This window comes from Lygodium microphyllum, chromosome 29 (assembly GCF_053477565.2).
Source record: "Lygodium microphyllum isolate KBCC chromosome 29, Lygodium_microphyllum_v1.1.10, whole genome shotgun sequence".
NCBI classification, from domain to species: Eukaryota; Viridiplantae; Streptophyta; class Polypodiopsida; order Schizaeales; family Lygodiaceae; genus Lygodium; species Lygodium microphyllum.
In genome coordinates, this window is record NC_141163.1 from 104,391,095 (window position 1) to 104,463,183 (window position 72,089).

The 72,089-nt window shown below is 39.6% G+C and overlaps 1 protein-coding gene across 1 annotated transcript; it reads left to right on the plus strand.

Moving 5' to 3' along the window:
• Positions 1-14,547: 14,547 nt before the first annotated feature.
• LOC148010981 (AUGMIN subunit 8-like) lies at positions 14,548-59,723 on the plus strand. Its single transcript, XM_087672157.1, has 6 exons — positions 14,548-16,401; positions 19,401-19,520; positions 57,445-57,561; positions 57,663-57,752; positions 59,012-59,119; positions 59,199-59,723. The coding sequence occupies exons 1-6, from the start codon at positions 14,767-14,769 to the stop codon at positions 59,307-59,309; spliced, it is 2,181 nt and encodes a 726-aa protein (XP_087528283.1). The 5' UTR covers positions 14,548-14,766; the 3' UTR covers positions 59,310-59,723.
• The last annotated feature ends 12,366 nt before the right edge of the window (positions 59,724-72,089 follow it).

Below are 72,089 nucleotides of genomic sequence, written 5' to 3' on the forward strand. Positions count from 1 at the left end.
GGGCCGACGGGGAAGAGTAGAATGTCAGCCAAATGATGAGAGAGAAAGGAAGGGTAAAACCCAAGGATTAAAAAGAAGGGGGGTGAGAGCAGAGGTGTGTGTTGTCACAAGGAAGAAGGTGGCATTCATGGGAGAGAGAGAGAGATGGGGGTGGGTAAATCCTTGGCTTTACTGGCTGGAAAGGGTCCGTAAAAGAGTACACAAATCCTATAAGGAATGGGGAGTCTTTGCTGGCGACACAAACAAAGTCATAATAACTAAAGCTGCAAAAAAGAAAAGAAGAGGAACAGCATGACGATCATCATCGCATGCATCATGGAATTAGCAGCATGCGCTTGGCATGTGCCATGGCCATCTCTCTCTCTCTCTCTCTCTCTCCATTCCTCTTCCTTAGCCAAGTGCCCCTTCCACTTTTTACCGTCCCTTAACATAAAAACTATGGAAAATGAAAATGCAGAAAATCCTCCAATCTTCACTTTAGGACTCTTAGAGTCATGCCATACTCAACGCACCAACTAGACTTTCAAGTAAGCGAAGATAGCCTCTTCAATGCGAAGTAAAGAATGTGCCACACAAGGTTTTGTTCTATTTGATAGGCTTTAAAAAGTAGATACTTATGTGGAGCCGTACTCTTACTTATCTTAGGGTTTCCGTCCAAACTTATGAGCACTTTCGCTCCTTTTAAGTGCTTATGCACACTTGACCATATGGTCATTCACACAACACAAACTAAGGACATGCATCAAGCATCAAGCATTGTTACTACTCTTAAGGACTTCCTTTCATGCACAAGAGCACATAGAATTCTTAGTACTCAATGTGGACTGAAATGGAGTTGGCCTAACAAGCGTTTTTCGTGACCCTATCTACCTCATCTTCTTACTTGTTCAAAACAACCACTTAAAAGTAACTTTGGCACTATTAGTGAAGATTAAACAAGATACACTAGGCTGCTCTTGAGCTTGCCATCTCCTTTAAAAATCATATGCTTAAAAGCTTTTGTCCGTCAAGTTCATAGAACCTTAAACCCATTTGTTGCCCAACATTTATATGTTTCTCCATATGAGAACTTTGTCCTTGTCATATGCACCCATGCATACATGTGTAAGGGTGGCATTATCATCTACAACTTCAACTAGAGGAATGGTAAAAGGTGACTAACAAATTTAATTACCAATATCGAATCTCAAGACTATTTTAAGGATTCTTACTCAATGATACTTACATTGAAAGCACGTAGCTTGTTGGTTTAATGATCCCATATTCTTTCCACTTAAATGGACTCTTCATGGACATAAGAGTACATGCTCATAAAGGTTCCACTCAAATAAAAACTACTTCCTCGAGTTTTCATTGGCCACCCATCGTAAATTAATATCTAGACAAAGCATAGTAAGCCCTTTTTACATCATTCAAAGTAAGAATGGTTCACTCCAAAGGAACCAACTTTCACATGCATGATGATTCTTTACTTTAAGATTTGCCTCTTCAATGATGGCACAAATTCAAGTCGTATATTTATCATCCATCATGTTTCTTTATCCTTTTTCTTTCTTTGATTTAGGAGCATCAACATGTATTTTACAAGTAAATTGAAGAAAATCCCAACAAGTTGCATTACTATATTATGCAAGAGAAGAAGTCAACATGTCTAGATTGTATGGATCAAGGGTGTACTAATAGTAACATTGGAACTTGTTGTTCCATTAAATCAAAAAATGGCTATGGATCTATTCATGGCCTTTGAAATTTGGAGAAAGCATTATCAAGGTCCAAAACTTTTCTCACATCACTAGGGGATAAAAGGCCTAAGACACCCCAAGGGACATTTGAAAGTTGAGCCTTGACATGCCTACACTTATTCCCTCCTTAAGGATGTTGTGCCCAACCATATTCACATAATTGTAGAGCTCCTTGGGTTTCGAGGGTTTTTGTCAATTACATCTTTCATTTTTTAAAAACAAAACCATTGTTCTACATAGTATTTCTCAAGGCATGCACATATAATCTTAGCTTTTCAAATATGCCAATATCAAGTAACTACTACATACTTAAATTGAGGTCTATATTTAAGGATGATTGAAAGTAGTAGTTGGGGGTTGCAAATAGATATTGTTATGGATGTACCCTAATATAGGAGGAGATAGTTAATAAAAATTGACATGGTGATAAACTTGCTCTCTTAGTGGCACACTTATCCACACATCTCCAACAAATTAAATCTAAAGAGAGTGGGTGCATTTGCTAAGTAACACTATACAAAGTCAAAGCAATGTCAATAGACTCAAAAGTGTAGCTAATACAAGCTCACCATTAAAAATATTATTGTAAAAGCACACTTGCCACTTGCCTTTGTGTGTTTTATCTCAAACAAAACCCTAAATAATTTGCCAATCCCATATGGTTTTATCAATGGTCAAAAACTTGACTATTTAACAAACTAATAAGCAAGATGGAAAGATGTCCATTGCCCACACTCAAGTTTTGACTTGTGTAAGAGAATATAGGCAAGACATAAAGAATGAAAGAACAAATTCAATGAGAATAAGACATGTTTCTCCTTAACCATTACCACTCTTCTCAAATAATATTTTGGACATGTCTAGCGGCATAATAATGCTTTTTGAGTATCTTTAGTCAAGGTCTCAACTTTTCCTCATATAATTACAAGCTACCACGCTACGAACAATGTCTATCATGGATTGAATTGTTTCCCATTCTCTCATCAACAAAAATAAAGATTATACTAGACAAATAAGAGGTAAAATCTTGAAGCTTTTACACATTCTCAAGTTATTGAGCAACACCTTAAGATTAGATGCCCATTCTAAAACTAATAATTCACCCTCAGTGCTAGTTGTTGCAAAGTAATAAGATACATCAAATTCGACTTTAATTCTACTAAAATAAAATTAAAGTATCAATGCTAGTTGTTTGCTGGTGGTAACATACTACCTATGGTACCATATGTGGAAAGTCTAGCTCCATCCATTACATCATCCAAATGGAAGTTTCTAATTGATGTGAATGAGCACCCACTTGTAAGATATTGGACTCAATCACAATGCTTCCCCCATGACAAAATTTTAGAAGCTTTCAATGCCCCAACTTTGGCAACACCTTATCTTTCTTTCATGCATTTAAACCCTCCCTCAATTGGTTGTGCCAACTAAAATTAAATCTCTCAAGTTAAACTCCTAAGAACTGACTTGTTTCGATAAATCTCAAATTTATCTAACTAGTATGCAAAAATTTTAGTCATGTCTATCAAATAAGAATGAGGTAATGGTAGCAAAAGGTGATATTATCAACTTGCAAAAACAATCACCTAAGATTAATGTCTAATGTTCCCTTCCCAATCAAGACTTACATTGCACCAACCTTGTTTGTTAGCTTGATTGTAGGTTAATTCTAGGCTTGATTTGAGCCTTCTTAGTCTTATCATGATGTGAGAAGCTTTCTAACAATTTAGTTAAGAAGAATTAGAAACACTTTCAAGATTGTTACACCAACTATGACAAGTATTTCTAGTGGGCCTTTGACATGTTTCAACAACCATGGTAAGCCCCTAGATATTGACTTACCTAAAAGGATGGGACAGAAAAGCAATGCTAACACTAGGTATTTGTAAAGGAACATGCAAGAAAAGGGAGTACTAACACTAGGCATTTGTAAAGGAAAATGTGTGAAAAGGTCAATGTAGACAACAAACTAAATGAATCTTTGATTGATAAGAATTCTTAAAAGAAAGAAACATTTATTCAAACTATAATAAATTGCCAAAATGCAAAATGGTGTTCATCAAGCACAAAAACAAAGGTTCAAGCATTGTGTGGGGTTTCAAATATTGCTTATAATGTAGAACAAATGGGTTTTTGTGCATGGACATGTGAAAAGCATGGACTAGAGCAAACGACAAGAAGCATTTTATTGGGATGTTAAGTATGGTTGGATGACAAATTAACTTCCTTAAATAAGGAATAATATTGTGGGCACATTCAAATTCAAAATCTTAACTCCTTAAACAAGGAGAGGCTATATAATATAAAGGATAGGGTCGTACATGTGTTTCTTTTAATGAATATCATTAAGATTTCTTTTTGAAGGACAACCGTGCGGCTAAAATTAATGAATAATGAAGGCCTTTTCAAGTGGATGTATCAAACCTAATATGAAAACGATCATTTGCTTGCCATACCATCTTTTGAATAAATTAAAATTTGCTGGATGTTGATGATCACGCAAACTTTTTCTTTGATCTTTCTAAACCAATTAGTTAGTAAGGAGCAACTAAGAAACCAATCATAATTAAGACATTCTATTAAGCAATACATCTATTCTTCTCTAATGAGCAACTAAGCAATCAATCATAATTAAGACATTCTACTAAGCAACACATTTAGTTTACAACTAAACAATCAATCATAATTAGGATATTCTATTGACTAGCATACTACCTTTTGAAACTAAGCAATCAACCATAATTAAGACATGCTGTTAAGTAGCATGTTACCTTTCTTTTTTCAATGAGAAATTGTTGTTAGTAACTAAGCAATGGATTGTAAGCATGGCATTATATCAATAAACATGTGAGAACCCTCCAACGATCATAAGGAACCACATCCAATCCAACGTGTGACTTCACATGGACCTTGGCTTTATAACTCACATGACATGACATGCTCTCATTTCTAAATTCAAGCTTTAAAGCCATGCTAAATAAATAAATAAATAAGTAAATAAATAAAATTGACTCGTACTTTGCTAGCCCTCATCTTGTAATGTGTTCAACAAGTTCTATCAAATGTCATGCCATGTATGTTATAAACAAATGTCAATTGCAAATGTTCAATATCATTCAAGTTTTGCTATGTGCATATGAATAGGCCCATATAGACCTTACCTGCACCAAAACATCTCTAAACTTTCTTTACATAAAAGAGTACCAATTGAATGTAGACCTTCAAAACCATACCTATTTTACATGTATTGAATACACAATAATGCTTTCATTAAGATTCAACTTTCCATGTGTACCACTCAATTGAGATATTTAGATCAAAGAATACTAACATATGAATCAACATAAATAGACTTTGAACAACATGCTTTGCACTCTTGTTTATCAAGTCACAACTTACTAGATACTCTACAAGACTTCCAACAATCAATGCAAACTTGTCAAAGTTGGTAAGCATATTGTGCAAGTTCATACTTGTATAAATTCCTAGTTAAAAATGAACATATGTATATCCTTGCACAAATGGAGCACAATAGTTTTGCCAATGTGCTTGGTAAATAAGGGCTTTTTATCCATTTAGGCAACCTTGGTCCAAAAAGGTAAATATGCCTACTAAAGGCTAACCTTGGTTTTCATGTCACCATCCAAAAGCAACTTATTGTGTGTACTCATAGATATATGTAAATATAAATTGCACAAATTTGCTTTTGGTATTGTCATTTGTCTCAAATTTTTGCATGTAGGGTGGCATCGACAAATAATACCATCTTTTAATTAATTTACTGTGATATTTCCGCTCAAAAATATTATTGAACTTGACTCCCCACACGCCGCGTAAAACCTGTGCAAGGTTATCTTCCACAACGTAATTATTGGCAGCTTAATTCGTACCCCGCACGTGCAAAAATGAGGCCTCCGCATTGTGCAATTGAGGCCCGGGTTGAAGACCGTAAAACTCGCGGGGAAACACCCTTTTTGAAGAGACAATTGGATAACTTTAAGTCAATTTTTTTTTTCTAATTATCCCTTCCCCCAACCGATGCATGGCTAGAAAAGAGGGAGTGTGGGGAGAAATGGCCTAAGGTAGAGTGGTGTAGGAAATGCCATGCACCAGCCATGTGGTGGCCATCATCCCCCCCCTTAAGCACTATATAAACCCCCCTTAGCCTTGAGTGATGGAGGAGAAGGGAAACGCTGCCGTGGAGAGAAGGAAAGGCTGCCACCAGCGCCATGCCATCCGCCGCCTGCCGTAAGGGAGAGCTGCAGAAAAACGCTGCCTTACTGTGCCAGTCCGCCAAGCCACCGCCCATCCCCGCCATTATCATCAAAAACCCCCCTTCGTCATCGACTTCCCCAATCATTGGCCTCCACGTTTTTCTGGTTAAACGGAAGCTCTTTAGAAGCTTCTTGGGAAGCTTCTAAGGGTGGTTCCATAAGCCCCATTCCCACAAGCCTTCCCGGGTTGCTTTCAAAACCGTGTTTCAGTGAAGGAATTTCCTGCGTACGAGGGAGAAGGCAGATCTTGAGGCTGTTCGGAGAACACGTAGAAGCAAGAGCAATTCACGGAGTTCAATTCATCAACGATGGCTCCCAAGAAGACGCAAGACGCACCCGCGGAAGGTTCTTCCTCGAACATACACGTGGACATCCCCACGGATCCACAAGCCCAGGTTTTACGATTTTAATCCCACGTATAAGAAATGCTTTAAACACACTTAATTCCATAGGGAGAATGCATTTTACACTTATCGTTAATTCATGTGGTAGTGATAAAAGTAGATTTGATAAATGATCTCTTTGAACGATGGACAACGGTTGGTACATGTCATGAAAATTGAATCATTAGCATTTCCAAAAAGTTGCTAACATAAACTACTTGTCCATCTTAGGAGCTTAGTAGCATGTTGCCTTGTCGTGCATTTCAAAATGACAAGCCTAAAACGCATATTGCCTAGCATTAAAAGGTTGAAATTGTTAAGTGCATCCTTGATTGGCTGTGAAAGAACAAGTGTATTTTGTGTTTAGTTAATAACTTCCTTGTTATGTCTCGCATGGAAAGAGTTGTTAACGTATGTTGCACAGTATGAAAATGAAACCCTGGACAATTGCATAGTATGGGAATGGAAGCACGGACTTGTAAGTTGCATGAAAAAGATACTTGGAAATGGATTAAGTCAACACTAGCCTTAGTCTTACATGAACTTCATTTACGATGTTGTATCTAAGGGTCGCATGTTACATATTCATAAATTTCATCTCATCGAGTTGCATTTAGAAGAGATTGCATGGCTTATCAAAGCATGAAATTCTAAAGCTTAGACAAAAGGGTTGTAGGCATGATTCTTTGATGTAAAACCCAGTAGGTCCTATGTGAGTTACTCTCCAAATTATCATGCATAATGACTTTAACAAGAAAAGCTAGGGTTATTGCAAATCTTTTAGTGCATAGAAGTAATGATTCGCATGTTTACATGTATTGTGACGTCTTGCAAACTAGTTTAGCGCCTCTAGGAAAGGATCATCCTTGTCGCAAGACAAGTAGATCAATTTACCCAAATCACTTGTGATATTATAACTGTTAGGGTTTCGTATAGGCATAACTAGTCGACACGGTAAATACCTCAAGTACTAGCTAGGGCTTGGCACGTCAAAAATGCAACCTAGTATCATACTTGGACGCCAAGTCGAAGCCCTCAAACCTAAAGGTCCTACCCACATTCACGGAATGTTTGGGTCAATTGGACGCTCATGCAAACAACGATCTAGGGTTTCTACCCTAAGGACCGTTCGACCTAATGCTAAAACTCGGATTGAGTTTGGAAACCCTAGATCGGCCTAGTACAATTAGGGTTGGGTTGGGTAAGAAGACACCCTAAACCCGCATCTTGTCTAAACAAAATTCCTTGACCAGGAAACGTCGTTCAATGGGTGAAATGATCCCATGAGTTAGGTGCGACACTTGCGCGACAAGTTGCAACGTCGCATGGCTTTGTGATTTAATCACAAGATAGATTTCCCATCCCTTGGAATGAGGTTGGCAGGTTCTAGCACAAGTCTAACTTGTAAGAGGATGAGTAGTCATCCTGCTACATCACCTTTCTTGGGCTGATTTGCCAAGTTAAGGGAAGTTATATATTTGCTTGGTAAGTAAAGGATCAATCAAGTTAAAGCAACATGATCGCCAGGATTTACTGTTAATTTATGAAACCTAAGGTGTTTGTTAAGTTGGGTTAACAAGATATAGCCCTAACCCAAGGACAAAAGGGTGAACAAACAAACCCTTGGGGATCTTGCCAAGTCGCAATTAATCCCGGATCGAATGTTGGATGCATTCGAAGAGAAGCATTCACTCCTTAGCAGTTGGCCAAATAAACAACCACTGGATTGATTGTGCTTGTAATAGTTTAGGAGCATTGTTTGCATTGTTTGATCAAGGAACTAAAAGATGGAAAGTTAATTAATGCTTCACGTTGAAGGCCTAAAGGGAGAGGCAGCATCAGTTACCCCTGACTATCTGTCTGACTCTAACCAAGGAGGTTGTTAGCCGCACCGGGAACGTGAACCGAACCCGCCGCGAGAGGTCTCTCCGTTGGATGCTACTTGAAGCAGAAGGACGCTTGGGTGCTAGGGGGAGCTCTGGCTGTAAATCCCTTGCCTTCCAAGCCCTACACAAGATGCCAACGTAACTCGAGATTGGATCTCGAGGCCCGCATACTAGTCTACGGATGGAATCTTAGATTAGTAATCCCTGTGGATTGCTGGATCGCCTTCGAGCGGATTATGAATTATATAGATGTTTTTCAAATATAAATAAGATCAATTGATGTAAAGAAACTTTATCTTGAAAATATTTTTATATGTCAAGTGTTAAGATTACGTGAAGGAACCGATGACTAATTGGTTAATTAAGAAAGTAGTTTTTGCGTGTCCAACTAAATATGGTAGGTAATTAGACAACTAAAACAACCCTGAGAAAAGTGCGGTGGATGTGACCATGGGTCCATTCTACAGATGGATGATCCCGGTTTGCCAAGAACTTTTCTCAAGCGAAATAGACAGCAAAGAACTTTTCTTGAAGGAAATGAACAAGCAACGCTGAGTTAGAGTTTAGGTTACTAGAACCCAGATTTATGTTGTTTTAGGGGAATGGAATGGAACTATGCCTTATGGACAGAGAGATCGAGCTTTGCATCCCTCTCGTTTTCCATTCTCCTTGAACCAAGTGTAACATGAATCCGCTTCAACCCTGACATTTTTACATAAAGTAGTTCGTCTGGGGTTCGACGCTAGCTGCCGTTCTAAAAGTTTGACCACTAGAAAAACCTTGATTCAAGTTGGTCCTAAGTGGGAACGGCCGGAATACTTCCGCTATATGGCAAACTTGAAAAGACCTAGATCGCAAATCCCGTAACATTCCATGGGAGTGTCGGACGTGAAGCTTTCTAGATCCTCTTTCCGATGGGCTGCTAAGTCATGTCCTGCAAGCAAACAAGTGGACACATTACATTTATATATGTAAACATATACATATCAAGTCCTAATAACTCTAAGTAGTAGCATAATCACAATAATATCATTCATACACTAGTTCTTACAAGTCATATGACATCAATACTACAAGGATTACCATCATTTTTTATCAACATTTTCATACACAATTCAAATTCACATGTGAACCGATGTGAGATGATCACACCAATATGCAAAATGGTTATCTTTCTCATGTGCAAAAAAATGCACCATTAAAGTTACATTGCTTTGAGATAATATAAAACGTTTTATAACAAATTGATTTTTGAAAGATATGATATGGACAACATTCTCTTTCCTCTTTACATCTTTATATTTTATTTTAGGATAATATACAACCCTTTACAACTCATGGGACCATACAAAGAGAGTCTCACCTACTTGATCAACATTTAATGGTTAAACAAGTCCATTCTTCCAAGCTCTTGTATGAGAAACCTTGCGGTAATAGTCACATGTGATATGCGTGAAGTTTCTCATAAATGTGTATATAAACTTCAAACACATACAACTCGATTTTTCTTTAACAAAGCCACAAATATAAGAGAGGCATTCCCAACTTCTTTTAAGAGTTTTATATAGCCCAATTTAGTATCCCAAATAACATGTGTTTTAAATTAGACAAACAAGAAAATCAATTAAGACAATTATAAAAACATGGCATTTACTTGAACTTCATACAACAAAAAATTAGGTGATTACTTATTTGTTTGTTTGTTTGTATGTGTTTGTGTGTATGCATGCGTTTATGTATGTCAAATACAAAAAACACAAGGAATATAACCGCTCTCAATCTTGCATGCAAAGTAAAATGAACAACAGAACTTGCTCTAAATAAAGCACTAGGGGTTTCAATATACATTTCTATCAATGACACTCACCACAACTAGAGGAAACCCTAAAGTCCTAAAAGAATGGCCATACCGACAACTATCAAAGGACCATTGATTATATGTCTCAAAGACCAACAGAAGGATTCAACACTTATGGTTACAATAACACTCTAGATTGATTCACATGTAATACATGTCCTAAGGTGGTGCATACTCAAAGTCACTTTGTTGTCTTGTAGCCTCATCATGACCAACCATTGTGAGAGCTATTGGATTATTAGGCAATAAGCACCTATCTATGAATTTGAGTTGCTAATCAAGTTCTTATTTGTATGTATGAGAATTATTCCCTCTCAAGCTTCTAGAGCCCTTTTAAAATCAAGGAAATGTAAGTGTTGTTATGGCTATAAAATAAGTCAAATACCCATTTAGCTAAGAATACCGACTCTCTTTTCAAACATAAGAAGGTGCACACTATGAACGAGGTACTCCATTACGAAATAGCTCGTGCACTGATGAAAACGCATGCATAAATGTGACATCTATTAACAATGTACTATACCTCTACCACCTTAGCTATTAAGCAAGAAGTCTCGAAGCATATTGCATCTCGACCTTATAGATCTCTCATCCATCATCAAATGAGTATTTTTCACATAATAGTAGCCTTCTCCATACATAAGTGGCAAGAAGAATGCCAAAGGTTCTTTAAAAAAATATCCCTTTTTAGAATATGCAAGTTTACAAAGAGATGGCTACAAAAAAATGCTCACATTTTGAGATATGCCATGACTAGATCCCATAGACGTGAAGTTGCATTCACATGTCATGGGCAAGTAGTACCAATGATCTAGATTGCAAAGTAGCCTAAATGCAACAAACAAGATAAACATTGTTCATCCCAAAATATTGCACATATTATGTACTTGCCAATATTAGAAGTAAAGTGTGTCTTAGCTAATCACCAAGAAGTAAAAATAATATAATAATCCACAAAAGCACCACCAACTTGATAAAGTAATGAAATAACTTCCATCCAATACTAAGAATAAGTTACAATCTTCTTCTACAGAGCAACAAAAAGTTGACATTTCTAAACTAGCATTAGTGCAAGAGACTGTACATAAGAGTTGTAACAAAGAGTAAAATGTGATTTTATCACCACTTGAATAGTTATTAATTAGCCTAAGTATAATAATACAAGTTTAAACAAAGGTTATTAGAATTCATTGCAATAATTGGCCAATTTGATAATCACACCTAAGACTACTACCTGCTAGAAATGCAACATATCAATGTAGGTTGCATCTATTGCAAAACACAAGTAGTTCCATCCATATTGTAGAGAATGGCTTCCACATGTAGATGTCTAAAACCCTAGTTTACAATAAGTAACAATTATAAAACAAAATAAGCACATCTAGATTGTAAGGATTGGCTCAATTATGGAGATGCCCAACAACCTATGAAGTAGTTGATTGCCTTCCTTTTAAACATTGTTTTGTAGAATACTCTTTGCTACCTTACTTTCATATAAAGTTTTCCTTATAATGAGAAAGTGGATACTAGAAACAATGCTTTGCCAAACTTAACATTAGCAAAATATTTGTTACTAAAAAATAATCATGACTCGTAAGCATGATACAATGCTAGTTGAAATATTTGTGTTGAGATCCTTCATCATACAATGCACACATTAACTCAATATTCAAGAGAACACAATTCACAAGCGAGCATATAGATAAGGAGAGCATGCACAACATATGATTGGATACAATCTCCTGCCATACATGGTGAACACCTTCTCGTTGCAAATTTTTTTAATTAAAACCTACTAGCCATACATCTCTCCATTCAATTAATGGAGTCATGAAACTAATCCATAACAAGGATGAGATGAATAACGTGCCAACTTGAAGGTCTATCACATGTCTCAAAACGGCCTACAAGGTCTATGCTAAGTCTGAAGGCTTTTGTCTCATCTAGATGCATGGGTGAGAAACGAACAAAAGGGTTCATCAAAGCTAAGCACATTCTAGACACCATCAAATGACTTCAAAAAGAAGGAATTATACACAAAGCACCAATCAAGACTTTATATTCTTTAAGATTGATTATGACAAAGCTTCAATCAAATTGAATGAGAATTCATAAAACAATCTCTCCAACATGGAATTAGGACAGCTTAAAAAGTATATACCAACCTTCTTCAATAATGCTACAAAAAAACATGCCATTAATGAAAAGCTATCTAATTCATTCCCACTAAAGAGGTTAATATGCAAGGATGCATGTTGGCACTCTTATTTGCAATAACAATTGAAGCTCTTGGAGGCCAATTTCTGTAAGGTAATGTCTTAGGTATCACCTTGCTTAATTTTATCAAAGATATGATGTTGACTTTGTTTGCATATGATACAAATGCAATTGTAAAAAATGAAATACTTCGGATATTTTGGAAGTGCCTACATACTTTCTACCTAGCCACCAAATTGAAAATCAATCACTATAAGAAGAGTATCAGATCGCTCATAGAGCTCCCCAAATGACCGATGGACAATGGTTGTCAATAATTTGAGGAAGTAAACATATTTGGATTCTTAGGAATATCTATCAAATTTGCAATCACACTCAAGCAAAGATGGCAATTGGGTGATGGATAAGCTCAAGAGCAAAACAAATAGATGGAATGGTATTCAGCAAGGATTTACAAAAAGATTGATCATTCTAAATCACATAGTGATTCTCACACGCATCTATTTTGTAGCTTGTTGGGAATCACATAAATCCAATGTACATTAATTCGACACTACGTGAAAGAACTTTTTGTGGGAAGGAAATTCTAATTAGATCAAAATTCTGGACTTGATGTTGCAACAATACATTCTCCCAAAGCATTAAAAACTAGGCATGCCCAACATCCATACATATGGCACAACAAAGTGAATCACTAAAAGCAAATTAAAGCATGAAGAGGTTTCAACTATCCTTCTTAATCAGAGCCTTTGTAAAATGGTTGTTGTTGAATGCCCAAGATGGAGCAACATTCCTCTACAAACCTTAGTTTTCAACAAGGTTAGATTCACAAGCAAGAAAATCTCCCCTCTCGTCAAGAGCATGTGGGAATTGTAGTGACAATATAAGGAGGAGATGATCCAAGTAAGCAAAGAGTAAAAATGGTATGGCATAAGTAGCCTTGGACTCAATATGGCTCACCAACTCGGTTCCTAGCATTGAGGAGCAACTCTACAATATAGTGAACCATCCCAACAAAAAAGGGGATCAAAACTTGGAAAGATATTTGGAATTACAACACATTCTAAAACGAGTACAACACCCTCAAGAGAATACAAAATTCTATCTTTTATCTAGCTTGACATAGATGGAACCTCAAGTAGAGTAAGCAACAATAGTCCTACCATTTCAAGGATATTTGATCTCTCTCACACCCCATAAAGTCTCTTGTTTGTTGTGGTTGATCCTACATGGAGTATGTGGAAAATTGAGAAAGCTAGTAAGATTGGTATTGGGAACAAGTTGTGCCCTAGATGTAATTCTATAGTATAAACCATCTCCCATCCATTCGTAACATACCCCTCAATAAAAGTATTCTCAAAGAATTGTATAACATCACGCTTCCTCTCCACCCTCTATAGTTTAGTTGGAAGGAATATTATTATGGCAAACTAACAAAATTACCCTATTCTTTGGAACAATGTTACGATTATATATCTACGAAATCTATGGTTAATCTCAAACTCGGTTTTTTTTCAAGGTAAACCTATTGGCAAGGTCTCTAATTGAAGTTTGGTTTGTTGATGCAAGAGGAGATCCTATCAAAGAAGGAAGTTAGAAAGTCTTTAGCATCTCAAAGCCTACCTATCAAAGGAGAAATAAGCTAAATATCTAAAGATTTAGAAGTTGCATAAATACTTAGAACTCTCAAAAACCAAAAATAGCACATGTCAAGTAACTGTAAAGATCAAAAGATCCAACTCATACCCAAGTCCCTTGATAAGTTGTATTATGATATCTTGAAACTCTTGTGTTTGGGAATCACGATATAGAGCTTTTCACTGCCAAAAGAGTAATAGGAAGTTTCAAATGCCAATACCCAACAAAGAGCTACAGGCCCAGGTTTTGTACAACTGCCCTTTCTTAACACATTTTTAAGTTTATGCTCAAATAATAATTTTGAATAAAGGTTTTCGACAGCCCGTTAGAATCTGCACAGGCAGCTAAAACACGGTTTTAGCCCGAACCGTGCTCGGAGAGGGTTGTCGCTTGCGCGTCGTTAGAGACCTCACGTGTGGACCTCTATCGCAAGGGATGCCAATTTGCCAGGTTGAAGGATCACACGTGTGGCGAAGTGATAGGACAAAATAGAGTCTCTCCCAAGTCGCACTAGCCGTTGACGGATTGCGGAACAACATTCCGTTGCCCGATCCATTCTTCGCCGTTAATTATGAGTCGTCCCCACCTATCACCACCTTCCGACAGGCCCCTCTCTCTCTCTGTCTCTCTCTGTGTCTCTACATACACGCACTACTACTAACTACTGCTACTACTGAATTCTCACCTCCGTCGTTCCACTCCCTCTGACACACCTTCCAAGCTCAACCACCTGCATCATTGATTCTGCCCCATCAGTTTCCCCTGGCTATGGTCTCCGCTGACCCCCTCTGCGTTGCTCCCCCCAGATCCTCCCTTCTTGAACACTCTCATAGCCATGGCAGCAGAGCCCATGTCCATCACCACCACCACCACCATCACCACCACCTCCTCCTTGATACTACTGCCCCTCCACCTGCTTCTTCCCCCACTCCCCCTCCCCCCCGGAAGCGAGAGGTCACCTCCAGATACCTCTCCCCTGCACCCACTCGCCGTACTTCTGTGGCTTATGTTTCTTCCTTTTCCTCTGTCACTCGCCGCTTCCCTTCTCCGGCCGTCGAACGCACCCCAAATGTGGCACCTTCCTCCAAACGTGCAGTCTCTGTCGAACGCCGACGCCCCTCACCACTTAGAACCCCTCCAGAGCCAAAATTGGCTTCCGCTGTCGATAATACTACGGCTTCAAAGCGTGCAGCTGCAGCGGCAAGGTCTGAGCAGCTCCTGTGGCCATCTACGCGAAGTCCCCATTTAATAACACCGTCAGAATCCTACTCACCCTCTCAAAGCCCTGCAAAAACCCGCTCTGATAGCAGAGGAAGGTCTTCCTCCTCCGGTTATCTCACCTCAGATCACACCCTTAGACCATCAATCAATGTGACCCAAAGATTGCCTGCAAATGTGGCCCAAAGACCCCTGGATCTTGTCAAGGAAAACCCTGATCGGAAAGGATCGCCCCTGCGGCGTCAAAGCTTTGAGCAGGCTGAGAATTCTAGACCCTCTGAGAACATTTACACAAAGCAAGAGTTACAGCATCGTTGGCCAAGCTCTAGTAGGTTATACGGAGCATCATTGAGCAAGTCTGTAGATCTAACAGGTGGAAGGGACAGATTTACAAGCAAAGCTACTTCCATGCTCTTGCAGGCCAAGTCTCTAACATCAGCTAGCAGGGGCCTTCGTCCCTCATCTAATTCTGGGAGCTTTTCACAATCAATCAACATTGAAGGGCCTTCCTCACCAGCCTTGCGAACTGCTGCACGTAAACTCAACTTAGAGAGCAGGCCAAGGAGCAAAGAATCTCCTGTCAAAACTAGAAGAGGGACTCCTGTTCAAACTGACAGATATTTGGAGCCTGTCCGGCAGTCAGATGATGACGCAGCTCAACTAGTGTTGGAGGATACTTTGCCAGAGGCGTTCAGGTCAAGTTACGTGGATGAAATTGGGACCATGGGGATGAAAAGTGGACAAGGAGCAACCATATCTACAAGATTATTGCAAGATGCCTCGAGTCGGCCACGGAATGCTTATGATTACGCCATGCTAAAATCAGGACAAGGATATGCAACCGCTTCACCATGGTCAGGCTTACCTAACCAAACATATAGGGTCACCCAGCGATCTTATTCACCCGCCAAACTGCATCCAAGTTTTCCTGCACGGAGCTGGCCAAGTCCTACAAGATCAAGAGCATCATCAGTACCTTCTCCTGTCAGCAGTTTGCCACGGAGTCGACCTAATGGAGCTGCAACATTGCTAAGTTTTGGAGCAGATGCCCGAAGAGGGAAGAAGGGCCTTACCCAAGCAGAAGCATCCTTCTTGCATCGTATTCTGCACAACAGATTTTTGCAGTGGCGTTTTGTCAATGCTCGTGCTGAACTAGCTGCAAACACCCAGAGACTGACAGGAGAGGTAAAGGTTGAAACTTTTAGCATTTTGAATTACAGTGTAAGTATACATGTCGCCCTGCATTACTGCTCAGCCTCCATTGTCGGCTTTCAAGGCCCGGTCTGTTTTCATATAAACAAAAAGACAAGGCTGTCACCTGCTTTACTCAAAGCATCATTTAATCTACTTACCAAACCCTAGAGTCTGGTTGTGCATGGCTGCTAAGGAACATAATATGCTGTGATGATTTCAAGCATTAACAACTGAATGGACTAGATAGTGCCAATTCCATCAATCTATGAATCCCTTACTTTGCTTCCAAACCAGTGTGTTTGTTTGCTATGGGGACATACTTCAGCCACTTACGGAAAGGGGAGTTAATTCATTCAGTTGGAATAGCTGGCCTTGGGAGTGACCAACTGAAACTATGCACTCCCTTTTCACTTCCTCTTATGCAGAGCTACAAACTTGTTGAGTTCACTTATCCAAACTTATTCACCCACCAAGCAGCTTTATTGGACTGCATGAGAAAGCAGCTATTCTGGTCATCATTGACCTCATTTAGCTACCATTAAGTCTGGATACATCACGCAAGCAGAGGAATCCAGAATTTAGTAGCATACTATGGTGGGGATGATACTATATATTATGTAACAATGCGCCCCGACATCTTTAGCATGAACAACTAAGTGGACTGTATGATGCCCACTTTCACTAACTTCTAGACTCTAAGTTTTCCTTAACCATGTTTGGAATGGAAGAGTGATCATGCTGGTCACACTCTCTATTGGCCCTTTTATGGGAAAGGGCTTAATTAAGTTCAAGGGGCTAAAAACAAGACAAAGGAATAAAAATGGAAAGTTTTCGTGTAGTCTACAAAAGCAATGAACTAAAGAGACCACAAGTGGAAAACTCACTATCAACCAAAAAATGGGGTCTTTGTGGAAGAGATTCCACTTAAATCCATAATCGCATGAGACAGCAAATCAAGATGAGGACAGGATGGGACAGGGGACAAGCAAGATTGCCATTCCCAGTGACTATATAGTGACATGGAATGGTAACCTGGACAGGAAGAAGCTACCATCCTCAATATCTCTTAATTCAAAAGTTGCCATTCCTTGTAACCATGTCCCCTTTACAAGGCTAGAACATGGTGCAACCCACACTTGCTGCATCACAAAGTACGATGCAAACTGTCCCAAAAGGTGTCACCTTTACACATTTTAATGATCATGTTCCCATGTAAAAAGAAGTGACTCTTAGCGGAATGTTCATGCACACTTAAAACCTCTTGCCACTATAAAAATATCATAAGGTATGTTTCTCATGCTCTCCACAAACCTTGTATGAGCTTGGAGAACATTCAAGGTCGCCAATATACCCATTGAGCCCATACAGCAAGGCATGATGGAAAACTATTATAAATGTCATGCATTGAGGAAATAATGCAAGGCATGATAGAAAGCCTCTAGAAATGTTAAGGCACACATGGCGATGATCAATTCTCTGCATGGGCTTTGAATGACAATTGAAAGAACAATTGGAGATCCTCTTCGAACTAAAACCTCTAAGAGAAGCAAATGGTGGTAAGTGACTCGCTTGATGCATTGTGGAATACCACACCCTCACAAGATGAGCAAAGAAAATTCAAAAACTGAAGTGGAAGAAGCCCTTAAAAGACTTTCAATTTAGTAGTTTAAAAAGATGCCATAGTCAGCATCGACTACCCCCAAATAGAAATATAAGAGTCGTTGGAAGTTATGAGGCCAATAGAGCTGGCTGGAGCAAGATCTACTCATTCAGTGTGTTCTTCCATGATGCCTTTAGATGCATAATTGCAATAGCATATTGAAAACTTAATGGTAGAGGGAGGGAGATGCACCAAGAGTAAGCAGCTAAGAGAGCAAATACACTTCTTGAACTCTCATTCTAGTAACACTTACGGATGAGCTAAATTGATCGATACCCTGTAACTTCACCATGACTTGAACTCAGGTTAGTCAACGTGATTAACTCATGGTTATTCCATGTGACTAACTACTGACTGGTGGTATGTTTGAGTCTTAACAACCCTACAGCTCACATCCACTGTCATCCTTGTGGATGCTTCCTTAAGAGAGGTAGCTGAGAGAGCTCTGACACTTCTCTCATTCTCCATCTATTACCTGTACTGAAAATTTGCACATTTGCAAATAAGCAGAAGCGATAACCCATAAAGTAGCTTTGACTCCACCATAGTTTCTCTGTGGCTAACTGTCATTTCATGTGTATTTATCTATCGGTAACTTCTAGTTTTACACCCTTCAAAATCCCAAAAGGGCTAATTGATTAAAACGGCAGGTGCAACTTAATCCAAACCAACTCTCAAGTAAACTCGTGAATTAGGCCCCAAGTTTTAGTTATGCATTTGTTCAAGCTCTTAGTTTTTAAAGACAATTTCTTCTTCATTGATGAGCTGTATGGTCACTGGAAAAGAAAAACTTAGACCTTAAAGGACACCATAGGTTGCATGATTCAAGTAGGCAGCTTGATTAAAAGACCTATGCACATATTGAATTCTAGTTAACAACAGCCAATATTTTGCTGCTCTGTTCAGGCCAAAGCTACCCCATCAGTACAATATTGTGATCAAAATTTTGCAGGACATGCAATAGACATGAAAACTTTATAGGGGCACATAAGCCATAAGGTTAGCCAATCATGCAAACCAAAAGAGATCTTGTACAGTCATACCGGAGGGCATGTGATCAAGGCTCACCACACATAAACTCTTAAGGTTCAGTGTAGGGTCTGATGCCTGATGCACAAGAACATGAGAGACGTCAAAAACTTTTAAACTATAGGAAAGTACATAGATATTATGATTTCCTATCTCAATACAAATTTATTGCTAAGTGGGCTAACAAAATTTGGGACTAAAATTTCAGTTTCTAGGGGAATGAGAATTTGCATGTTATGCAGCAGAATTTTTATTTCCAAAAAAAAAAAAAAAAACTGAGACATGTTTCCTTGATTTCCAGAAATTACTGTTCAGTGTTTGGGCAAAGACCACTGAACTACGTAAGTCTGTTACAACTAAAAGGATGAAGTTACAGCAAGCTCGACACACACATAAACTTAACTCTATCCTTAAAGCTCAAGTAAGTGATTTCTGTCTCTTGAAGCTGAAACTGTTTATAGCTCAAATCTTCATAAATCCCCACAGACCTTCACATTCACATTAATGTAGAAGGTTCAACATGCTAAGACGGTAACATTAAACAATCAAGTGACATGAGTATTCATGAGCTGTAGAATTGAAATGCATCACCTATATTATTAGCAGATGTCTGAAATTAGGGCAGACCAAACGAATAAGAACTTCATACTGAAGTGTCACGTTTGGACCAAGTGCTAGACTGTACCACTCCTCAGAGATGAGCCACTAGGGTAAAAAGTGTCATGTTTGGGTTGAGTGGTAGACTGTACTAAGAAAAATATGACTGACTAAGGTACACCTGCAAGAAACACTCAGATTATGTATTACAACTGCAACCTCCAGTGGCTGACAATTTCAGTTCAACTACTAAGTACAGCAAGCCTGCCAAAACAACAGGCCTCAGAGTCTTTTAACCTAGACAAATATATCAGGATTTTGGGATAGGCCTTCACAATAGCTATGTGCTAGATTGACAGTTGACTATTATTCATAAGCAATACTTGCCACCAGGGTAAATATGTCAAAAACAGACTTGGACAATGTATCACAACTGCCCTTGACAGTCGATCTTTCAGAACACTGCTAAGCCTAGTTCCTGCCCGTCTTCACTAGGTTTCCTCTCTTTACTAGGTTTCATACCCTAATACAACATAAGAATGTTCTAGGGCAAGCCATTATCTTATGGTGTGTCTTCATAGGAAATTTCACAACACCTTGGGCATAGATATAATCTTTCACTGAAGAGAAGGTGACTGTCAAATACCTGGGGGCAACAACTATACAGAGAGAGACCTCTATCTAGTCACTCCCCTTTCTGCTTATATTTCCAACAGTGACCCTCTTTACTAAGAGGTCTTGCAAAAGGTTATCCAGCCTTCAAGACCATCTACACTGCGCTTATAAATGACCTACAGAACGAGATCTTGCAAAAGGCCAACTGGAACCATCTAGTCAAGGTTTATAGGATATTAGGCCCAGTACTTCAACACTGTCCTCACCTACCTGTGGGGCAAGTAGCACTATGTGCCTTTTTGTAATGCACCTTGGCATGGAGCACGTTAAGGTAAGCATGTCTGAAGAGGGTCCAAGTCCGACTTTATGTGTACTAGACGGGCAGCCACAAGGAAATCTAGGGGCATTCAGATGGTGGAGAAGTAGGCAGCCAAGAGTGCAGGAGTGCCAAGTGGTGCCAAGCAACAAGCTAAGGGACCTTAGTGGTAGGGTCACCTGAAACAGAAGACCAACAATCATGTGGCTTCCCGTTAAGATAAGCATGTCTGAGGAGGGTTCAAGTCCAATTTTATGTGCACTAGAGGGGCAGCCACAAGGAAATCTACGGGCATTCAAATGGTGGGGGAGTAGGCAGCCAAGAGTGCACATGAGTGCCACGTGGTGCCAAGCAACAAGCTAAGGGACCTTAGCAGTAGGGCCACCTGAAACAGAAGACCAACAATCATGTGGCTGGTACTGCTAGTGGCCAGAATCAGCCAAGGACTGGCAATCAGGTAGTCAAACAAGTGGAACCGTGTTGTCTTCTCACTCCGTGTTGAAGATCGGATTGACATACCTCTTCTTGCGTTTTGTCGGATCAAAGCCTGTTTCATATACATTCAGCACCCACGAAACATTTCTTTTTACGAGGGAAAAATTTGGCTCTCCCACACACAAACACATTTTCTTTCCTCTATCGAGCAACATGTACCCATGGATCAAGGCTCTAGCATCGTGCTTAGAGATTGATTGCTTACGAACAGCTCGGGGCTGGTTGTGGACCTATCTTTCAAAGGACAATAAGCATGTAAAGACGATACATTGTATAGGAGTACAACCCACCCACACTAGTTTGTGTAAAGGGTGCCCACCCGCACTAGTTTTGTATAGGGTGGACATGCTATGAGAAAACTATTCCGTCCATATTCTTGCCTTCATAAAGTGAAGAAGGATCACTCCTACCTTTGGGTTCTCTTATTCTCTTGAGAAGTCATGCAATTTGGAAATGTGCCTTACAAATGGTATGAGAAAACTGTTCCATCCATATTCTTGCCTTCATAAAGTGAAGAAGGATCACTCCTACTTTTGGGTTCTCTTATTCTCTTGAAAAATCATGCAATTTGGAAATGTGCCTTACAAATGGTATGAGAGCCAATTCATGAAAATCGGGGAAAGAAGCAAAAGCAGAAAATCAACAAGAGAAATGTAGTTGTTATAGAGAATTTATTCTTGGTATGAGGGCCTCAAAAAGCACCATATGAATGAATATAGGAATGAACTCAATGGACAAATCATACAGTTGTTCCATTCGTATTCTTGCTATCATGAAGAAGTGGGCAATCACTCCTACCTTTGCATTGTCTTATTCTCTTGAGAAAGTCATGTGATTTGAATTTGTGCCTTACAAAATATATGAGAGCCAATTTATGAAAATCAAGCAAACAAGCAAAACTCAAAAATCAACAAGAGAAAGGTAGTTGTTATAGAAAATTTCTTCTTGGTCACAACTGGCTGAGATAGTAGGATAAATGGATGCTAATGACAAACACAAGGGTGTAGGGAATGATTCAAGATTAAAAGAGTGGTCAAGCAATTGATCCCTTTTATAGAATTCTTTGAGCCATTTGTCCTACCAAAAACACTTGAGTTTCATATTGTGAATAAGTTTTATCTAGAATTTATTTTGGAAATATGCACGAAGTGAAAGAATTTAGCTAGTAATTATTGATTATCAATCCTTGTATTTAGCATTCTTTCAAAGTTTAGTGCAGATTTTCTTCTTCCATTGTAGTCTTTCTCTTTCCCTCTCCATGTTTGTATTTCCTCTTTCATAGCACACTCACAAATTTTGGGGTAGCTTAGCATGCCCCTTTGGCTAAAACAAGATCCAAAATGGACCCTTCCCAAAGAAGACCATGAGTTTCAGAAGCCCAAGGAGCAGATTTGAATAGATTCATCAAGCTTTTGGAAATATTGATTTTGAAACATCTACAAATATGTTAGGAGAATTTTGTCTAGAGAGACACTCTAGGTTTTTTGAGGCATGAACACACCTACATGGCTTCGTACTATCATGCATGTGAATGCACTTTTCAATGCCCTAGTAAAATTATTGCGAAAGACATGTTTTTATAGGATCAAAAGGATTCAAGAGGCTTAGAGGAAAAAGACAAGCCAAGGATGGCGCAAAAGAAAAATATTGTTTGAGAGAAAGCATGTGTTGGGCTACCAAGTTCATTGATAGAAGGCATTTCTCATTTGGGTTTGGTGCATTTAATGCAATCAACCTGATTTCTAGCCCATTTAATGCAATCGACCTAATCATTTATGTGTATTTATTTTGCCTATTTATTGGCTGCTCGTCTCCTCCAATCTATCATTAAATCATACAAGCACACTCTACTTCTTGCTTCTTCTTGTTTCTTTTTTTTTCTGTGCTTTTGTTTTTCTTCTTGCTATTGTGACTACATAGTACATATGGAGCTCTCTATCACTTAGGGAGTGCGTGCAACGTGCGCTAGAGGTGCCCCCCCCTTCTTAGTAGATATCTTTCACACATTGCAAAGGTTCAAATATGACTTTGATTAGAAGGGATGCGTGCACATGGCAAACCTACTATCTACCATGTTCTCTAGCATAACTATACAAAAAAGAGGGTAACAAAATTGCCTAGAGTAGTTGCACCCAAAAAATAGGAGGGGCAACCCATCTTCATACAAAGTGATAGGCTGACAAAGGAGCTTCACAAACACCCTCACGTTATTGCATGTAGAAATGAAGGTTGGGTCCGGGCAATTAACAAATCTTCTCACAAAGTAGCCAAAAGAGAGGGAGACTGCAGCACTCTATTGGGTGCTCACAGCCCATGCCTTTGTACACACTCTTGAGCCTTGGATTATGGATTCTATTTCCCAAGTCTATTCTCTTTGAGTCCATGTGTTCTTGGTGTTCTTTTCTGTTCTTTGTGTTTATAGCAGTTCTCTCAGCTGCATCTCTTTGCTTCCGATTACTGCACACCATTTTGAGTTGGTATTAGAGCCCAAGGCTCTTGAGTCCGGTGCTGATTGCTGTGTGTGACTACTGTTTCAGGTCTGATTGCACTTCTTGACTGCACTAAAAGTTGCATTTTGCTGTTGTCCTGATGCAACTGGTCCAGGCATCCTCTGTTGTAGGTGGGTGGCAGTTTTCAGCAGCTGAATCTGTGTTTTTCTGCCTGCTGTGTCTGCGTGTTATCAGTTCCAACTTGCATTTTGCCTGTTCAGCCACTGTCTTCATATCATATCCGCCACCATTTTGACATTCTGTGCAGTTCTCTCTTTGTTTTCCCGCAGACCTCGCTTCCTTCAGCCTTTATTTTCAGCCTGTTTCGATTTCCCAATTGGTGTGTTGTCCTTCAATTGGGGTTCTAGATCTGCACCAACCTATAACTCGGACTGATATGCATCTCCCTCCAAGTTGCAAACTTTGTCACTAGGACAATATGCCAAAGGTGATAGAGGAGGATTGCAATGTGGATCACGATCCCAAGGATTCATCCCTTGTCTAAGTATCTCATATCTTTGCCTCAAGATTGCCACACATTCATCTTCCATGAGAAGATACATTTTACTTGATAAGAGACCTATTTTTGAAAGGAGATCAGTCTCTTTGGAGGAGATTGGGCATACCAATTTCTTGGAGTAGATGAATTAGGCCGTGAGGGAGACCACTTCGGTGACGATATGTGCGATATCTATATCTCAAAAGGTGTTCTTGCGAGCTTTGGAATGCCAAGTTTGTAGGATAGCCAAAAAAATTCTCTATGGGAGCACAGACTTTGATATTATATGAAGAAAGGGTGTGGCAAACACAAAGAAATGCAAAGTGTATGACAACACTATGAATACAATCTATAGAATGCATTGTGAATGATAATGATATGGAAGTGTGTCATACTCATGATGGATCCCAAAACATGACAACAACATTCCACCAAGGATGATGACAACATGGGCACAAGTAGAGGAGCAAAACACAATCCTACAAAGAGCCGGATGTCAAGGAAGATGATGATCAGCAAAACAAAAACTTGTAGGGTAAAAAATGCAACTACCGACCTGTGCAACAAGTCGTGAAGATGCTACAAGTAGGTACACTTGAGTCTAGCTAGGCGGCCAATCCAAAAATGCAGCAATTAACAATCCAAAACACATTCCACCAAGGATGATGTAACTATGGTTAGAAGTAGAGTGAGTAAAACTTAGTCCTCTGGAGAGCTAGATGTTGAGGAAGATGATGATCAGCAAAACAAAAACCAATAGGGTCAAAATTGCAGCTGCCCACACGTGCAACGACTTGCAAGTCATGAAGATACAGCAAGCAGGTACACTCGGTGACATCAACTGAGCAGCCAGTCGCCAATCCAAAAACACAGCCAATCGCCAATCCAAATGTTGAGGAAGATGATGATCAGCAAAACAGAGACCAATAGGATCAAAACTGCAGCTGCCCACACATGCAACAACTTGCAAGTCATGAAGATACATCAAGCAGGTACTCTCAGTGACATCAACTGAGCAGCCTGTCGCCAATCCAAAAACACAGCCAGTCGCCAATCCAGATCTTGAGGAAGATGATCAGCAAAACAGAGACCAATAGGGTCAAAACTGCAGCTGCCCACACGTGCAACAACTTGCAAGTCATGAAGATACGTCAGGCAGGTACACTCGATGACATCAACTGAGCAGCCAGCCGCCAATCCAAAAACACAGCATGTACAGCTGGGACACGTCATGATGATCAGCAGCAAGTAGGCAACAGCTAGTGGGTGAAGACAATAGGTTGAGGCAAATGTAGACAATCTTCTTCTAACTAATGGCAATGTCCTAAAACAGGGCTAATGGAGAAAGGGGGTGGTTATAGGCTGAAGGTAATGATGAATGATCAAGACAAGATTAAGGGATGATTCACAATTGACTCTATTTATAAAGGATTTTGAAGCATTTGTCCTGTAGTTCAAAAATAAAGGCATTCATTTTTACTTGCTTTTTGGGAGTGTTTTAAGGAGAATCACATAGGGATTAATGCATTGTAATCTTAGATCAGTGCTAACCACTACTTTTAGTGGTTCAACACTAGTTCCAAACTTCAACAAGGATGCAGATTCATTTGACATGAGCAAAGATAGAATCACTGCAATTCAGGGAGAGAAAGGAGCAAGCACGGGAGCTGAGCCTGTCCTATAGAACTGCCAAATCTATAGAATCACCTAAACAGGCATCCACAATATGTCGAAAAAGAGGGACAAAAACAAACTTCTTGAGGTCAAAGGTGTCAAGGATGGCCTCAATGTTGCATGACCAAATGGTATAATTGGTCCCATCTAGCTTCTAGTCAAGGGTGATGTTGGGAAGGACATGCACTTGAGTTGGGGGTACCAAAGCTAAATGAGGAACGTACATCTTAGGAAGGAAAGGGAGGAAAGGAGGATGGGAGGGAGGTGGGTCAAAGTCTACATCTCAATTTGTGTCACGATCACATGGGTCATCGCAACGATCCTCACAATCCTCTTGACCATAACGGTCTTTGCAGTGATCCTTCAAATCCCAATAGTCTCTAACGCCTCACGGTCTCCGAAGTCATGATCCCAACAACCCTCTCTGTCTTGATGGTCCATCGTGATGGTAATCTCTATAATGGATCAGGCTAGAATAGTAGGGCAGCCTGCTGGGCAGCAATGCAAGTAGGCAGCTGCTGAATCAGACCTCCAGGCTGCAAAACACACAGCTGAGAGTAAAGGTGACAACAGAAAAAGGGTGCTTTTGGGGCTGGTTTAAAGAGACTTAATTATGGGCTAATGAAAACCCTAGATTAGTGGGTCAACATCCCTCTCAGGCCCAAAAGGACAATGCCAAAGACAGAATGAGAGTCAATCTCTACCCTCTTCAAAATACCTATAAGGTCCCACGCCAAAGCAGCCAAGCCATTGGTGCAAGGGTGTATGTCAGTTGCACATGAACCTAGCAAGACAATAGAGGTGATGGATATCTTCTTTCAAATAGCCTTTTTTTAAGGATCTTAATATATTTCTTTGCTTTTTTACTAGATGGCTTTTAATGATAAAAAGGGAAAATCAAAATATATCCTTATGGGGGAATTATTCACTTGGCCGAGAGTCCTCTCACAAGTAGGATGATCAAGGGACATTTAGATAATGATATGAGTACATTTGAAAATCAAGGAATGAAGATTAAAATCCTATAGGCACTAGTAGCCGCCCCCTCTCACCACCAGAGGGTGGAAGGGACAGTGGGAACCCCCTTTCCCCATGATACCAATGTCGAAGGGAGGGAAGTACCAATGCCAATTTGGCGAAGAAGGTACTAGAGGATCAAGCAATTGACCCCCTTGGTTAAGATGTCCACAAAATTGTCCAATAATGGCACAAACTCTGGGAGAATCGCACCTTGCTCCACCTACTCTCTAGTAAAATGATAGTGGACCCCAACATGCTTCATCTTTGGACTAATGACAGCATTGCCAACAAGTGCTATGACACTCCAGCTGTCACAATAGATAAGCACTTTTAACATATATGTGATATATAGGCCATCCATGATGAGAGACTAATGCAAGTAACGATGAAATGGTGTCGACCACTCAATCAGTGCAAAGGTTTCTTCATAATCAATGCCATGCTTTTGTCAAAACCCCTATACTACAAGGCAAGGCTTGTATTTATCCCAAGTTCCATCAACTTTCAATTTAGTGCAAAAAATTCATTTAGTCCCGATGATCTTCTTGTGGCTTGGACTCCACGATTGTCCAAGTTCGATTCCGATCAATGCTCTCTAGCTACTTCTCCATGGTCGATCACCACTTGAGATGCTCTTGAGCCTTCTGCAAATTGATCAGCTTGGAATGCACTATATAATGTGTTGGAAAGATGAATACAAATACTGTATACGAGCCTAGCAGATCTTCTACATCTCTCCAAGATGGTAGGTAGTGGAAGGATTTTCGAATCTCGCATGATCAACTAGTACTATCGAGCTAATAACCCCCTAAAAGTAGACCAAGCTCAGAGAACACAATATTAGGAAGTGTGGGCTTAGAGGTGAATGGAGGGAGAGGTCTCTAGTGGTAGAAGGGACTGCACAATGTCCCTCTCATCAAAGACAAAGGAACAGAGACAGAGTGTAAGAAGAGAAGAATTAAATCTACACTAAACAAGGAACAAATGTTGAAAACAGGACTGATTAGTCCCTACATGCAGCCCACAATGTCAGTGAGGGCACCAGATTAGGCTGATGATGACAACAGCACTAGAGAGGGAGGAGAAGAACAAAGCCAAAGTGTGCACCTGCAAACCTGAAAGGGAAGAACGGAAGATGATCTGCCAAGTGACTGGGGAGGCTATATATAGCCAACTGCCCCTAAATCTGGCCAGCCTGCTCTCTGGGCCCTAAAAATGGGCCAACTAGCATTTAATGCTGGGAAAATGTCAAATGTGCATGGAAAAATCCCAATTGAGATGGACAAAATTCGACACGTGATGGCAAACTAGTTAATGTGGAATTTGCTCGCGAATTGCACACAAAAACCAAACTAGAGGACAAAATGCACAGAAAGGCAATGAAGTGGCTGCTCTATAATGACCTACCTCCTCCGTAAAAACAAGTGACGGACATGTTAGAGCTTCTAAAGTCCTCATCTAATTCAGATTGAGGCTCACAGGCAAGAGATGACAAGGCATGATAGTCATGACTACTAACAATTATCACGCCTCAGTACCCCAATACAAACATACATTTTGATTGTGCTTTAAATGCACCCATGTGGAGAAGTATATAAAGGTTTTTGATTTTGCTTTCAAAAAGTAAATATTATTACCCATGTATATCTCAAATAGTCATCCATGCTATATCCACTTGGTTCACTTAGGATGATTTAGTGATTCATCATTCATCTTCTTTTTATTCTTTCGCGTTTTCTTCTAATTTTCTTCTTCTCTCAATGTTTGCAATATACTATGTGTTTCTCCCTGCAAACCCTATTGTCTCTCTGATATGGTATGAGTGCATACCGTTATGTCATGCTATTTTGACAAGAGGGAGCCGGTGCCATTGCCCACAAAAAGCAAGCGACTTACTGTTGTACAGGACTCTCTCGTGTTTGGTGTATGGATTCCATTTTCCAAGCATATCTTTGAGTTGTCTCTTCCAATATTCTAGTGTTCCTCTATTTCTCTTTTTTCTCAAGTTGTGCAATCTATTACAGCAGTTTTCTACGCTTCCATCAATGCATCCACTTCTGAGATTGTGCTGTTTTCTGCTGTGGATGTCTGCCCAAACACCTTCCCTTGCTGCTGATGAGCCTTCTACTGTCTACTGCTGCCCAAGCAACTTGTATCTTATCCAAAATTCAAATCAACCTGATTTCACTCATCTGTTGCTTGTGTTTGTCTACAGCTGGCTGCATTTTGATTATATGCATTATTTTAATGTTGTACGGCTGCATTTAATGCTTGGATTGACTATGTTTTTCTCAGCCAGCTGCATTTTTCACTTTTTGACCTTGTGTAGGCTGAACAATAGTATTTAAAAGTATTTGCAGGTTGTGTTGGCTGTAATCTGTATCTTTCATCTGTGTTTGATCAGATTTTGCATTTTTCTAAGTCATTTTGTGATCAACTGTCTTTATACTCTGTGTGTACTCGTGATTGATCAGTGCAGTCCATACTATATTTGGCTGTACTCTCTCTCTATTTCTCTTGTTTTCTTTCTCTTCTCATCTTGTCCTCTAAATGGCCCCTCCCTATTGTTCTACTAATGATAAACTCCATGGCGCTAACATCTCACACAGAGTGCTATCATGAAAGCATGGTTGGAGCAAAAGCAATTGTGGTACTTGGTTTTTGGAGCTATTTAGCAATCTCAACCTCCCACTCCTCTTCTAGATAATTGGGACCCTGAAAACCATGACAAAACTATGTTTACATGGGATTACGATGATGCCCGTGCATATTCTACTCTTCTCTGATATATCTTGAAAGAGGTTCTATCAATGGTCACCTCCTGAAAAGATAGCTTCAACGGTATGAAAAAGCTTCAGTTGTTGTATGAGACTCCCTAGACTATGCGTGCAATGACCCTCTACGATAGCTCCAGTAGATGTCTAGTATTTCTTACTTCATGTTACACAAGTATAGGTCACCTCCTGAAAAGATAGCTTCAACAGAATGGGAGAAGCTTCAGTTGTTGTAGGCTCCCTAGACTATGCATGCAATGACCCTCTACGATAGCTCCAGTAGATGAAGTTCGAGCTAAAAGATACTATCTAGTCTTTCTTACTTCATGTTACACAAGTATAGGATCAGCTTCAGCACATGCAATCCACACTTCCAAAGGCTCATCTTGTGGGGACTGTGCTCTATAAACTCCCTCCAAAGTTTGATGGAGTAGCCAATGCTTTGCGGGCCTAAACATCATTAATACCAATCATCTTTACATGTATGTTATCGATGCTACTTGAGCACAAGGTGTCATTGAGAGTATAGACGAGGCACCCATCTCGGTATGGTGGCTATGATGAGGCATTTTTAGCTTCCTCCTCCACAAACTTCTAGTATAGTTAGAGAGGAAGCTGGTGCCAGTGCCCACGCAACCAATGACTCACTATTGTACACGACTTGTTGGAAAATGGCAACCAGCTATGGAGGAGAGAAAAAAGAGACAATGAGAGTGTGTCGAAGCAAAAGAGTAGAGTGTACTTGTTGAACTAAAAGAATGAGAATGAAAGGTACAAGATAGGTCTAAGATAGACCTAGCTCTAACTCTAGAGAGTTAACTGACTCTAACTCTAACTCTAAGAGTGGTGACACAACTTATGACTTTAGTTGTATTCACACTAAGAACTGAAAAAGAACTAAAGACTAAAACATTGGGCACCGCCCATAGAATTAGCAAATTTTAACACCCCCATACAATACCAATGTGGTAAAGTACAAGAATGATCAATCACCAAAGGCTAGCAAGTTTAAGGACTTGCGAAAAGTCTCAAACTTCTCATGAGGTGGTACCTTGGTGAAAACGTCTGCAACATTTCCTGTGTAGGACCATACATCAAGTTGATCTCTCTTGAATAGCATCTCTCTCTAGCATAATGGTAATGCACCTCAATATGCTCCATGCGAGCATGAAACATAGAATTTCATGCCACTGCAATAGCACTCTTAACTGTTAGAAAGAATGGGTGTAGGACCCTCCAATGATAAATGTAGATTAGCCAACAATCTGCACAACCATACACATTTCACTATTGTTGTGAAGGCTACTCTATACTTAGCCTTCCAAGACGAGGTAGCCACTATAGACTGTTTCTTGCTTAGCCACAAAATGCATGAAAGGCCCAAAAAGAAATAGTGTCCACTAGTGGATTGCTTAGTGTCTGCATCACTAACCCAATCTAAATCACTATAAGCCTGTAATTGCAAGTCTCTTCCCTTTGCCCCCCCCCCTCGAGGAACAATAATGCATATGACTATAGTACCTTGCAAGTATTTGAAGATCTGCTTAGCAACTTGCCAATGTATAGTCTGTGGGCTATACATATACCTGCTCACCTAATATATTTATTGCATACTGAACTTCAGGGCATGTGTTGCAAAGATAAATAAGACAGCCAACAGCTTGGCTGCTGAGTGCACATAGATTTTGCAATCTTGCATATTAAACCTATGTAATAGCTTATCCACATATTGTGACTATGACATGATGATACCATGCTGATTTTGGGTGAATTGAAACCCCAAATATTAGTGTAGACAGCCCATATCTGACGTAGCAAATGTATGTTTTATTTCATCTTTGAAATCTATAATTTTTGCTTTTGAAGGTCAAGTGAGCAGCATGTCATCTACATAAAGAATGATAATCAACAAGTCCCCCCCTTCATTCTTAATGTATAGAGTGGGAACAATTGGACTATTTTTGAACCCTTTGCTGGCCATATATACATCAATTTTAGATTACCATGCATGAGGAGCCTATTTGAGACCATAAAGAGCTTTGTTTAGCTTGCATACCATGTGCTCTTTCCCCTTAATCAAAAACCTTGGAGGTCGTGACACATAAATATCCTCATGCAAATCCCCATTCAAGAATGCTCTCAATGTCTAATTGATGTATCTTCCAACCATAATTTGCAGCCATAGCAATTACACATCTCACCGCACTCCTACGGGATGTAGGATCAAAAGTCTCTTCATAATCTATGCCCTTCGTCTATGCATAGTCTTTTACTACCAACCGGTGCTTTGTACCTGTCAATGGTACCATCACCCTTGCGTTTAAGTTTAAAAACCCACTTTGTGCCAATGGCGTTGCCAAGTCGTAAATCCACAAGATCCCATGTAGAATTAGTAGCAATAGAGTCTAACTTATCCTACATGGCATGCATCGAATGTACATCTTGCTGAGCTTTGTCCAAGGAAGTAGACTCATCATCATCCAACAACGAGCTCATAAATACATGCTCATCACAATCATCTACTTCCATAAAATCAATCAAATGGGCTATCGTTGTATCATGTGTTGCATGTCTAGCAACCCTTCTAGTGCGTTGAACTTAAGGAGCATCTATCGTTGTATCATGTGTTGCATGTCTAGCAACCCTTCTAGTGCGTTGAACTTAAGGAGCATCCATTTTACTCTCCTAGAGTTTTTGTAACAGCCGTCTCGGGACTATTTTTGTTGCATTTACAGCAGCCCTTTCATGTTGTACTACACCCTACTGTTCAAGCGCATATGGTGCAGCAACAGCTTGTTGTATTATGTTTGTTCAACCATTTACAGCAAGCACTGGCAAGAGACCCTCAAAGACATCAGTCAAATGGGCTACCATTGCATCATGTGTTGCATGTCTAGCAGCCCTTCTAGTGCGTTGAGCTAAAGGAGCATCCATTTTACTCTCCTAGAGTTTCTGTAACACCCATCTCGGGACTGTTTTTGCTGCATTTACAGCAGCCCTTTCATGTTGTACTACACCCTACTGTTCAAGCGCATATAGTGCAGCAACAGCTTGCTGTATTATGTCTGTCCGACCATTTACAGCAAGCACGGACTCCAAAGAAAGTGGCAAGAGACCCTCAAAGACATCACCAATGTCATGGGTGTGTTGAGCTAAAGGAGCATCCATTTACTCTCCTAGAGTTTCTGTAACAGCCATCTCGGGACTGTTTTTGCTGCATTTACAGCAGCCCTTTCATGTTGTACTACACCCTAGCCATCTTGAGACTGTTTCTGCTGCATTTACAACAGCCCTTTCATGTTGTACTACACCCTACTGTTCAAGCGCATATGGTGCAACAACAGCTTGCTGTATTATGTCTGTCCAACCATTTACAGCAAGCACGGACTCCAAAGAAAGTGGCAAGAGACCCTCAAAGACATCACCAATGTCATGGGTGCATTGAGCTAAAGGAGCATCCATTTTACTCTCCTAGAGTTTCTGTAACAATCATCTCGGGACTGTTTTTGCTGCATTTACAGCAGCCCTTTCATGTTGTACTACACCCTACTGTTCAAGCGCATATGGTGCAGCAACAGCTTGCTGTATTATGTCTGTCCGACCATTTACAGCAAGCACGGACTCCAAAGAAAGTGGCAAGTGACCCTCAAAGACATCACCAATGTCATGGGTGGCTGGCATTTGAAATTGATCATGTGAAAATGCAGCATTTTCAGCAAATATAGCATCCCTATTGACAAAAACTTTCTTTGTGCATGGGTCATACAATCAATAGCCCTTGCTTTCTAAATTGTAGCCAATAAATATGCATTTTACAGCCTTGTCATCAAGCTTCCCACGAAGCTCTTTTGGAACATGTGCATAGACTATGTAACCAAACACCCGAAAGAAGTCAACCTTGGGTTTCTTGCCATGCCAAGCTTCAAACAAGGTAATCGTCTTTAGTGCCTTAGTGGGTGCACGATGCAACACATGATTTGCACACTAAAGGCCTTTTAACCAAAATTTATGAGGTAGCCCCTTGCTTTTGAGCATACGAGTCATCTCTACAAGAGTGCGATTCTTCCTTTCAACAACACCATTCTACTGCAGAGTCATTCTAACAATGGTTGGATGCGTAATGCCATGATCAAGCAAATATGTCTCAAAAGCACGAAACATATACTCCCCCCCTCTATCTATGCGAAGTGTCTACACTTTCAAGCCAATTTCAACCTCAAGCTTTGCAACAATATGTTTAAAATGCATAAACACATCACATTTTGCTTTTAGTCTATATACCCATGTATGCGGATGTCATCAATAAACATAACAAAGTAAAGATGACCTCCAAGTGCACGTGTCCTCATGGGACCACAAACACAAACACCAAAGTGAATAAGCTGCAATTTCCGAATAGCACGAACTGCACCATCCTTTTTGAAGGGCAATTTGTGCACCTTGCCCAAAATACATCCCTCGCATGCATGAGGAGGTGGAGTCTCCACTGGAGACAATGTATCTACCATATGACACCTCTGAAGGGTCATCAAACTTCCAAAACTTATATGTCCATAGAAAGCATGCCATAGCTCCGAATTCTGCATAGCAGGCAATAGAGTAGTGACTGCCAGAGCATCATGAGACTGTGCATCATAGGTATCCAACAAAAACAATCCCTTATACAAAATCCCAAACAACCTGAGTGCATAATCCATCTCCCTATCTTTGACAATGCATTTGTCATCCTCAAAGATGACCTGAAAGCCATGCTTGTTAAAAGCAGAGATAGACATCAAGTTCTTTGTAATGCCAGGCACAAATAAGACATCTAGAAGCATGAAGTCAGAACCATCTTCAACAATAATAGTGACTATCCCAATGCCACAAACATCATAACTACTGTCTCCACAAGAGACAATGTATCTACCCTATGACACCTTTGAAGGATCATCAAACTTGCAAAACTCATATGTCCATAGCAAGCATGCCATAGCTCCGCAATCTGCATAGCAGGCAATACAGTAGTGACTGCCAAAGCATCATGAGACTGTGCATCATAGGTATCCAACAAAAACAAACCCTTATACAAGATCCCAGACAACCTGAGTACATAATCCATCTCCTTGTCTTTGACAATGTATTTGTCATCCTCAAAGATGACCTGAAAGCCATGCTTGTTAAAAGCAGAGATAGACATCAAGTTCTTTGTAATGCCAGGCACAAATAAGATATCTAGAAGCATGAAGTTAAAACCATCTTCAGCAATAATAGCGACTAACCCAATCCCACAAACATCATAATTGTTGTTGTTCGCACAGGTAACGCACTTCCCAACAGGGACTAAATGCAAAGAGAAAACAAACACTTGCTAGAAGTGATGTGCTTTGAAGCTCTACTGTCAAAATACCATGTTTGTTGTATTTCAACACCATTAAATGCTGAATTAGACATTGAAGAATCATAACCGCAAGTCAAAAATGCATAGTCCTCCACAAAGTTGGCTAAAGCATCACCATCAATAGATTTATTGGCTGATGTCTCTTGGACAGCCAAACCGGAGTCATTTTTCTTCTCTTTGGCTAATCTCTTACAACATTTATTAGTGACCTGGCTTCTTGCAATAATGACATTTCCCCTTCTTTTTAGACTTTTCTATGTCTTGGACAGCCTTATTTGATGGCTGTCCGAACATCACCCTTTTGTTGATTTTTTGCATTTTGCTTGACTTTTCTTTGCCTCTGAACTTGGAAAGCATAGCCACATATATTGAACGCAATGCAACATTTCTTCCGAGTCTATTCCTCTTCCAACAAGAGGCCTTCCAACTCCTCAAATGTAAGGGGCTATTGCCCCCTCCCTCCCAAAAAAAAAGACAACATCATCCACATTGAGCAACTGCTTGCGCAAATCCTGTATATGAGTAAGGTGATCTTTCATGCTATCACCCTCATCCATGTTCACATTGGCCAACTCTCTACCAAAATAAGATATTCTAGCCTCGTTACGTGTTGCAAAAATATGCTCAAATACATCCCATGCTGATTTTGAGGTCTTACAAGACTAGATATGTAGAATGATTGATCTTTTCATAAACAAGGCAATCAAAGAAAGTGCGTATGCATCTTTTGAGTCTCGTTTCCTATGATCCTCAATAGGAGGGGAAGAAGGGCAGCAACACCAACAACTTGTCCTCTAGCATTATGCTGAGGTGTTTGAGGTGCAAGACCTCCTAGTCACTGCAAATCACGTGTAACACTATCTTAGAATGCATGTCGAGCAAAAGCCCCAAATTTCTTTCTAAAATTTCAAAGAAATTGAAAAAAATTGTACCTTGCAGCTTGAATTTCTTCAATAATGTCACCTTGAGGTGCATGCCGACAATGGACAGCAGCTGGAATGTGCCTCATGATGCGTGTCATAGCCTCTAGGACAAAAAACCTCAAATTTCTTGCACAAATGTCGATGAAATTACACAATGTCAATGTTTCAAACAAGACTCACATGTGGGACTGCAAACTGGGCAAAAGCCCCAATTTTTTTTAAGGGAATGTCAAAGAAATTGTGAAATTTCTTCAAATTAGTTGTCAATTTGAACTCCAAGAGCAAAAATTGGCAAAAGCCCCAAATTTTGGATGGCACAAGCTGAGATTCGAAAAGAGATGGCCAACATGGATGGAAAATTGCAAAAATTTTGAAAAAAACCCAAGTTTGAAAATTAGGGTTTTTGCACTTTTAAGGTTAGCAAAAAATCGCAAGCAAGGCTGAGAATATGGCGGACAAAGGTGAGAAAATAAGGGGCATAGCTGAAAACATCAAAAGCTCCTCAGGTTGCGTGCGAGCTGCGCGCGCCGTGCAGGATTGCGCGTAGAACTACGTGTAGGGCTGCATGCAGGCTGAAAACAACAGCAACTCATCCTTCTCTTCCTTGGGCACAAAGCTAGTTGATAGCAACGGGACCTTAAGCAAGGCAACACCGACTGATGGTAGCTAAACTAAATCTGCGCGTAGAACCTTACTCTGATACCAAATGTTGCAAAATGACAGCCAACTATGGAGGAGAAAAGAAAGAGACAATGAGAGTGTACTAAAGCAAAAGAGTAGAGTGTACTTGCTGAAGTGAAAGAATGAGAATGAAAGGTACAAGATAGGTCTAAGATAGACTTAGCTCTAATTCAACTAGTGTTAATTGACTCTAACTCCAACTCTAAGAGTGGTGACAACTTATAACTTTAGTTGTGTTCACACTAAGAACTGAAAAAAAATTAAAGACTAAAACATTGGGCACTGCCTATAGAATTGGCAAATTCTAACACAACTATCTCCGATCCGAGTTCTCTATTTGAGTGTTCTTGTGTTTCTTTGTTTCTCTTTGCTCTTAGGCTGTGCAACCTATTATAGCAGTTTTCTACACTTTGATGCACCCACTTCTAACAAAGGGGACCCTTAGCTGTATGTGTAGACTACTAAGGCTATGGAGTGTTATGTTGTTTCCTACAATAGGCAAATTCTAACACAACTATCTCCGATCCGAGTTCTCTATTTGAGTGTTCTTGTGTTTCTTTGTTTCTCTTTGCTCTTAGGCTGTGCAACCTATTATAGCAGTTTTCTACACTTTGATGCACCCACTTCTAACAAAGGGGACCCTTAGCTGTATGTGTAGACTACTAAGGCTATGGAGTGTTATGTTGTTTCCTACAATAGGCAAATTCTAACACAACTATCTCCGATCCGAGTTCTCTATTTGAGTGTTCTTGTGTTTCTTTGTTTCTCTTTGCTCTTAGGCTGTGCAACCTATTATAGCAGTTTTCTACACTTTGATGCACCCACTTCTAACAAAGGGGACCCTTAGCTGTATGTGTAGACTACTAAGGCTATGGAGTGTTATGTTGTTTCCTACATTGACACATTTTGCACACATCCTTAGACAATTTGGCTGATAAGGGCTAGGCAGCCATGTATTGAAGTAGACTGATGGCTGAAATGAACAGGATGATTGGGTGGTTGAGCACTCTTATATATTTATAGATGAGGAACCAACCAAACCAAGAGAGCACAAAAACAATTTTTAGCATTCAAGTTTGAGTTTTAGGAATGGTTGAAATTTTGTTGGTTAAGCACACTATGTATTTATAGATGAGAAACCAACCAAACTAGGACGGCACAAAAACTGTTTTTAGCATGAAAGTTTGAGTTTTGGGACTATCTAAATGACCTAGTTCAAGTTTAATAGGAAACGCCTCTTTTTTAGCTTAACATCCTCTCTCAAGCCTAAAACGAACCAAAAAGGGATTGCAAGCGTAGCTTATCCCATGAATGCCCCGAGACATCTCACCCCAAAGCAACCAAGGTATCAATTAGCATCCTTATACAGCATTCTTCACTGCAGATTCTCTCTCTCTCTCTCTCTCTCTCTCTCTCTCTCTCTCTCTCTCTCTCTCTGTGTGTCTTAGTCATTCGCTTTCGCATTGTTTCACTCTAACAAACCCAACATGAAACTCAACGTTCTATGCTGAAGTAATGCAACTCTCATTGTCGCAATGAAGTGTTGTAGGACCTATCTACGAGCAATCAAGCTCTCCTAATAACCTTCAAAGCCACACTATCTCACATGACTTCCTTTGATTGGCATTAGATATCATTAAACGCCACTTCTCTAGTGTCACCAATTGACACTTATGGCCAAATGAATGACCTAGGCCAACAACTGGCACTAGATACCATCAAGTACCTATGTGGCATAACTTATAGCAACTTTTGCCTTTGACATCCGTGATTTTCTCGAATCCCGGACTCGTAAATTTACTCTAACCCCAATTAAAGTGAGGTTTCAAAAATACATGTCCTCATGACAACCCTCCCCCTTGAAATCCTTGCAATCATCCTCGATTGCACTGCCAAATGCATCAAAAGCAAAGTACTACACTGGAATTTCCATAGGGCATCATAGTCAACACAACATTGCACACTGTTGTTCAACCATTCCATATGCCCAACATATGCTGAAAATTACCAGCCAACATAACATAACATAAGATTCGCAAAGAATCTCAAAAACATTGCGAGATTATCATGTGTCATGTCCATTTCTCATGAGCTTAACTCATCTGACAAAACCAACCCATAGCATAGCATAACCAAGTATAAACCATGGCTAAAACATCAATGGCATCATAACATGTGCTGTTGTCCATGAAACTAGATGTAAACCATTGAAAATTAAGCATAATCTTATCATAAACTAATCACAACTGCTACAAATGTGACCCCAAGCTGATCGCAAACTCATTGTAAAAACTGACCAGCAATCAATGCAAAAACTGATGCAAAACTAATCCAAAAAGTGACCATAAACGGTTCTCAAGCTGATCAAAAACTGAGCTAAATACCACTGAATATTAATGATCGTACGCTGAAAACCAACATTCGATAATCAGCCCCTGACGATCATTGACTGATGCTACACTAAGCATAACCAATGCCATACCAAGCATAATTGATTACACATGGAGCATAACCGATGTAAATGTACAATTTCAGATCTGCATACCAAACATAGTGACTAGTACACTAAATAGTGATCTCCTGGCAAACATACTATTCAACTACAATATCCTGAATGTATGCTGAATATGTTCGAGATCCACTACTTCTAGAGCTGTCCATTACTAGAGGAGGAGAACTGCTACCTCCCCCTTGAGCATTAGGCAATACTCCGGACCCTTGCTCTGTTGAACTTGACAGAGCCCAAACTAAAGTCGGCTCTAACTAAAAGGCATCTAGGTAAAGCTCTGCAACAATTGAGGATGGTCTGCCAAGTCATCCTCTTCCATCCATTTGGCATCCATTGGTGAATAATTCTAAAATTTCACTATCTCCTGGAAACTTTACTTTTGACCTTTCTTTCCTTATGTGCCAAAATCTACTCAGGTACCAAATCTCATCTAGCTCCTCAACCTCAGGCTGAATTTCAGCAGACATATCCTCTAGCACATCACCATGAAAAGGTCTCAACAAACTGACATGAAAGGCATTGTGTATCCGCCAATGTGGAGGTAATTTCAATCGATATGCCACATGACAGCTTTGGATACAATTGCTCTTTGCCCTTCATCTTTTGCAACCGTGCCTTTTCAAATTGCAGCAATACATAATCGCCCTCTGCAAAGTGCAAAGCACACCTATGATGATCAGCTGCTCTCTTAATAAGCTGAAAGATGATTTTTCATTGCTTTGGAAATAGCAAAAGCAAATAAAATGGGGACAAATTTCCCTTTCAATGTTACATCCAAAGTATGAACTTTGCCTCTATGGAAGAGGTTTTCCCTTATTATCATCCTTTTCAGCTTGTTGTTTATTAGGACAGCTGCGTGTCATATGCCCTTCCTGTTCACAAATATAGCATTTATTTGCAGCCATCAACTCCCTACGTCATGCATCACTTTTCCCACTCTTTCTCTGCAATCTATTCCTCTTTCCAGCCCTACTTTCAGATCTGCCCTGATTTTCAGCTTTATTTTCAGATTTATGCTTTTTCTCAGTCTTTACCTCTTTGACATGTGACTTGGCATCATCATCGTGGAATCCTGCATCCTTTCCACACAGCAATGTTTCGGCTGTAGTAGCAGTTTCTATAAGCTGAGACATGCTGGAAACAGTGGACTTAATGCAAAAATCTTGAATACCCTTTGGCAAACCACAAATATACTTCACCTACTCATGGAGGGGTACTGTGCAATAAGAAGTAATTGGCAGCAATGCATCCCAAAACTTCTTATTATACTAATCCAAGTTCTTGCAGTCTTTGGAATTCAACTAATTCCAAGCTGTCATAATGTGTATTTCAAAGGTACTTGTCAACCAATTTGAAGCAAACATTTGCTTAAACTGGACCCAAGTGGTAGGTAACTTCCCTTGGATAAGAAGTGTAGACCACCATTGCAATGCATTTCCCTTCAAAAATGTAGTTGCCTTGCGTATCTTAGATGCCTCTATGGAGTTGCCTCCAGAATAGGCTGCATCAAACAGTTGAATAAAAATAAGTGCTTTCAGCATATCTTGTGCACCACTGAAAGGCTCAAACTTCACGCTTTCTCCACCTTCATCATAGTCCTTCGATGGACCTATGGGAGTCAAGTTATCATAAATGGGCTGCTGCAAAAAGGGTACATTGGCTGTATTTGCATAAAAACCAGCACTATTTGAAGTACCTACATGACCAGTACCAAATCCTTGTGCTCCAACAGTCCCTGGGGGTGCCGATACATATTCATATCACCCGCTTTGTGCCCCAGGCATCATGCCTATGCTGCCATACATGGGGTTAAGCATTCCACTTGCATTACCCAAATACATTGGGTGTTGTGAGCCATGCATTGGTTGCTGCATACCATAGGGATTTGTGCCATACATTCCCTATGTGGTGCTTGTCCAATCATAGCATGAAAAATGGTACCACCACCAAAGTATACTTGCTGTCCTATCCTTGCATGTGCATAATTGCCTTGCTACCCCCATGTTCCCATGGATTGGCACTACCAAGTTGGCCATGCATTTGCAATTGCTGCCCCACAGATACCAACTGTCTATGCTCATCAGACATTGGACTCTTCTAAAGAAAGCTTAGGCATTTCCTTTGGTTCTTGTGGCTGTCCTGAAGCTGTAGAAAGTGTCTTCTTCTCTTTGCCTTTGTTGTCCTTTGGGGCATTCAAGAATCAAGTAAACTGGGGATCCTTTGCCAATTCAACAAAAAGATTTGATGTTGTACGCATTCGATCCTTTAAAGCTATCATCAAATTCTTCAGCCCCTTGCTGGTCGTCAGCCTCTTTATGCATTGAAGTGCCAACATTTGGGTCATTTCCCACATTTTCAGCATGATGTCCGTGCTAAGAACCTATCAACATCAGTCATTGCATTTCCCCCTTTCACCACGTGATTGACCAAGGAGTGATGCATCCTCTCCACTTGATCCCGTATCACCATGTGAAGACATACTTCTTGTAATTCACTGCTGAGAACATTTTTAGCAATAATGCAATAGTCCCAAGTTGCAATCAAGTAGCACGGGCCCACCAATTCAAAGGATTTGATGGTGTCCTAGCAATGAAACCATGAAACCAGCCTTCCTTCCGTGGATGGGTGGTAAATCCTTGATTACAACTTAATTACAATAGCAAACAATAAATGCAAATCTGAAAATACAAATTTACCTACTGATCTTGGACAATGCACACCCGATTGGCCCCAAAATTAATGCCCCTTTCGGTATTTCTTTAGCTTTATTGAAAAAAAAGTTGATTTACAATGGGATTCTCTCGATCCCCTTCACAATTCAAACTCCCCTTGCTGTCCAAAGTGACCAGCAAGTCTTCAATCTATTTTGCCCCTTGATTCGATCACTTAATTAGCCTTCACCCACTTCATATACAATGGAAATGCCCCAAATTCAATGGTTGGCTAGTCCTCCACGTGAATTTAGCTGAAATTCACCTTCAGTCCTAAAAAATCCAAGTCTTAGAGCTTCCAATTTTTGGTACGCTTTCCAAGGCTACTGCTAAACCCTAATTTCTGCTGTAAATTAGGGTTTACAGCAGAGAAATTTACAATTTCTCAACCTCCCAAGGGTCCAAATGCTGAGATCTTCAGAGCAAGGCAATGAAATGGCTGGGAGAGGCTAAATACACTAAAAATGCCTCTCTCCGAACTCTAAAGACGTTTTTCAGTCTTGCATTGGGCATTTTTGACAAGTGACAACCTTCCCACATGGTTTTTCCAGCCTCATCCATAATTTAATATTAATTTTCAGTCTTTAAATACTAAAAATTAATCTAATAATTATTTGGGTACCCTGAAAAATAATCTGATTGGCCAATAATTAAATTGGCTAGGCAAGTTCCATTCCCGAGTGTCTCTGCACCATCTTTAACCATCAGATTGGCGTTAGGTACCATTAAACACCACTTCTCTAGTGTCACCAACTGACACTTATGGCCAAATGAATGACCCAGGCCAACAACTGGCACCAGATACCACCAAGTACCTGTGCGGCATAACTAATAGTAACTTTTACTTTTGACATCCTGTGGTTTCCTCGGATCCTGGGCTCGTAAATTTACTATAACCCCAATTACACCTCACATGTGCAACACTTACTTGACCATGTGATTAAAAATTAATCCACATGTTAAGCGAGGCTTCAAAAATACATATCCTCATGACAAAGTAGACTCCTTGACTTTATCTTGCTTGGTCTTCTCATCCTCCTCCTTCTTCTTCTTCCCTTTCGTTGAGAAGACTGACTTGTCAACACCTCCGACTTGGAAGCATTCTGACCTGAGTTGTTCCTCTTAATCCAAGGCGATTGGAACTAACTCCTCCCACTTAAGAGTCTCTATTCACCACCCTAAAGAAATCAAGGCGGAATAAAATGCACTGAATTGGGACAGTAACTATGAAAGAAGAGTTATTATCATGTCCTCCAAGGTAATCACCTTCCCTAAGTTTTAAACTTGCATCTGCAATTGTCAAAGCTTATAGATATGCTCCTGCATAGAAGAAGACTTGTTGGAACTCAAAGTCCACATGTAAACTTCCGAAGTCACCGGCTTCATAACAATCATCCAATTGTAAATTTGATGCAATTCCAACCATATCTCCCAAGCCACAATCAAGTGCTCAATGTGAGTAATAACAACTGGAGTGCAAGAGAGAGAGAAAAAAGTGAATACAAGCATTCAATTTAACCCAATGTGCTTGTACGGTGAGCAACTCAGCTTTATTATTTGATGAAAGCTTCAAGGCATCATAGGCTGCAGGATGGTCTATAGCCTGGGTCACAAGCTCCAAGGCTATAGAATCACAAGACTCCAGGATAGCAAGCATCTTTACTTGCTAGATGCACTAATTCTCCCAATCGAGCTTCTGATCTAAAGGTAGAGTCAATAACGTGGGGACCTTACGGTCCATAATAGAATCACAAGACTCCTGGATAGCAAGCATATTTACCTGCTAGATGCGGTAATTCTTCCAATCGAGCTTCTGATCTAAAGGTAGAGTCAATAACGCGGGGACCTTACGACCTTACAGTCCATAATAGCATGAAACTCCATGTCAATCTCAAAAGGCATTGTCACTTGAATAACCTACATAAAAACAAGGGCAGCCCCCTCACCCTTCACACACAATGTCTGCTAGGGCTTCCTCCGCTCGACTGGCGATGAATCTGTATGGGTCATAGCTTTCTGGTTTGGATCCATGAGAGTAGAAATAGATTGATATACCTCCTAATGAGTTTCAATCCGTGGAGGCAATGAAAATTCAAAATCTGCTCCAAAAGGCTGTAAACGCAGCCTTTTCTCCTTGACCAACAGCAAAAACCCTACAAAGGACAGCAAATTCGCTCCTTTCCCGTGCTTCACCTATTCATCTCAGCCTCAGAATGCTGAAAATGAAAACTTTTGCCACAAAGAAACCTCCCGTTCAAGTCTGCCCATGATCAATCAGCCCTTCTATAGTACTCTGATACCATGTGAGAGTGCAATAGATACAGAAGCATATGGACTAGATTGAAAGATAATGAACATGAGAGAAGAGGGAGAGAGAAAAGAGACAGTAAAACGCAAAAATCTACAATCAATGGATGCTGAAATGAAAAAGGAAAATATACAAATGCGCTATCCAAGTATCTCCTTGAGCCGATCTCTCTCACTATCTGAAAACACAATTGAGTGTGAGCTGACAGTAGCTGAAAAATAGCCATCAAAATGACTGGGTCGGCCAACTAAATCTAGCCGATCCAACTACCAACTACATACAAAACAATGATAAAAATCAGTGATTTGATCAGAGGCGCCACATGGCATTGCTGCTTGCCCACAAGTTGTTTGACCTACCCGAAATAAGGCGCCTGCTCCTAGTGACTGCTGAAAATGCCCAAATTGACAAGAAATGCATAGCAATGCCCAAGAGAACTACTTGTGCAACTATAGCATGACAGTGCCAGTCTAGGGGATGACTAAATTCTAACAAGAAACACCTCAATTGAAAGGAAAGAAAGATGGATGCCAAGAGAAAAAGGATGCTCAAAACCCAAACTTGAAAGAGAAGATATGATCTCCCATCTCCATGTTGATGGAGACAATACTCACTAAGGCAAGAGCCAAGAAGCAAAACCTTCAACCCATATAGGATGGGTAACATACCTGCATTATTAGTTCCAACTGAAATACAAACCCAAGCATGAAAGGATCAAGAGACAAACCTACATACCAAATATTTCATATCGAGATGCTTTGGATGTTGTGCTAAATGGAAAAGAAAGCTAAGTGAGTGTAAAATGCGATGGAAGTAAATGAGAAAAAAAGTACAACGGAAGACTTGAAAAAGTATGGCCAAGACTAAAGGACTCCTAAGAAACTAGCCTAGAAAAAGATCATGATTAAACCAATTAGAGATGCCAGGGGAAGTTCCAATATCCACTACACTAGTGGCCAAATACCAAGGGGTGGAGAAACTACACTACCTCCTTAGGAAATACCCCCTCTCAACCACCTTGAAGTGGTAATACCACTCACTGCTCAAAGGAGCTAAGGTTGGTTTGGGAATGGATATTGGATTCAGCTTTGGTGTGGGCAGAATACCGTAGCTATGGATGGTGTGATTTTGGATATGGGTCTAATATCCTTGGCCTTGCAATTGTCATCTACACGGCTAGGTTTTTGGCCAAAAAGTACAAAATTGATTCTTTTTAGCTAGTGATGCCAAAAAGGGCATTTGTGATGATTAAACTTTACCGCTCCCACTCACTTTTTCCTTCAAAGAGGGAGATTGAGGATCGGCATTAGAATGTGGTCCATGTTTAGGGTCAATCGAGGATGATGGAACTAGGTCTAAATGGCTAGGTGATTCATGTCCACTCCCTAAGTCCTTCAAAGGAGGTGACTCATCAATACAAAAAAGGGGTTCATGTGTTTGAGCAACCCAAGAGTGTGGTATAGTGTGTTGTGCGAGATTCCTCATACAACACCACCAAATGTCGAAGAAGCACCTGATATAGAACCATCAATCAGATCCTCGGAGACCGAAGCCTCATCAAAGATCACATCCCTGCTCACCTCAATCTTCCGTGTCGTCGGGTCGTAGAGCCGATATCCCTTCGTGGTCGTGCTATAGCCCACGAAGATAAGCTTTCTCGACTTAGAGTCGAGCTTCGTCTTCCTCTTCTTCTTGTCCACATGAACAAAAGCATCGCACCCAAAGATGCGAAAGTGGGACACGGAAGGCTTCTTCCCAAAGAAAGCCTCATAAGGAGTCATGTTCTGTAAAGCCGAAGTCGGAGAGCGGTTGCGAATATGTACCGTTGTAGCCACCGCCTCACCCCAAAGGAAAGGAGGAAGATTCCTATGCTCCAACATAGAGCGCGCCATCTCCACCATGGTCCGATTCGCACGCTCCACCACACCATTCTCTGATGGTATGTTCGGATGGGAATACTCCACCCGAATGCCATGATTCCTGCAAAACTGAGAGAAAAGGTGAGAAGTGAACTCGCCACCATGGTCAGCTCGAACGCCACGAACTTTGGAAGTTGTTTGTGTCTCCACAAACACCTGCCACTCGCAGAAACGGGAGTATGCCTCGCTCTTGTACTCCAAGAAATAAGGCCACACATAACGACTGAAGTCGTCCACAATCAGCATCAAATACTTGGCCTTCCCAAGGGAGGCCGTGCCCATAGGTCCGCAAAGGTCGGTGTGAACCAACTCAAGCAGAGAAGTAGCCCTCCTAGAGGCAACCTGAGGGTGGGGCTGCCTATGCTGCTTGCCCCTGAAGCAGCTAGGGCACAAAGTGTGAAGAGGAGGGAAATCTGGAAGTCCCTCCACCATCTTCCTCCGAGAAGCCCACCAAATAGAATCGAGGTTCAAATGACCTTACCGAGCATGCCAAAGCAGCCCAAGCTCATGGAAAGTCCTCGCAGCCAAGGCTATGAGCTTATAAAGCCCACCCTCCTGCGTACCCGTCCAAAGAGCATCACCTGTAGAAGCATCCTCCACTGTGACTGCATCCTGTGTAAAAATGACTCGGGTACCTAGCTGAGTAAGACCATGCACAGACAATAGGTTAAAGCCCAAATCAGGTACATAGAGAACTTTGGCGAAAGAAAACCACCTGTCAGAAAACATAGATAGAGTCCCCACGCCTCGAACAGGGACTGTAGAATTGTCACCAATGGTGACAGTGCCCCCTCGGGAACGAAGATCCTGTAGCCAATCCTGTCGGAAGGTCATATGTGAAGATGCTCCACTGTCCACGAGCCAAGGCTTCTCCTGAGTGGTAGAAGCTAGGGCTGTATCCTCCTCAACAAAGACATGCACAAACGCAGACTCTGTCGTGGCTGGGGCCGCCTTCGAGTCCTTCTCCTTGGGCTTCAAATGGGGGTACTTCTGCCAACACTTCTCCTCGGGATGAGTATCCTTCCCACAGTGGGGACATTTGGACTTCTTCTCCTTCGCATCCTTCTTGTCCTCCTCCTTCTTGTCCTTGGCCATCTCCTTGTGTTGCTTCTTCTTCTTGCCGCCACCTATACCTGCAGTAAAAGCCTTGGTGGAGCCACTGGCACCCCCCCCTCTTTGAGTCGCTCGTCATGCTCCAAGACAAGCGGGGAAAGTTCCTCCCATAGGAGTTTCTCACGGGGTCCTCCAGGTGATGAGGCTAGTGTAGAAGACATCATAGTGGGGTGATGGCAGCTGAGTCAACAGAATAATCGCCATATCCTCGAACGATATCACATGACCAAGAGAGGCTAGCTCGTCTCGCATGTCCTCCATCTTCATGATGTGCTCCTTCATGGAAGAAGAATCATCAAGACTGAGCATCCGCAACTTCTTCTCCAAGGAAATCTTGTGGACAAACGTCTTGTGCTGATACAAAGACGCAAGCTTCTTCCACACTTCTGCCGCGGTCTATAACCTACGAACATGTACAAGAACGGAATCATGTAAACTCATAAAAAGAAAGGAACGGGCTCGAGAGTTGAGCCTATCCCACAAGGCTGCACGGTCCATAGAGGCTCCATCTGACGAATCCACAGGGGGACGGTCGATGGGCAAAGAAACAAGCTCCCATAGGTCGAATGTATCGAGGATGCACTCCACCTTACACGACTAGAGGGAGTAGTTGGAACCATCCAACTTATCTTCCTTCGGAAAGGAAGGGAGAATCGGCACCTGAATAGAGGGAATCAAGGAAGGCATCCGCACATCTGAAGCAGTCTTCACGGAAGGCACCTTCACGGTAGATGGAACCCTTTGAGATGCATGGACTGAAGAGGAACGAGTGCGAGGAGTCTCCTCTCGACGTCGAAACTCCTGATAATCCCGCCTCCGCTAAAAGGAATGATGAGAAAGGAGCTCATTCTCTGAGTCGTCAAAGCCTGAAAACTCGTAAGACATCTTCCAATCTGCAAAATACCAAACACCAAAGAAAACTGTGCCGAAGCCGAAGTATGACCAGCAGTATGGTCACCAACCACCAAAACGCAGGCTGTGATAGCCTACAAACACCTGGATCTACAAAACGCACAGGTAGCTGATGAAGATCACCAGAACAGAAACCGCCAGCACCAAAACGCAGCCTGGGAGTGGGTTGCCAGCAGGAGATGAGCCGCCAGGAGTGAAAACGACCACCAGATCAGGAAAACGCAACCTGATGATGTGTCGCCCAGCTGAAGGAGAGGCCGCCTAATGGTACACGCAAGCAGGAGGGGTCGGTTGATGACGTGGCAGCCTCTTGGAGGAGTCGTTTGCAGCAAACGCAAGAAGAATGGCCACATGGAGGGGCCACCTGGGCAGTTGGAGATGAGGCGACAGCAGCAGAAGAGGGGTGAGGTATCTCTCCACAAGGTTAGGTCCTCCGTGCTCTCAATTAGGCGATGATACCATGTGAGAGTGCGCAACGGAAGAACACAAACACAGAGGAGGAGAGAGAGAAAGCAGGAAATGAAGAAGAAACTCTGCACTGACTGAAATGAAATGCTGAATACACTAAAGTGGACTGATCAGTCCCTGCACGCAGCCCGGAGCGTCAGTGAGGGCACCAAAACAGACTGGAAGCAATGGTAGCACCAATGCCGGAGTGGGAGAGGAGGGAGAGTGTGCTGAATCTGCAGAAGAATGCGAGAGAATGACTGGGGGGGGCTGCTATAAATAGCCCCAAGCCAGAAAAATTGGCGACCTGCCCAAACTGGCTGACCTGCCCAAATATGGGCCGACTGCACACAAAAAGGCCCATTTTGGGCTGAGTGAAACCCGAGAAGGGAATGCAGACAAAATCAGCAAACACAAAACTGACAGAGCTCCTCTGTCTCCTGCCAGACTCTGACAGGAGCTCACAACCAGGAGATGACAGACTAAGAATGAAAATAGAGCAGGCTAACACCTCTAAGTGTCTAGTCATGACCTAAAACCAAAATGTGCATCAAAGACAACATGAGCTAAGATTCAATAATCTATTGTAGGTCTAAAGTAAGGGTCTAGATTGAATGTAGATAAATTTGAATATAAAGTGAAGTAGAAGGAAAGGTTGAAAAATGTTAAGGTGAATGGAAAGCAACAAACTCATATTCAAATGAAACAGAGAATGAAGGATTACCATGTGAAATATCTCTAATCATTTCTTTAAATCAATAAGATTGAAAAATGTAAAGACCTATTGTAGGTCTAAAGTTAAGGGTCTAGATTAAATGTAGATGAATCTAAATATGAAGTGATGGAAAAGGAGAAGTTGAAAAATGTGAAGGTGAATGGGAAGCAACAAACTCATACTCAAATGAAACAGAGGATGAAGGATTACAATGTGGAACATCTCTGATCATTTCTTCAAATCAATAAGGTTAAAAAATATGAAGGTGAATGGGAAGCAACAAACTCATACTCAAATGAAATAGAGAATGAAGGATTACCGTGTGAAACATCTCTAATCATTTCTTCAAATCAATATTTATACAAAATTGGGTCTCCTAGGTGACTTACAGTCAATCCCTACATAACTAAAGGAGCAATGTAGACATAATTAGACTCACTCAAAATGGGATTATACAAACCTACCGCTAGGCTTATTTGTGAAGAGTTTGAACTTTTGGCTATGTCCCGAGTGGATAGTCTTTCCACAACTGAGAGGCAATCAATCTCATCGACGGAATGCTCCAACTGATATGCACCTTGCCAAAAAATATAAGACAAAGAAGGGCTGAACCTTGGTGAACAATCCCTAAAAGAAAGGTTAGTAGATGGAGCCTTGTCCAAATCAAGACCATAATACCTCAACAGAGTCTCCACAGAAAAAGTAACTTGAGAAAACATCAAGGGATCCAAAGATGGAGTCGTTCGAGCCATTGTGAATCAACACATGACATATATTGAAATAAAAAACAACCCAAGCAATTGAAACCAGCCTTCCTTCGTGGATAGGTGGTGATTCCCTAGTTATAACAATAACATTTATTATAAAACTGAGAAATACAAAATAACTAACAAACTTGGACAATAGATACCTTGTCGTTGGCCCCATTATTGGCACCCCTTTCAATATTTCTTGAACTTAATTAAAGAAAAAGTTGATGTACTGAATGGGATTCTTCCAATCCCTTTGGATATTCCAACTGCCATTATTGGCACCTCTTTCAATATTTCTTGAACTTAATTAAAGAAGAAGTTGATGTACTGAATGGGATTCTTCCAATCCCTTTCGATATTCCAACTGCCCTTGCTGTCCAAAATGACCAGCAAGTCTTCAATCTATTTTGCCCCTTGATTTGACTATCAATTGGCCTTCACCCGCTTTGATGGAGATGGAAAATTGCCCAAGTTCATTGATTTGTTGGTCCTCCATCCGAATTTAATTGAAAATAACTTCAGCCCTATCGAATCCAAGTCTTGGAGCTTTCAATTTTTAGCACACTTCTCGAGGCTATATCTGAAATTTCTCAGCCTCTGGTGATCTCAATGGTGTAATCTTCAGACCGAGGCTGTAAAAAGGTTGGGAAATTATAAGAATGCTGAGGAGAGAGAAAATTCAAACTTTCTTTCGCGAAGAACTGAAGAAAACCAATCATTTACTGCTATTGTCTAGTCTTGTCAACTTGTAGATGCAAAGAACTAAAGAAAATCAGTCATTTACTATTGTCGCCTTGTCTCAACAGCTGAATGTACTAAAATGTCTCTCTCCAACCTCTAAAGACATTTTTCAGTCTTGCATGGGCATGTTTGACAAGTAACAACCTTGTCAAATGGTTTTTCTAGCATTAATGCATGATTAAAAATTTTCGGTCTTTAAATACTGAAAATTAATCTAATAATTATTTTGGTGCCCAAAAAAATAATTTGACTAACCAATTATTAAATTGGCTAGGCAACTTCCATTCCCAAGTGTCTCTGCGTCATCTTTGACCATCAAATTGGAGTTAGGTACGATTGAATGTCACTTCTCTAGTGTCACCAACAATTGACACTATTGGCCAAATAAATGACCTAGGCCAACAACTAGCACCGAATACCACCAAGCACCTATGCGGTATAACTTATAGCAACTTTTGCCTTTCACATCCCGTAATTTTCTCACGTCCTGGGCTCGTAAATTTACTCTAACCCCGATTACGCCTCACATATGTAATATTTACTTAACCATATGATTAAAAATTAATCCACATATTAAGTGAGGTTTCAAAAATACATGTCCTCATGACATCCCTCTCCCTTAAAATCCTTGCAATTGTCCTCAATTGCACTGCTAGATGCATCAAAAGCAAAATAGTGGACCAGAATTTCCACAAGGTATCATAGTTAACACAACTTTGCGTATTGTTGCTCAACCATTCCATATGCCCAACACATTTTGAAAACTACTAGCCAACCATGACATAATATAAGGCTCACAAAGAATCTCAAAAACACTGTTAGATTATCATGTGACATTTCTATTTCTCATGAATTCAACTTATCTGGCAAAACCAAACCATAGCATAGCATAACCGAGAATAAACCATGGCTAAAACATCAATGGCATCATAACATATACTATTGTCCATGGAACCAGATGTAAACCATTGAAAACAGAGCATAATCTGATCATAAACCGATCACTTGCTGATCTGAGAACTGATCACAAATTGCTACAAATGTGACTCCAAACTGATCACAAACTCATTGCAAAAACTGACAAACAATCAATGCAAAAACTAATGCAAAACCGATCCCAAAAGTGGCCATAAATAGTCCTCAAATTGATCAAAAACTGAGCTGAAACTGATCAAAATTTGTCTTAAAATTGAGGTGAAAAACATGCCAAATTGATCATAAGCTGATACAAAAGTATAGTTCCAATGCTCAAGTGAAATTCATACTCATCCGCATACATCTCACGGTGACTAGTACACTAAGTAGTGATCTCATGGCAAATATATTGTAAACACAGTACCTTGAATGCATGCTGAATACATCCAAGATCCACTACATATGAGAGTTGTCCATAACTAGAGGAGTAAAAGTGCTATCTCCCCCTTGAGTATCGAGTAATACTCCGAACCCTTGCTCCACTGAACTTGACGGAGCCGGCGGACTTAAGTCGGCTCTAATTGAAAGGTATCTAGGTAAAGCTACAACAACTGAGGATGGTCTATCAAGTCATCCTCTTCCATCCATTGGTCAATAATTCTAAAATTTCTACAATAACTGAGGATGGTCTGCCAAGTCATCCTCTCCCATCCATTTAGCATCAAGTGGTCAATAATCCTAGAAACTTTACCTTTGACCTTTCTTTCCAAATGTGCCAAAATTTACTCGGGTATCAAAATCTCATCCAACTTCTCAACCTTGGGCTGAATTTCAACAAACATATCCTCTAGCACATCACCATGAAAAGACATCAACAAGTTGACATGAAAGGCATTGTGTATCCGCCAGTGTGGAGGTAATTTCAGCTAATATGCCACATCGTTGATTTTCTCCAATACCTGAAAGGACCCATAGTATCTCATACTCAACTTCGGATACAACCTTTCTTTTTCAGCCTTGTTTTTTCAAAATGCAGCAATAAATAATCACCCTCTGCAAACTGTAAAGCACATCTATGGCGATTAGCTGCTCCCTTTTGCTTTTCTTGTGATCTTTGAAGTGCATATTTTAACTTTGCATAGACTATATCGAAGTTTTCCACATAACGATCAGCCTCAAATATCTTATCCTTAGTTTGCAAAATAGATGGTACTTCTTGCCACCCTCAACCACCTCAAATGGAGCTTTGCTCATGGAACTATGCATTGTGTTGTTGTAAGCAAACTCAACTAAGGGCAAATATTGCTCCCACTATGTCTTGTGGTTTGAAACATAGCACCTCAAAAGATCTAACACTATGAAATTTGTTTTCTCAGACTGGCCATTTGTCCAAGGATGAAAGGATGATTAAAATTTTAGCATGGTACCCATATTCTCAAACAACCCTTCAAAATAAACTGGCCATCCAAGGGTCTCAATCACTAATGATCAACTTTGGCATACCATGATACTTAAAGATGTGCTATAAAAACAATCGTGCCATATCATAGTTTTTTCATACACCAATCATACGTCATATGCAAACGGGTATGAAAGTATGATTGGAGTATGATTCATATCTTGGGACTAAATCATGCGTTGCCCTAATTTTAATTTTAACAATTTGTAAAAATATATCTAAATCTAGTATTTCATAGTAAATTCAGTAAGCAAGCTAACAAGCTGAATGAAAACTAGAATCCCAAGTGTTCTAACACCACTTGTACTTGCATGTAAATTGCCCCCTTCCACAGTTGTTACAAATTCCCATTTCACTTTTTTTCCTTTCTTCCCATTTGTGTCTACCTGAAGCAGGAGAATGGGAATGAGGCCTTCCTCAGATGAAGACATTGCAATCAATTTAGTTTGCTGAAACGTCAATTTCAGATGTAAAATCGGGATTTTCAAAAAAATTTAGGCCAACACTAAAGGAGAAAAGTGTGTTTTTCAAGAATTTAAGAGAATTTAAGGGCTGTTAATGTCAATAATTTCTGAAATTTTCAGATTTCTAATCAAAGATTTCAGAGATCCTTAAGCTAACACTAAATGGAAAAGGAGTGACTATCAAAAATTTGAGATTTAAACGGCTGTTAATGTCTGAAATTTCTATTAAAAATTTCAGACTTCAGTCCAAGAAATTTGCAACAGTAATTAGCTACTCAAAGTTGAGAGTCAAGACAACACGCGTGCACGCGCGCGAGAGAGAGAGAGAGAGAGAGAGGATCTGAAATTTCAAACAAACACCAAGAAAAAGCATTCAACTTTGGGACAGTCAATATCAAGGCTAAAGGTTGAGTCAACCTGTTGCACAGTCCACAAGCAAGTCATCTTTTCCTTTTAACTTTTCAAATGCTGAAATTTCCACTGTTGTCCATCTAAATGACACATCCTTCTTTACAAAGCATGCAATGGAGATGCAATTTCAAAAAACTCGCGTACATACTTCCTATAGTAAGAACATAAACCCAAGCAATTGCAAATCTCATGTGCATTTCTCAAAGGTGGTCATGATCGTATTGCCTCAACCTTTGCAAGGTCCATGCAAATACCATTAATTGATACAATATGCCCCAAAAAGTGGATTTCATGTAAGAAAATTTTACTTTTCTTGTCATTGATAACCAGCTTATGCTCACATAGTTCATTGAACACAATGTCCAAGTGTCTTCTATGCTCTACCTCGTTCTTTGAATAGAGAATCATGTCATCAAAGAAAGTGCCCACAAATCCTCTGTGGCCTAACGATGCGATCCATCATTCAATTAAAAGTGGCAGGAGCATTTGTAAGTCCAAAATGTATAACAAGAAACTCATACAAATGCTCTACCTCGTTCTTTGAATAGAGAATCATGTCATCAAAGAAAGTGCCCACAAATCCTCTGTGGCCTAACGATGCGATCCATCATTCAATTAAAAGTGGCAGGAGCATTTGTAAGTCCAAAATGTATAACAAGAAACTCATACAATCCAAAAGATGACTTGAAAGCTGTCTTAGGTACATCTTCTGGTCTAATGCGTATCTGATGACACCCACTTTTCAAATCTATATGGCTAAATATGGCTGCCCCTTGCAATATATCCATAATATCATCGATCCAAGGAATCGAAAAGCGATTATTTATCGTAATCTTGTTCAGAGCACAACAATCAATGCACATATACCATGAACCATTCTTTTTCTGCACCAAAAGCACTAGAGAATAAAAAGGAGATGAGTTGGGCTGAATTAACCCTTTTTTTAACAGCTCATTCACCTGACTCATAATCTTCTCCTGTTAGGCTACACGGACTCTGTAGGGTGGCTTATTAGGTGGGCTACTTTGAGGGATAAAATCTATGCCATGATCTTCTGGCCTTTCAGGTGGTAGATGCCTTGGAAGTGACTGAGAGAAGCAATCAGGATACATTTCAAAAATGAGGTGCGATCCTTCTGTAGCTTAGACATGTTCCCAACATTCTCACTATCATCTTTATCCTTAGTAAAAACCAAGTATGCTAAAAGATGATTTTTCATTACTTTAGAAATGCAAGCTGCAAATTCAACAGGGAGAGATTCACATTTCAACTTTACATCAAGTGTGAGTATCTTTCCTTGATATTGAATAGTGATTTTTTTTGCACAAGAATCAATCATTGCATGCATACAATGATACCACGGCATACCAAGCAATACATCAGAACCCTCAAGTGAAGCAATGAAAAACTCTTCGTTGTCCGCATATTCTTGTATATGCAACCAAAGCTTTCCAACGAGCGGTGTAACAGGCTCTGCATGGCCTTTACATGCCATTCCAACTTTCCCCATGGATCCCATCTCATCCTCTCTGATGCCTAGACGGGTTGCCATGTCAATAGAGATGAAGTTGGCTCATGCACCATTATCAAAGAAAATCAATGTATGCTGATTTCTAATTTTTCACCATGCTTTACACAACTCGGGAGTATCATCATTGAGCTAATCACTAACAACATCGGGCACCAATCCCACTGATGTTTGGACTTCTTTCCTTTAATATTTCCCTGATTTTCTGATTTTCCAACTTGCTACCTATTAGGACAGTCCCTTGCAATGTGACCCTCCTATTCACAAATAAAACATTTATTTGCAGCCATCAATTCCCTACGTCGTGCCAATGTTTTCGAGCCCTTTCTTTGCTATTTTGGCCTCTTTTCAGGCTGATTTTCAGATCTGCTCATAATCAAGATTGACACATTAGGTACAATCTCATGCTACATAATGGTCAAGAAGATGACTCCAACAACCTAATGCTAGACATGAGTGAAGCTCAAATAGTAACTCTTGCATTAACTCAACATTTATTGTAGCCTAGCAAACTTTCCATTAATGGATATGGTTATGGTGGGTGATATAAGCTTTAAACCAATTACTAGATCCCAAAGCTCCTAAGACTGAAGTACTTGGTTAAAACGAGCCTTATCCATAATGCCATTCTTAGTCGTTGCAACTAGTGTTAGTGTTGAGTGAGGAATAGGATGGATAGGGTGGGGGAATGGAATACACTTGGGGATTAACCCGAGAATGTACACCATGCATGTGAGATGTATGCACAATGGATCCATAAGTGGGTATGGATTGATTGGACATGGACATTGTTGCTACATGAGGAGCACATGGAGGGAGGATAAGCAAGGAATGGAAATTCTTGCATCAGAGTGATCCATGGAGTGTGTGACAACATGCCATAAGCAAAGGATGGATATCCCTACATGTGAGAGGCCAATGGCATGTTGGATGGTGCATGTCGAGGGGGAGTGAGGAGGATACCCAACATAGCCATCCCAAGGTAGACATGTGCTGGTGGTGCATGTCGAGGGGGAGTGAGGAGGATACCCAACATAGCCATCCCAAGGTAGACAAATGTGCTGCTCCCTCACGGGTGTGTGTAAGGTATGGTGTTTATGGGTGGGATTTTCGATAACCATGTACCAAGTTGCAAAGTCGCATTCATATGTGGATAGCTTATATGTGAAACTAAAAAAGAAAAAGTACTAAGAATGGAAACAGATGATGCTAATCCTATTGTGCTTGATACCCAACATAGCGCAAAGTGGCATTCATCTGTGGATAGCTTATATGTGAAACTAAAAAAGAAAAAGTACTAAGAATGGAAACAGATGATGCTAATCCTATTGTGCTTGATATAGAACAGGTGGTGCATGTCGATGGGGAGTGAGGAGGATACCCAAAAATGTAGCCATCCTAGGATAGACAAATGTGCTCACTCACGTGTGTGTAAGGTACCATAATGCCATTGGCCTCTCACATCACATGTAGGGATATCCATAATACCTTAGGCCCCTTCTTTTAAAATCCCATCCAACGACAGGTTCCCCTATGACTACCATGTTTCAGCTTCACCTTATTCACTGACCAACCATAATATGTAGCTCAAACATCATTCAAACCAAAGGCTTCACAGGGACAGGCCATCTGAAATGATTTACTGGACATAAGTATCTGAAATATCTTCTCACATGGTGACTATAGGTAATACATGTCTTAAGCGGTGCTTTTGCTGGTTAGGCCATACAACCAAAATTTCAATTCAGGTTATTCAGTTCTCCAAACTGCTAAAAGAGTGAGTCCTTTACACCCATGCTTGCAACCCATCTAGATTAAAGTTTTCCTTTCTTGACAATATCTCTTCTTAATCCATATGTCGTAGCCATAGCCTTTTTTTTGCACCAATAGTGAACACAAATAGCAAAATATTTCAAAGTTTGATTTGCTTTGTATGTGAAGATGTTAGAATCATACAATAAACGTCTCTTTCATTTAGGGACCGAAACTGAAAGAGTGGTCAAGTGTTCAGCATGCACATAATGGTGCACTTTCCGGTGGCATTGGAGCTTTGGAAGCTGCAGTTTTGAGATTACCCGTGGATGAAGGTATAAAGGTATGGTTTGGAATTTTCAGTTATATTGACTACTGTTACAGTTTCCACTGCTCAAGCATGCTCCACTACCGTCATAACATGGTCATCTTGATGCCTGGTAGGCGGATACCCAGGCTATCAAAGAAGCAATGGCTTCTGCAGTGGACGTAGTGCATGCAGTGGAGACTTCGGCTGCTGAACTATTGCCAAAGGTATATTTTTCCAGCTCCAACACTGTTCATCGATTGGTTTGATCACCTTGTGAAAGTAAATCTTACAAAGCCATAACAATGGCCAAGGTTTTTCTCAATGTTTCTTTTTCCTGGATCTACTTGTTAGGGCTTGAGAGGCTATATGCATATGCCATGAACAAGGTAAAAAACATCTGATTGGACCATCTTAATGGTCAGTACTAACTCTAACTCAGAAGTCAAACAACATAACATATTACAAATTCATGTAATACATTTAAAGCACAGACTGAGACACCAGTTTGGAATACACATATATGGTGAAAACGTCACAATGACATTGATATGCAAAGGCAGACCTGTTAACAATGCTGACTTTGAAACTCAACCAGGTATCTAACAAGACAAAATCAAAATTTCATATACAATGGAGGTTGCTGGAGGCAATGCAACTGCAATTTGCATGTATTATCCCTAAAGGGGAGGTGAAAAAATATAATCTGCATGGAAGAATTCATAGAAGTACATTTACATCTTCTGATAAAATTTGACAAGCCAATGACAGTTTAAAAACCTGCAGTGGTGAACAAAACATGCAGTCTGAAGTGTTGTGAGGTTGAGTTTCAATTTATAACTAACAGCCTCCAGAGATGTGCTGTTATTACTTTGAAACAAAGATGCTTAGTGTCATATGCACCATGCATCTGTGGCTATGGTACCCATCCAAACTTGGTAATCTGATAATTGCAGGCCGAACTTGCAAATAGTGAGATTCACTATCACCCATCAACTTTGTGCTCTTCAAAAGTATCAGATGAATGAAATAGGCATGCACATAGAACTACTAGTATGTAGCACAAGGATCTTTAGGCAATGAAAATCTCTAGAAGTAATGAATTTGCCAGACATTCCCAACCATCGTTAAGAATAATACTCATCATCTACAATGATGACTCGTCGTCTAGGTTGAGGATACTAGCATATACAATGCTTTCCTCTTCTGACGTCCATTCCACAATTGCTGGCAAGAAGCTGCCTTCTGACCTTGACTTTCTATGAGTGATAGATAGTTTGAATACATCCACTTACCCTACTCTGAAAGCAACAAGCAGTGACCTCAGCCTTGTGCCAATCCTCAGCCCACGAGTGTGATTCAATGTTGAAATGATAAAATGGTGCAACCATATATGGCTTTTTGCATTATATTGAAATTCTTGCTGGAGAGTACATATGGACACTTTTCTTACTTGCAACTCAAACCTCTATGTCATTTTACTCAGATGGACAAAACAACAAAGCTTGTTTCTGAGCTTGCCCAAGTGGCTGATCAAGAACGGACTTTGATGGAAGAGTGTGGAGACTTGCTTTTGCTTGCTTCTTCACTTGAGGTGAGTGTTGTTTCTCCTCTTGCTTTTCACTTTGCATCAGTGCCTACACAATGACTAAAATATCTATTTGTGAGGACAGATTGAGGAATGCAGCTTGAAAATGCACCTTGTCCAGTTTGAGCAAGAAAAGGCACGTGTCCTAGGGCATTTGATTGGAAGTGGCAATGCTTCTGATGCCAGTTCGGTATAAGTCCATATGACTAAAATATAAAGATAAAAAGGCTTGCAAAAGTGAGCTTTAATGATACAAACAGTAGGTTTGACATATACTGTAAAGCATAAATAGAGCAGGCTCAGCAAACCATGGGAAGACTTACTGGAGTTCTACTCAACCTGTGGTTGAACTTAGTGCAAAGCTTCAATCCTCCTGAGATTTAAGATTTCATTGATTATTGACCAAGTTCCCAGACATTTCTGGACGTTCCAGGCAAGGAGCAGCAAAGGAAAAGATTTTGGATGTCTACTACATTGTCCTTGTTTGATCATTTATACAAAAAGCCCATTTCAAGGGTTTCACTTGTAAAAAATCACAGACAAAAATGCAGGAAAAATGTACACATACCAGTGAATTGAAGGTTGCAATCCAGAGTATCAAATGTAAGAAGATCGTGTTCAAAGCAGAAGTACTTTTTTCACAATGGGACTTCTATTTTGTGTCTGCCTTTGCATAGAAAACAACTTCATTCCAAAAGCATCTTATCTCACCATGCTGTCTGCATTTGAGAAACATGTGGTCCAGTTGCAAGCACCTTGGATCATCATGAACTTACCTGCATTTGGCAAAGGCTTGTCCAGATGCAATCGGTTTGGATCATAATGGGACATGGATCATCAATTGCAGATCAACACTCAAATAAGCTTGCTAAGGCCCTGCACAGTTGAAAGCTCTGAACATTAGTGGGAAGTCTTATCCCAAGTTTAAGTTGAAAGCAAACCAAAAAGCCTCCGAATACTTATAATAAGTCTCTGTACTGCCATCACATCACCAGGTGTTTTCATGAATCCATCAGTAGTGTAAAGCTGTACTCAAGGTTGTCATGAAGCCATCAAAATGCAACAATACAATGACAAACTCCCACTGCATTTTACAAATGCAGTTTCTCCAATACAATGACAAACTCCCATTGCATTTTACAAATCCAGTTTCTCCAATCGCATCATTGGATTGAAGAACACCAACTCCAAAAACGTTCATTATCATCACAGCAGAAGGTGTTTTTGGCAATGTTCCTCTGAAGCCATCAGCAGTGTAAAGCTAGCTGTACTCGCAAGAGTTGTCAGCATGAAGCCATCAAAATGCAACAACATAATGACAAGCTCCAACTACATTGTACATCAAATGCAGTCTCTCTCCAATCACATCATTGGATTGAAAGGACGCCAACTCCAAAAGTATCCAGAATCATCACGGCACAAGGCGTTTTTATGTAGCTCTGAATCTCCTTGAAGGGGATTGGCAACGTAATGTCAGATTTCATCCATGGAATTGTCCAAGGAAGGCACAGAAGTTACCGAATGTAGTTGTTTGGGTTGAATAAATGCCAGCTCCAAAAAGCCATGTGATAGGAACATCTCTTAGCAGATACTATCATAGAATGCACTAGGCGCAACCAATAAAACAGCTGAAAGGCTTGGCCAATGGCCGTCAACGGTCTATCAAATGATAAATAAATACGGCAGCCTCATTGACCCCAGCATGTACAGGAAGAGACTGCCATGAAAGATAAATCGAAGTTCGAGTAGAATGATTGTATACGAATGAGATGACATAGATCTTTGAGGACGGATATGGCCGGCCCGCACTGACTTTTCTGAAGCATTAGCTTGCAACCTGAACATTGAGCTACATCCATCCATTCTGACAGTGCAAATGAGCGCGCCGGGTGACAAAAACGAAATCCATCGCCATTTTAGAAAGGCGCTTCTGTAAGACTGAAAATAAGAGAATGATGTCCTAATTCATGATCATGGGGTCCTTTCATTGGTCGAGCATCGAGGGTTTTCTTGGTTTTTAAAGCGCGAAGTCTCGGGTGGTAAAATCTAACTTAACTAGGCACTCCACGCCTAGACTCAGCCCGGCGCTCCGCGCCTAGACTCAGTGGGGCGCTCCACAATTTGCTCAGACTCAGCACCGGGGCTGGTGCTTTGCGCCAAAATATGAATCAGTGATGTTATAGTTAGGTCATGCATTTCACATCGTGACGCACGTCCTATGTAGTTACATTCTAAACTTGCTCCTAAAAAACATTAACTTGCTCCTAACAAACATTTACTTCCTCCTAAAAAACAACATTTCACTTATTAATGTACCAATTAGACTTACAATGTTTAGACTTCAATAAAAAACACTACCAATTCAATACAAAAACATTAATTATCTCAACTATAAAAATTGAAAAAGTTAACTGAAGGAAAAGTGATTTTTTAATATAACTGAAAGTATTCCAATCATAACAGGGGAAAAGCATACATTGGTGGTACAAAAAAAGTACCCATTTTAATTATACCAAACAAAAGGTGGCAATTGGTAAATTTTTTGTAGATTACATTAGATGTTGTCGGACCTTATGTTTTTAGGTTCTTCTTTCAGAGATCTATCCATTGATATATAATATGATAGGTATTTTTTTAGTTGACATGTATAAACTGTACCTCAAAGATTTGTCAAAGGTACTGTCAAGGACACTCCTTTTTGTACCACCAATGTGTGCTTTCACCCAACAGTACGCAAATGAAAAAGAAAGTAGATAATGTTTTCAAAATGATAGTTGTATTGTCGAAAATGAACTGTTGGAAAGAAAGCACTAATGAACACTATGTTCTCATGCATTGACATAAACACAACTCAAACTCTACATTAAACCATGAATAACCATGCATATTTGAGAGAGACAAAGTACATATTGGTCAAGGAAAAAATCTTACTTTTAAAGAACAAAATAAAAAATCATAACTTAGAGAGAGAGAGAGAGAGAGATGCACCTGGAGAAGTAGTATTCACGACAAAAAAGTAGAGTTGATGATGGAAGCGAAAGTACGGTACCTGCATGGAAGAATGAAAATAATGTTAGAGAAATAATTGAAAGTGATAAATGTATCACAATAGACAGAGAGAAAGAGAGATGAAAATACAATTAAACAATTTTAAAAATATTATTCTATTATATTGAAAAAGCAATAATGAGAGAGAGAGAGATAAAACACTATATAGTTTTAAAATATAAAAAATAGACATTAAATAAATGCATCTAATGATGAGAGAGAGTGAAGAATATATATAGTGATAAATGTATCACAATAGATAAAGCGAGAGAGATGAAAATACAATTAAATAATTTTAAAAATATTATTCTATTATATTGAAAAACCAATAATGAGAGAGAGAGAGAGAGATAAAACAGTATATAGTTTTAAAATATAAAAAATAGACATTAAATAAATGCATCTAATGATGAGAGAGAGTGAAGAATATATATACCTTGAAAAATAGAGTTGATGAAGATAACGAAAGTGGCAAACTGCATGCAAGACACATTGTAACAAAAATAATATTAGAGAGACTAATGACAAAAAAAATGTGTAAGTGCATCATAGATATTAACAATGTAATAACACACTAACAATACACATTCATATTAAAATACATAACATACATACATTATTAACACACATACACACATTAAGACATAATATTAACACACGCTCATATTAAAACACATGATATACATACATTGATAATACACATTATTTAATACCACACATTCATATTTAATTACATAAAATTCATACATTAATAATGCACATTATTTAATAGCACACTCAACACACATTCATATTGAAGCATATAATACATAATATAAACACAAATATTATAAACATAACGCAGATTAATTAATCACACATAACACACATTAATAACACACACATAGAGAGAGGGGGAGAGAAAGAGAGAGAATGCAACGGCGAGGGGAACGCCACCAATGAGCCAATGAAACGCTAGTTGCAGGGTGTGGAGAGAGAAAGAGAGTCACGATGATAGAGGGAGAGAAAGAGGGGGGGTGTATAAGAAGTCCTTGCAAAGAAGGAGAACCTTCTAATGAGGATGCTCTTTATATAGAGCTTTAGCCTGTGAGATCCATGGATGATGGAGTTGGGAGGGTCATTGGCCATGGCTCACAAATCGAGTAGGGTGATGCGTAGTTCGAGGATGGAAGGTTCAGCCGTGCGCAGCTCGAGGAGAGGCTCAAATACAATCCATCGTGCACAAAAAGAGGAGAGGAACCCTATTGCCTGCCACATGGCTCCCCGACTGAGTGCAATTTTTATTTTTTTAAAACCTTTTTTCAAAGGCTCGCGCCCGCCATCCTTGCCCGATGGGGCCCTAGTCCTCAAAGGGGCCCCTTGACGGGCGCGAAATACAGCTCACGGGCGGCCTCCTACTATGGTGCCTCGCGCTCGGCCTCCTCACGCAATCGGGGTGGCCTAGTGGATTTTTTAAAATTGATTTTTCTTAAAAAACGGGGCAAGGTGGGTGCCAACATGTGGCACCCGCCCTATTGTTTCAAAAGAAGGGAAAAGAAGAGGTCAGGGGGCCGCGAGGGGCTGCCACATGGCACCCGCCCCCCACCTCCTCTTAACTAATAGTAAAGATTGTGACTTTGGCTAAGGGAGGTCCCAAACTACCGAACGTTTCATAGGGTCTCCTGAACCGACACAATACACGGACTTGCCAAAAAATCAAATTAAATTAAAATGTGAAAAATTTTTCGCTCTTCCACTCTTTGGCAATGGTCAAGCACGTGGCATATGATTAGCTCTCTCTCTCTCTCTCTCTCTCTCTCTCTCTCTCTCTCTCTCTCTCTCTCTCTCTCTCTCTCTCTCTCTCTCTCTCTCTCTCTCTCTCTCTCTCTCTCTCTCTCTCTCTCTCTCTCTCTCTCTCTCTCTCTCTCTCTCTCTCTCTCTCTCTCTCACACACACACACACACAAGCAGTTGTGGTGGGCGAGTGTGCAATTGGCTATTGAGTGCGGGCAAGTGACCCCAATAATTAGCTACAATGGGCGGCCATAGCAGGTAGGACAAACAGGCGAGCGACCATATTAAGAAGCTACGACAGCATCAACAATAGAAGTAGCAAGACGTGTGGAAGGAGGGAGCAAAAGGTTTTTAAAAACATTAGTGTGTTTAGTGATTCTAATGTTGTGTCATTGTGGTTGTGGTGGGTGGCCACAAAATTGATTATCATGGGCGAGCAAGCAGCCACAACAAGCAACCACAATGGCCCCACAGTGGGTGGGCAGGCAACAACAACAAGAAGCTACTGTGGAAACAATAGCCATAGCAACAGTAGTGGAGTAGAGAACAAGAGAGACGATCAAAATGAATTTTTAAAATGGTAGTGATTTTCATATATAATTGTGAATATTATGTTGTCATTAGTATACTATTCTTATAATATAGCTTTTAATATATAAATTTGTAATTAAACTATTAAATTTATATTTTATTTATTTATTTAGCTTTGTATAATTTTTAAAATGTGCTTCACTCCTCTTAGCAACTTAGTATTTATAATTAAGCATGTGGCATATGTTAGCTCTCTCTCTCTCTCTCTCTCTCTCTCTCTCTCTCTCTCTCTCTCTCTCTCTCTCTCTCTCTCTCTCTCTCTCTCTCTCTCTCTCTCTCTCTCTCTCTCTCTCTCTCTCTCTCTCTCTCTCTCTCTCTCTCTCTCTCTCTCGCACAAGTAGTTGTGGTGGGCGAGTGTGCAATTGGCTATTGAGTGCAGGCAAGTGACCCCAACAATTAGCTACAATGGGCGGCCATAGCAAGTAGGACAAACAAGCGAGCGACCATATTAAGAAGCTACGACAGCATCGACAATAGAAATAGCAAGACATGTGGAAGGAGGGAGCAAAAGGTTTTTAAAAACGTTAGTGTGTTTAGTGATTCTAATGTTGTGTCGTTGTGGTTGTGGTGGGTGGCCGCAAAATTGATTATCATGGGCGAGCAAGCAGCCACAACAAGCAACCACAATGGCCCCACAGTGGGTGGGTAGGCAACAACAACAAGAAGCTACTATGGAAACAATAGCCACAGCAACAGTAGTGGAGTAGAGAACAAGAGTGACGATCAAAATGCATTTTTAAAATGGTAGTGATTTTCATATATAATTGTGAATATTATGATGTCATTAGTATACTATTCTTATAATATAGCTTTTAATATATAAATTTGTAATTAAACTATTAAATTTATATTTTATTTATTTATTTAGCTTTGTATAATTTTAAAAATGTGCTTCACTCCTCTTAGCAACTTAGTATTTATAATTAAGCACGTGGCATATGTTAGCTCTCTCTCTCTCTCTCTCTCTCTCTCTCTCTCTCTCTCTCTCTCTCTCTCTCTCTCAAGTAGTTGTGGTGGGCAATTAGCTATGGTGGGCGAGTGTGCAATTGGCTATCGAGTGCGGGCAAGTGACCCCAACAATTAGCTACAATGGGTGGCCATAGCAGGTAGGACAAACGGGCGAGCAACCATATTAATAAGCTACAACGGCATCGACAAATAGAAATAGCAAGACGTGTGGAAGGAGGGAGCAAAAGGTTTTTAAAAACGTTAGTGTGTTTAGTGATTCTAATGTTGTGTCATTGTGGTTGTGGTGGGTGGGCGCAAAATTGATCATCATGGGTGAGCAAGTAGCCACAACAAGCAACCACAATTGCCCCACTGTGGGTGGGCAGGCAACAACAAGAAGAAGCTACAGTGGAAACAATAGCCACAACAACAACAGTGGAGTAGAGAACAAGAGTGATGATCAAAGGAATTTTTAAAATGGTAGTGAATTTAATATATAATTGTGAGTATTATGCTGTCATTAGTATACTATTCTTATAATATAGCTTTTAATATATAAATTTGTAATTAAACTACTAATATTATATTTTATATATTTATTTATTTTACTTTGTATAATTTTAAAAATGTGCTTCACTAAAGAGAGAAAGAGAGAACAATAAAGAAAAAAGAGGAGAGAGAGGACATGCAAAGAAGGAACAAAAGTAAACTTTGTTTCCCTCACAAGACCACTTTGCACAAATCTCTTCACCTATGCCACATTGGAATGCAACCAAACTTTTATTAAGTCTGGCAAGTGTAAGTAAGTTGAATTTTTTGCACACCGCCTTGGCTTGGATGATTGAAAATTTCTCATTGGTTGGATACATCCAATTGCATGTTTCTAGGAGAATGTCTCGACGGTTCCCTTTTCAATCCATTAGGATTTTTCCTATTAACAATGTTATGTATCTATTCTAATCTACTCTAGATATTATTTAGAGTTTTGCCTTAGGAATCCCAAACCAATGAGAAGGCTCCAAAGCCTATAAGCCACAAGGAGAAGTTTGGTATTCAAGAAATAAAGAGAACTCTCTCTCTCTCTCTCTCTCAAACACGTGCACATACACTCATCTCTTTTAATTGAAGGCACATATACACACTCTCTTTCTCTTATTGAACATAGAGTATGATCATGGAAAGGGAAAAGTTAAGTCTTTGAAAATTTGTATGTGATTCTCTCTCTCTCGAGAGAGAGAGAGAGAGAGAGAGAGAGAGAGAGAGAGAGAGAGAGAGAGAGAGAGAGAGAGAGAGAGAGAGAGAGAGAGAGAGAGAGAGAGAGAGAGATTTTTTAATGTCATATAAAATGATATGATATTTAAATGGTTGAGTATGTGCATGCAATGTGTACATACTCTAAAAGCATCTACAAATACACATACATTATAAAAAAAGAGCTGAATTTCTTTTTTAATTGAATATATGGGACGGTATAATAAATTTAATGATTGAATATGTTCATGCAATGTATATATACTCTAAAACTACACACAAATGCACATAGATTATAAAAACACATGAACAATACATGCGCACATACACATGTATGCATGCACACATATGTGCAAACACATACACACATGTATGTATATATGCTTATATACCCATCAACATATATAAGTGAGAAAATGAAGAGGGAGAGAGAAGAGGAGAGAGAATGGATGTACACTTATAATACACGCACTTACAAACATCCATACATGCACATATGTAGACATATACGTCCACAAACAAGTATATATATGTACGTGTATATACAATGCATACACACATGTATACACAAATACATATATGCATACGCATGCACACATATGAGTGTGAAGAAAGATGAGAGATATAAAAAAGAAAGAAGAGAAAATAAAAATGATGAGAGGAAGAGAGGACACATATGTACAAGACCACATAAATAGACACATATGTATTAAACATACAGACATATATACACACACACATATGTATGTACATATACATTCATACATACATATATACATACATACAACATAGGAAAAATAAAAAGAGACAAAAAGGAAAAAATGTGTGTATGTGTGTATACATGAGAGAGAGAAAGGAGGGAGAAAAAAAAGAAGAGACAAGAGAAATGAAAATAAATGAAAGACAATAAAAATAAAAAAGAGAGAAGAGAAAAATAATGGGAGGAGAGCACACATACTTATGAGATATATATATGTATATGCATACACATGCGTACACAATATGCATATATATGAGATGAAGATATATAAGAGATGGGAGGGAGAAAAAGAAAGGAGAGAGAATAAAAATGATGAGAGCGAGAGAGATGACAAACATTTAAGAGACTGCACAAATAAACACAGGTATATACTTATATATATACATACATACACACAAAGATTCTGTGTATGTGTGAGTGTGTGAGCATAGAACAACAAAAAGTGTAAAAAATGAGAAATGTGTATGTGTATAATTCATTCATACACACATACACAGTTGCCATGAAGCAATCTCTCTATATACTTATATATATACATACATACACACAAAGATTCTGTGTATGTGTGAGTGTGTGAGCATATAACAACAAAAAGTGTAAAAAATGAGAAATGTGTATGTGTATAATTCATTCATACACACATACACAGTTCTTCGTTTTCTATACTTATTATTAGAGGGACTTGGGAGTGCCATGAAGCAATCTCTCATCACCCCTCCTCCTCCTCCCCCCCCCCCCAAAAAAAACCTTCTATTTTTCTCTCATTTTTTCTACATTTTTTGCACATCTCTCTCTCTCTCTCTCTCTCTCTCTCTCTCTCTCTCTCTCTCTCTCTCTCTCTCTCTCTCTCTCATTCTTATTATAATTGAATATCATTATATAAATTATACTTAACCTATAATTAATGTCCCTAAGATATTGTATTGTTATTATATCTAAATATTATTATATAAATTATACTCGATCTATTAATTATCATATATATTTATCATAAATTAATTTTTTATATTAATTATAATTATATGTATTATCACATTTAATATTTATAATGATGATGATGATACATACGATATAATGATAAGTTAGTTCAATAATATAGATATTAATTATAGTTATTCATATGTTAATGTAATTGATTAAATATTATTACAAAATTATGCTTAATCCATAATCAATATGTATATTTATAGTTAGCATCAATATTTAACTATTATGTATAATTATCATTGGTGTATTATATAAATAAAATAATAATAATAATAATAATATTATTATTATTATTATACATATCTATTATAATACAATAATATATTTGATTAAGTATTAATCATAAATCATTAATAAAAGATATGCAATTAAGTAATGAGAGAGAGAGAGAGAGAGAGAGAGAGAGAGAGAGAGAGAGAGAGAGAGAGAGAGAGAGAGAGAGAGAGAGAGAGAGAGAGAGAGAAGAAGAAGAACAACAACAAGTAATTCTCAATATATTGGGTTGTCAAATTTATGTAATGTTATAGGCTTAGTATGTGAGGGTAATGTGTGCATGCCATGATAGGCTCAATGTGGATAGAAATCACTAGTTTGTCTTTGAGAAATGGTCATAAGGGTTCTTTGGAGATATAGTTTAGGCTTGATCCTATTAATATTGGTCTTCCGCTCCCTATATATCAATGAGTGCCACAGTCCCATATATTGCATTTTCATGCATTCAATACTATATTAGTCTAATTTACCAAAGCTTTCGAAGTTTAGATTACATTTCTTATATCAACCTCCCATGAACCCTATTGCCACATGAAATGTGTTTTCTTAGCGTGAAGGAACCGGGAGAACACTCGTGCAAAGCACCAAGAGAATCTAGGCAAAGTGTGTAATTTTCTTGATGAAATGATACTTTAATGGTTGAACACATGCATATAATGTGTGCATAGTCTAAAAACATCGACAAATGTGCATATACTATGAAAACACAAAGAAAACATATATACACACATACACATGTATGCATGGATATATATGTGCAAAGGCATACACTCATAAATGCACAAATGCTTGTACACACACAAACATGTAAGTGAGAGAAAAAGCAGAGAGAGAGGGGGGAAAGAATGGAAAAATCGATGAGAAAGACAAGAGAAGAAATAAAGAAGAGGAGAGTGAATGAATACAGACTTATAAAACATGCACATACTTACATGTATACACATACATGCAAATGCATACATCCACACACAAACACATATATGCACCACGTGCATACACAACATGCAACACATATGAGGTGAAAGAAGATGAGAGATAGGGGACTCAAAGAAAAAAAGGAAGGAGATTAGAGAAAAACAATGAGAGGGGGAGACAAGGCATACACATGTGAGACCACACAAATAAAAACACGCTTGTTAAACACATGTATACATATGCCAAGGCACATGTACATTGCATACATACATGTGCATACACATCACACATGCATACACACACGAGGGAAAAAATATGAGAGATAAGGGACTTGGGAAAAAGAAAAAAGGAGATAAAGAAAAATGATGAAAGGGAGAGAGAGGACACACATGAGACTATGCAAGTGGAAAGATGTGTATTGAATACACATATACACATATACACACATGCATGCATATATATATACATATATATGCACACACACACACACACACACACAAAATATAGAAAAAACAGATGGGAAAAAGAAAAGATAGAGAGAAAGAGAGAGACGAAGAAGAAGAAGAAAGGAGAGACACGAGATAAAAATTATGAGCTTTGCGACCAAACAAACGGACATACACATATAAATCATGCACTTACATACATATATGGTTGGCTTCTTTGTGACTCAACTACCCGTGAACCTTCTTGCCACATGAAACATGCATTAGAACATGAACTCCCATGACTAATTATTGATATTAGTTTGGTCTTCACCTACTACACTTTTAGTTGTGGAACTTTACATCCTATTTTCAATTAAGATATTTTCTAAGTCCTTCTTCTTTTATCATTTTCTTACTTTTTTGCCATAGAGCAAAGCTTTGCTTGTATGAATCATTTGACGAAACAATAAGTTTTGAAGGTTTTGATTGGTATTTTCGGTTTTCACAATTTTGAAGAAGCATTTGATACCTATACAAACATACATCCTCATATTCTCTTAGATATTAGGATTGTGATAAGGTCACAAAATTTGTAGCTCAAGTCCCATTGATAAACGTGAGAACATTTTTAAAGTGGGGATACATGGATTCAAATATCATGTTCCATAAATGCATTCTACACCAAGTTGTATTTTGGAGCCCTTTACTCTTTGTGTCATTTTTCTCAATATACTTCATCAATATCAATGTTTGTAAATTTCACTATTTGTAAGCTTTTGTAAATGGTAGGCCATATGAAAGCATTTTCATATCATCAATCATTTAAATGCTCTTCAAGCTAAGTTATTGCACATAGTATTGATACAAATTTTGCAGCTGTGATGCCACCTTCATATGTAGGTCTCTATCTTTTTTAAAACACGAACTTTTGCATGCTCAAAAAACAAAACTTGCAAATGTAAAGGAAGCTTTGCTCAAACCACACCTATGGAATCTCACATCTAGCACTTGTGTCAGTTTCACAAAACATTGTAACGAAACATGGTAATTTTTACATGGTGTTGAACAAGAGCTTCTTTTTTCTTGATGATTTGATTGGGGAAGAAAGCATTGATGCTCTACTTGAAGATCTAGGACACAATGATTTGCTTTGATGGTCTAGGGCTCAAAGGTCTAGGAGAGGCAATAACTTTCAAATATAGCACTGCCTCAGTTTAGGTTGAGAAAGTGGCTACATTGATTCATTTAGGAATTTAAGGTTGAGACAGCTAATTCATGTGCATACTAAAAAATATATAGTAAGAGGAGTAAGTTCTCTACGGTTACATATATACAGCTTTGTATTCTCTTAGATATTAGGAACATGATAAGATCCCAAAATTTGTAGCCTCAATTCCCATTCATAAATGTATGAATATTTTTTAAGTGGGGGTATGTGGAATATCATGTTATATATGTGCATGTTGTGGTAAGTTTTATTTTTAAGCCCTTGAAATATTAATATTTTCCACTCGTAATTGCTCATGCATGCTCTTAAAAAAGTAGCAATTACATCTCCTTCCTTACCAAAGTAAGTAAACGTTTCTCATTGTTGGGAATCATTTGTTTTTACTTAGAGTAACACTTAACTTAAATATTAACTAGTAACAATAAACTTAAATATTTACTAGACTCACTTACATTTGCTAGGCTTAATGAAAGTTTGGTCGCATTCCAATGTGGTAGTAGGTGAAGAGATTAGAAATGTGATCCTTCGTGCAACCTTGCCACATGAAGGGGCCTTGCGAGTGAAGCAAAGTTTGTTTCCCTCACTTCTTCTTGTGTCTTCTCTCTCCTCTTTTTCTTATTCTCATTGGATGATTCTCATCCACATAACTAGGTGGCTACTCCACATAAACTTCCTCTTACAACTCCCCTTGTAAGAATGCATTCTTAATATCCATTTGATACATGATCCAACCTTTTGATGCGACCATTGCTATGACAACCCTTATAGTGGTCAT

Bases quoted from the DNA above. Each gene is read 5' to 3' on its own strand.
- LOC148010981 (XM_087672157.1), top strand. From the start codon at position 14,767: ATGGTCTCCGCTGACCCCCTCTGCGTTGCTCCCCCCAGATCCTCCCTT. The intron at 57,753-59,011 runs GTATATTTTTCC...CATTTTACTCAG, and splicing joins CTGCTGAACTATTGCCAAAG to ATGGACAAAACAACAAAGCT. The intron at 59,120-59,198 runs GTGAGTGTTGTT...TTGTGAGGACAG, and splicing joins TGCTTGCTTCTTCACTTGAG to ATTGAGGAATGCAGCTTGAA.